Genomic DNA, 72089 nt, shown 5'->3' on the forward strand with positions numbered 1-72089 from the left:
ACACACATCACATGCTTTAAGATCAGAAGCCATTCATCATACAAGGAGGTGCTTGGTCTCCAGAAGAATCGTTGTCAATGGAAGATCACGAACATACATTAACAGAAGACAAGTAACTTTTAAGTGTATTTGTACTGTTATAGACCATAGGCTGTTCATTTTCTAGGCATTTTGCTTGTTATAGATATCTGTCAGTCTTGTGTTGTATTCCTAAGATTGTAATAGTTTTGTATGTACAGCATCTTTGTATAATAAAAGCACATTTACACACTGCAGAAGTCTCAGCTTCATTGCTTATACCACAAAGTAACCTTGCTAAATAGACGCAAGCAAAACAGACTGGTCCCCTGGAGCTCCTGGGTGAATTGTGAGTAGCTGTTGTCACACTCCAGCCTCATCATACTATACAGGGTAATGTTCCTGAGGTCTTTGGTGGAGGAGGAAAGCACTGCAGCTGGCTGGAGAAGCTATACATGAGGCCATTTCCCCCAGCACTGCAAGGGGGGGGGGGGGCTATTTTACTTTGCTGGAGTTGGGCTGCATCACATCACTTGCGGTTTATGGTCAAATCTTTGAATCTGTTAGGAATATATTGGGACTTTTCTGTGTGTGCGCAATACATCTACAGTATGTAGAGCCTAAAAAAGTCCCAGTATGTTCCTGACATGTTCAAAAACATTTCACTTTCCCTTTTGTAAACCTGCACTGCAAGAGTCAGTACAGGTTTACAGGACAGCATTGCACAGTCTGGAAGGCACAACAGATCGGGGCTCACAGAAGGAAAAACAGCAGTCTTCTCTTCAGTCTCCAGTGGAGAGCTCCGATGTCTGCTGAACAGAAAGCAGTGATCAAGGATGCAGCCTTGGGTTCTCTGCCGGCTCCGACCACTTGTACTGGAGCGCTCACTGTCCCGATCCAGCTGGCCAGCGAGCCAGGAACTTGTACCAAGGAGAGCGTTTCTCTGCGATGCTCTAATGTGGTGCCCCCTCCCACACTCTGCCCAGGGCAGTGGCCCCTCCCACCTGGCTGTCTGTGTCCATGCGACAACCCGTAGAGGAGAGATCATCAGGAGAGCAGACACAGACCTGTCATCCAACTGCTCAGCGGGGATCAGGGGAGAGATCACTCGCTAAGCAGGCCAATCTGCTGGCAGACTCCGCACAGTGTGAAAGGGGCCTTAGAGAAATGCTAGGTTTCTTTGGCAATAAAAAACACAGCTGCCTGCAGTCTACTAAAATAAAAAATGATGTATGCTGAGCTGCACAGGAATTGCTGGAAGGTGGTGATATCTTGCATAGTTTAATTCCGCTTTAAAAACAATATGCAATGAAAACAGCTACATATAGAGATTATGATCATCACAAAACATATAATTTATGTTATTTTATTGTGGATTTGATTTAAATCACAATTTAAATCACTAGTAAAAAGGCTTGATTTAAATCACCTAGACTTAAATCATAATTTTTAAAGAACAACTGTCACCTCTGTCCAGCAGCAGCTTCTTCTGACCCGCTGTTGTCTCACCAACAGTCTCATTCACTTTAATGGCACGGCTGGTGATGCGGCAATGACACAAGGTGAGGGACATGACAGAAGAAGGTGAGTGGATGCCGCTAAAAGGCACTGCCACGATTGATCTGAAATGACAGATGCTCTTTAAAATTTAAGAGCTTATTCTTGCTGGTAGTTAGAAGCTCTATTTGCAAACAAAATGAAGGTTTCATATTTAGAATAATAAGCCATCAGGTTCGTAAAACAGCGATATCAGAACCAATCAATCATACAGTTTGTAGTGTATAGATTTGAAAAACAATGGGATAAAGGAATATTTCTGAACTTTTGTTCATCTCACAGTTACTGTGAAATTGTGTGAATGCATCAATGCAGTGCATGTTATCTCAGCTTGCATTCGTTGAAAGAGTTTACCAAAAATGTAAATATTGCAGAATATGCTCAATTTCATGCTGAATACATTATAATTATTAATGGATCTTAAATAGAAAACTATCTTTAGATAGATTTTACTTCCAAAGCATTGTATTAAAATACATTTTATAAAAATCAAAAAAGTTGATAGATTATAGATATATATATATCTATATCTCTCATCATCGATTTAGATCCACCCTGTGTTATTTTGATTGTCACAAGGACTGTTTACACCATGACACCCTGCATTGCAACATATTTTGTGCTTTGAGGAATGGAGGAATGCACCTGAACACTGTGCTCAGCAACCATTCACAATTAATGAGCAGCAAAACACCACAACATTGTGCATGTAGTGCTCTGCAGCACAGGCGTGTTGCTGAAGAGGTGGCATTAAAGAATTGCCCCATAACACAAAAATGCAAGTACAGTACCATAACTACACAGCATTATTGGACCCTTAAAGGGGTAAGTAAGGCAGTGCACACAGCCACTGCCGGTCCCTCTGCTAGGAATATATCATGTATATACTCTATATGCCATTTTCTAAAATTCTTCTTACAAATACAATTTTTTTCCTCCCCGATCAGCGTTCATGTGACCAGCCCCTTCTTCCAATTAATGTATTAGAAGAGCTAAGCTTTCCATCTGACGGGCAGTCACTTGACCTCCCTCTGTAATACAAACATTGGAGGAAGACAGCGCCGCTGATCGGGGATAAGAAAAGCAGTATTTATAAAGAAGAATTTTAGAAAGTGGCATACACATGTAATTCTAGTAGAGGGGCTGGCAGTGATTGGGAGCAGTAATGTGTGAGCTGCTTGAAACGGTGATAGAAGGGGAGGGGCGGCTCACACACAGAGCTGACAGGCAGAGAGGAGGGGGGGAGGGGGGGGACACAGGATCAGAGAGGAGAGCTGCAGATAGCAGGCTGCGGATGAAGAAGGAACCTAAACTGACCACGGTGTCAGGGCTCAGCAGCCATGATATACCTTGGTCAGTTTACATAGGGGAGGGCAGAAACTGGCAGGATCAACCAGGTATTACAGGTGTTACAGGGGGTAAAATCATACAGCAAAAGTACTGTGCTGTATAACATGCTTTAAATAAACAGGATTTTTTTTGGGGTTAACAAACACTTGCTGGCCGTACACCGACCAAAATTCAGCCAATTTCACAGGGACAAGCCGAATTCTCATCACTTTGTGGCTGTCAACATATTGGGATTTTCTTCTCAGTCAGGGGCTGCAGTCGTTGCTCAGTGTATTCTGACAGTGGTGGGTGCAACTAAAAAGTACTGGCAGGGGGATTTCTCTATCCACTTCCTTTGTGTGGATGGAAGAATGTGTTCAGCCCGCTGGCTATATGAAAAAAATGAAAACTCAACCAGGCTTTTCTCCCTAAAACAGATGCATTGTGCATGTAAATGAATCACAACTCCCGGTGTCAGTTTGTATGTAAATTTTCTCCTTTAGCTGTATACAGGTTTCCGTGTCTGATGCCACTCCTCCTCCTGACTGAATTTCAAAGTACTCCGACTTCCCATTTCTTTCCTTTTCTAGTCCTGATACTATATGTCCCATGATCCTTTGCAACTTCAGGGCAAGTGATTTGTCAGATTTGGTGACCAGTCAGAATGCGTAACGGAAGGGACCTTTTGTCACCACCATCTTGCTACACCCCATACTCTTCCACAGTAAGGATAAAATGAGAAGGGGGGAAGCGGACATCTTGTTACACCCACCAGAGTTTTGCATCTTACACTTATTTTTAACTGTAAACTGAGGTTATATAGTGAAATACAGTACTTAGAACTCAGTCTGACATTTTAAAAAGCAGCAAACTTGTATTAGATTAGCAAACCTGTGAGATCAGCAGGCTTGCCGCGGCTTTTAAAATTCAACATCTAAACTGTCAGACTGAGTTCTAAGTACTGCATTTCACTACATAATCTCCATTTACAGTAAAAAATACGTGTAAAATGCAAAACATACGGTGGGTGTAACAAGATGTTCGCTTGCCCCCTTCCCATTCTATCCTTACTGTGGGCGAGTGCCAGGGGTAGCAAGATGGCGGTGACAAAACGTCACTTCCATTACACATTGACGGGGGTCGCCAAATCTGATAAAACACAGGCTATTGCAGTCACTTGTACCAGTTCTGGGAGTTGATATGGGTGGTGAAAGATGTCAATGTGTCATTCCTCCTCCTATTTCATTCCAGTCTACAGAATGCCAAAGAATAATGGCTTACTGCAAGACTACAGAGGAAGGGCTATGGGAGATTATTATGAAGGATATGTAAATGAATCAGTTCACAGACAGCATGGCTCTGGGAGGGTGGGACCCTTACTGTTCACACTGGTCAGCATATTTAACTGGACAGGACTGAATTCTAATGGTGATCCGTTCAATCCTGCGCAGCAGCAGCACAGCTAGTGTTCAGAACATGCGTATGAAGGCGTATCCTTCTTGAATAATGCCGTGATCTGTAAGGTGGTACTGAATGCTAATTAGAATGTATTCTATCCCACCCACCATCAGAGCCGTGAAGAAAGTTACATAATTTGCAGAGTCTGAAAGGGGAGTGTTACAGACTTTTGCTGCTGCAGGAAGTGTCTGTGGAAGGGACAGAGTCTATAAGCAAGCTATACAGAGTGTCGCATGGTACAAAGCCACAACTAAACCCAGGTTATCAGGGGATCTGCAGACAGCAGAGAAACATGGTACAAAAAGGGATGATCTATGCTGTGACTGATCATTCCATTCAGTTCTAGTGAGAAGAAAGTTGGAGTTCAGCTTTAAATGTGACCGTTTTGGTCAACAAAGGGAGTTTAGTTCCACTTTAAACTGAACCCCTGGCAGAATTTGCTTATAGATGTTATTCCTTACCTTTCAGCAACAAGTCCTTCATGTTTTCAAATAGAGCTGCCTCCCCGAGAAATCCCTTCTGGAGGCAGACATAAGAAGATGTCCCCTAATTTACATTTTGTATGTCCAGATGCTGTTATGTAAGCTATATCCCCGGCACAATCTTGTGAAATCCCCTGTGTAGTTCTAGTTTCAGTAAGCAGAGACGTAAATAAGTCACTGCTTGTTGTAATGGGAGGACTCGGCCATCGGCTCCATTCACAACTGCAATTCCCATGGCATGGTGGAAATTGTAGTTTCTTAAAGCAGTACAACCCAGTGAGAGGAAGTAACAAGGCCGCTAAGTCAACACCTCCTAGGGGTGTCTGGCTGTAGCTGCGTTCTCTCAATGAGCGCTATGACATCACAGTTTTCAAAGATCATGTTCTCCTAAACAATGACATTCTAATGTAAAAAAAGTAGCAGCAATATACGTGCCTATGTATTGAAACTTATGGAGCAAAATGTTATTGTATCACGGGGTTTAGCTTTTAAATCTATTTCCAGTAATCTGTCGTGAGTGCAGCACATTAAGGTTATTAGCTCTCTATATCAAAACAAATGGTGGAAAGCTTTGACACATTAATGCATTTGTCGTTCCCCTTCATATAAAAACGTCTGTACAAGCTGGGTACAGACAGAATAAGGCAGAGTTATGCAAGTATACAGGAAATCCTTCTCAACAGCCATGGCATTCCTAGATACTGTTAGCATTCGACAGATGATTTGCATCACATGCCTCCACAGTCAAAACAAGAAAAGTTACAGAAAGCAAGGTTTTATCTGGGGTTGATTTACTAAAACTAGAGCACTTGGAATCTGGGGCAGCTGGGAATGGTAGCCAGCTTCTAACTTCAGCTTGTTCAATTAAGCTTTGACAAAAAAATAAAAAATAAAAAATATGGAAGCCGATCGGTTTCTATGCAGAGCTGCACCAGATCATGTACGCTTCAGTTTTAGTAAAGCAACCCCATAGTGCTTTGATAATGACAACCATTGCATTTGTGCACAATGTGTGTATGGACCTTTTCCAAACTTGCAGCTGGGGTACATCACATCAGTAATGTGCTCTTCTCAGGTGTGAAGGCCGACAAAGTGGAATTCCAGGCTTGAATTATCCAAGCTTGAAACGGTGCGCTGCCCTCTTCCAATCACTGGAAGATGCTTAAACTTACCTATTCTCAGGGCGCACCAGACTGGTCACATGATCTCTCTAGTGGTCAGGGGAGAGGAGAGATCTCCAACAATGGCTGCAATGCCTGGGCAGTGGCATCACACATCGACTTACTATAGGGCATCCATTGCCAGCTGTCTCTCTTTTACACTGAAGCCAGTGCTAGGCGCCGATCATGTAACCAGTCTGGAGCCCCCAGAATAGGCAAGCATAGACATCTTCCTTCTAGTGTAGTTAGAATAGAATTTAGGAGGGGAGCTGTTTTAACCACTTCAATACCAGGCAGGCACTCACTCTCCCCCCTCCTGCCCAAGCCAATTTTCAGCTTTCAGCGCCGTCGCTGTTTAAATAACAACTGCGCGGTCATGCTACACTGTACCCAAACAAAATTTTTAATCATTTTCTTCCCACAAATAGAGCTTTCTTTTGTTGGTATTTGATCACCTCTGCAGTTTTTATTTTTTGCTAAACAAAAAAAAAAAAAAACAGAAAATTAAAAACATATTACGTTTTTCTTTGTTCCTTTTATAAAATGTTGTAAATACGTTTTCTCCTTCACTAATGGACACTGATGAGGCTGCACTGCCGGGCACTGATGAGCACAAACAAGGTGGCACTGATATGTGGCACAGATACGGATGGGCCACTCACAGGTATCACAGATGGACAGTGATAGATGGCACCGATTGGCATCACCGATTAGGAGGCACTGGCAGGTATTGCTGGTGGGTACCAATTTGCATCATGTATGGGCACACATTGGCACCAGGGATGCCATACCTGGTGGTCATCAGGTCAGCAGTAAACCACTATTTTTAGCAGCGTTTTACTGTATTTCCATCGGTGCTTTTCGGCCACTAGCAGGGAGCTTTTAACCTCCACTAGCAGCTGAAAAGGGGTTAAAAGTGCCCGCAAAGCACTGCTGCCAAAGTGCTTTGCAGGCACTTCGGCAGTGCTGGCCATTGCTTTCAATGGCTGGGGCCTTTTAGGACAAGGTGTATTCACCCCAAAGATGCTGCTTGCAGGACTTTTTTTTTCCCCAGTCCTGCAAGCGCACCGCTCCAGTGTGAAAGCACTCGGGCTTTCATACTGGGGTGGCAGGGGAGGCATTTTTCAGGCTCTTTATAGGTGCTATTTTTGGCCCTTTAATGCCTGAAAATGCCTCAATGTTAAAGTAGTCTAAAAGTGGAACTTTAGGCAGAAAATTAAGTCCTGATAGATCACTTCAGACTGGCCCCTTTTGTGCAGGTATAGCTACTATATGAAAAATATTTTACATAAGTGCCTATACTGTTTAAAATACAGTAATACACCGTCTCCCCCTGCTCTGCACATTCTCAGTTGCGCTACATTTTTAGGCACTGCTGAATTTGAAGAGGGCGCTCTGCTGACAGCCTAACAGAATTAAACCCTCCTATCCTTTACAGCCTTCTGTTTGAACTGTACATGTGTTCAGTTATTACACCAGCCATTTGATAATTTGACACTTTGGTAAAGGGGACAAGCAAATGTGACAGTTAGCAATTCCAGGAATGTAACAGTTTTTAAAAACCAGTAAAGTTAAAAGGATTTAGCTTTCCGAATTACTACTGTTCAAGGACTCTGGCCTTCAGCAAGAAGAAATATGAGCAATGCTGGGAGGCACATGCTAATTTTGGCAACATATTTATTAATGTGGAATGTAGGTTTCTTGCTAAAAAACAGTTTGTAACAAGTTGTTATGCATAAAGTTCCGCTTTAAGGCTGGGTTCACACTGCTGCGGGGGGAGATCCAGATGCGATTCGCACCCACACTGCAGTGCAAATCACATCCGATCTCCGTAGCGATGCGAGTTCAGCCATACAGATAGTATGGCTGAATTCGCATCGCTCCCGCAGCAAACTCGCACGGGACCCTTTTTTTGGTCCGCAACAGAATCGGATCGCATGGGGGTTCACACCATGCGATCCGATTCCTGTGCGAGTCTGCAGATCGCACTGCGATATGCGGACGGATCTGGGGGTGTCATTAACATATCATTGACACTCCCAGCCGTCCGCATAGGGCAGTGTGAACTGCCGGCGGGAGGTGTGCGATGCGGGAAAACGACGCGGATTCGCGGCGTTCCCGCATCGCTGTGGTGTGAACCCGGCCTAAGTCCTGCTAGATCACTTCAGGCTGGCCCCTTTTGCAGGTATATCTATGTAAAACATTAATAAGTGTCTATACTGTTTAAAATCCAGTAATACACTGGTCTCACCCTGCTCTGCATATGCTCAGTTGCTCTCCATTTTTCAATACGGCACTGACTCTCTTTGACAATTACACGGTCGTGCAACGCTTTACCTTAACAAAAATTGTGTCATTTTCTTTCCACAAATAGAGCTCTCTTTTGGTGGCATTTGATCACCCCTGCCTTTTTTTTTTTTTTCCCCCTTTGCGCTTTAACCACTTCCCGACCAGCGCACGATGATGTACATCGGCAGAATGGCACGGGCTGGCATACAGGTATGTCTATTTCTATTTTCCTCCCTGCCATCGCATGCACGCCGGTCGGGACCCCCGTGAGTCCAGTCGCGGGTCCCGCGGACTCAATCGCCGTGGGGATACCCACGATTGTCTCAAGGGGAGGCTGAACGGGGAGATGCCGTTGAAAACAGTATCTTCTCATTCTGCCTAGCAACAAGTGACACTGACCTCTGCTCCATGTGATTGGAGCAGAGATCAGCGTTCACTAACACACAGCCCAGCCCCCCCCAGTTAGTAACACGCCCCTAGGGACATTTAACCCCTACACTGCCAGTGTAATTTACACAGGAATCAGTGCATTTGTATAGTACGGATTGCTGTATAAATGACAATGGTCCCAAAAATGTCCGATGTGTCCGCCATAATGTCGCAGTCACAAAAAAAAAAAAAAAATAATAATAAATCGCTGATTGCCACCATTTCTAGTAAAAAAATAAATAAAAATGCCATAAAACTATTCCCTATTTTGCAAACTCTATAAATTTTGCGAAAAACAATCGCTTATTGCGATTTTTTTTACCAAAAATGTGTAGAAGAATACGTATCGACCTAAACTGAGGGAAAAAACTTTTTTAATATATATTTTTGGGGGATATTATAACAAAAAGTAAAATAATAATGCGTTTTTTTCAAAATTGACGCTCTATTTTTGTTTATAGCGCAAAAAATAAAAGCCGCAGGGGTGATCAAATACCACCAAAAGAAAGCTCTATTTGTGGGGAAAAAAAAGGACGTTAAATTTGTTTTGGGAGCCACATCGCACGACCGCGCAATTGTCAGTTAAAGCGACGCAGTGCCGTATCGCAAAAAGTGGTCTGATCTTAAGCCAGCAAAATGGCCCGGTCTGAAAGTGTATAAACCAAAAAAATTAATAAAAAATAAATAAATAAAAAGACTGATAATTCTGAAAACAAATCTTTTTGCTATAATAAATATCCAAAAAAAAAAAAATAAGTCATCAGTTTAGACCAATATGAATTCTTCTACATATTTTTGGTAACAAAAAAATCCTTAAGCATATATATTGATTGGTTTGTGCAAAGGTTATAGCATCTACAAAATAGGGGATAGATTTATGCCATTTTTATTATTTTTTTTCTTAGTAATGGCGGTGACCAGCAATTTTAAGCGGGACTGCGACACTGGTGGACAGATTGGACGCTGTTGACACTTTTTTGGGACCAGCAACATTTATACAGCAATCAGTGGTATTAAACAAACAAAACAAAAAAATGCACCAATATAGACACTAGGGGGCGATCAAAGGGTTAAAGCGGTTGTATACCCCTTTTTTAGCTACAGGTAAGCCTGCATGCAGCTGCTGACGTCCGCCACGCACACGCAGTGAAGGTCAGGCGTATTGTGCGAGAGCGGAGCGACGTCATAGCGGCTCTGGTCACTCACATCAACAGAGCCACGAACCCGGAAGAAACGTCTGAGGGGAAAATGTCAGCACTCTCACGTGCATCGGCTCTGCACGGCGCCATGCCCACTGTATCTATTACACAAAGCGCCATACCAGTACAGCGATTTACACAGCGGCTGGTTGACAAGTGCTTAAAGCGGATCTCCACCCAAAAGTGGAAGCCCTGCTTATCCATCACGTCTTCCCCCCCCCCCTCTTCCGGTGCCACATTTGGCACCATTCGGGGGGGGGGGGGGGGGGGGGGGGGACAGGTAACTGTCCCCACCCAAAATCTCAAACAGATGCAGAAAAGTTGAGGTAGGGGGTCAAAGTAAAGGGTGGGCCCACATCCCAATGACATAAATCAAATGGAGAAATTGTTCCCCCTTAATGGCCCTAGTGATTGAGGAGTCAATCACAATATGTAATACACAAGGTATAATAGAAAAAGTTGAAAAAAAAATATATATATATATATATATATATATATATATATATATATATATATATATATATATATATATATATATATATATATATATATATATATATATATATATATACACACACACATACATACACACACACACACACACACACACTTTATTAAATACGTATATGTAATTAGAAAAGTGGCTGAACAACATAGAAATCAATATAGCATGGCAATGACTATTTTCTACTCATAAGTCCCGTACTGCCATGATAGAATGACATGACGGAGTCCAGGGACCACACCCATCTCATCTGAAACATTGGCTGTGGTGCTGACATCCAGGACAGGTGAGCTAATATACACATATACATTATTTGTGGCTGCCGACTTTTACATTTTTATGTAGGGCGGTGGGGGTAAATATGGCTGAAGCTCCTCTTTAAGCCCTCCTATTCTTTACAGCCAAGGAAGCTGTTTCTGTTTGACCTGCATGGTGCTGTACATGTGATCATTCATGTCACCAGCCATTTGATGGTTTGACAGTTTGATTGAGGGACAGAATCAAATTTGACAGCAATCCCAGCAGAAACTTTTTTTTTTTTAAACTGTTAAATTAATGGGCTTAATTCTGCTTTCCGATTTACTTCTGCTCAGGTGCACCGGACCATTTGGCTGGCCAAAGACCAGAGCACTTTTTGCAATTTGCGCCTGCGTCGCTTTAACTGACAATTGCAGGGTCGTATGACGTGGCTCCCAAACAAAATTTATGTTCCTTTTCCCCACAAATAGAGCTTTCTTTTGGTGGTATTTGAGCACCTCTGCAGTTTTTATTTTTTGCTCCATAAACAAAAAATAGGGACAATTTTGAAAAACAAACGCATTATTTTTTTACTTTTTGCTATAATAAATATCCCCCAAAAATATATAAAAAAAAATGTTTTTCCTCAGTTTAGGCCGATACGTATTCTTCTACATATTTTTGATAAAAAAATTTAAAAAATAATAATATCACAATAAGCGTTTGATTGGTTTGCGCAAAAGTTCTAGCGTCTACAAAATAGGGGATAGTTTTATGGCATTTTTATTATAATTTTTTTTTACTAGTAATGGCAGCGATCTTTATCGTGACTGCGACATTATGGCGAACACATCGGACACATTTGGCATGATTTTGGGACCGTTCAAATTTATACAGCGATCAGTGCGATTAAAAATGCACTGATTACAGTGTAAATGTGACTGGCAGTGAAGGGGTTAACCACTAGGTAGCGCTGTATGGGGTTAAGTGTGACCTAGGGAGTGATTCTAACTGTGGGGGGGAGGGGGTGTGTGTGACACGTCACTGATCAGCGCTCCCGATCACAGGAAGCGGTGATCAGTGACATTGTCACTAGGAAGAATAGAGAAATGCTCGTTTACATCAGCATTTCCCTGTTTTTCCTCTCTGTGAGACGATCATGGGTATCCCTGCGGACATCGAGTCTGCGGGACCCGTGAACACACTCACGGAGCTCCCAGCAGGCACGCTCGCGCCCGCAAGCCGCCTCTTAAAGGGCAACGTACAGGTACGGGATTCTGCCTGTATGTGCCCTTCTGCCACAGTATATCTGCGAGAAGCAGTTGGAAAGCGGTTAATGTGGAATGTATGTTTCTTGCTAAAGAACATTAATTTTTACCAAGTTGCTATGGATAAAGTAATAATTTAAAGTGGTTGTAAACCCTTACAGGCCACTTTTCACTACAGGCAAGCCTATAAGGCTTAAAAATAAAAGGGGTAGGTTGCGCTAAGGAACTTATGAGCGAATCCAAATTATAAAAACATATAGAATATAAAAGAAAATAAAAGAAAAAGGAAAATAGGTAAGAGCTGCCTCTATTACTATCCACCTGGTGGGGTGGAAAATGTTAGATAAAGAAGTGCTATGAATAGATCTGGCGCTATACCTGTGTGTCAGAAACTTAATTTGCTAAATTAAATTTAAAATTGTTACGTTAATCCGGTGTGTAAGTGTTAGTGTGCCATATATTAGTGTTGGGATAAAGTATAAAATGTAAACTGTAGGTGGGAAGTAAAAACTCAAAAATATATGTGTATAAATTGTTAAAAATTTACCAGCATGCTGGCTGGAAAAGTAAAATATTGTCTCAGGTGCGATAAACCTAAATAGGTGATTACCTTATACACTCTTAATCACATGAATACCTTAAACATGTGGACTACTTAATAAATCAGGTAAAAATTATACATGTAAATATGAACCATAAACATAATACAATTGTGCACAAATGTGACAAATAATACAATTGTGCACAAATGTGACAAATAAAATCTATGCGTGCAATACTAAAATGTACAATAAATCTGTGATAAATATCAAATAAAATCTTTGCGTGCAATACTAAAATGTACAATAAATCTGTGATGAATATCAATACCCCACGTGAAACATGCCAAATATTGGGAGTGAAAAAAGAAAAAAATGAAAATGGAAATAAATTTAAAAGGAAGTGAATTCAAAATTCCAAAAATAAAATAAAATGAAAAATAAAATTTTTTTATAGATATTTGTCCCAAGAAATAAAAATATAAAAATGTATGCAAAGAGAAGAAAAAAGGAAAAAAAAGGGAAGCAAAAAAGCAGTCTCTAATGCAGTGCAATTAATGGGGGATTTCCCGTAGATGCAGGAGGGGATGTGATGGATCCAAAACAACTAATCTTCATGCATTGTGGGCACTTATAGGATGTACTCTCACCAGAAAAATAACCCCATCCGGGGTGGATCAGCCTTCACAGTATAAGCTACCGTGTCGCTCTCTGGCTTGCTTCAAATAGGCTGTTGAGGATCCCTCGTTATTTCCAGGTGGAGTGTGCCTCAGTATATGTATTGAAAGAGAGGACCATACATAGTGTGATACTGTATAAATCACTTTATTAAGAAAATACTAAAAATTACTCACACTTTTGAAAGAAGAAAATGGCTTGAATAAATGCAGTATAAAGGTGCAGTATGAAAGGTATGGAAGCTGCTGAGAGCGTTCCGTTCGTCTTCCACGCCGTAGTGTAAAGGTGCAGTGTGAAAGGTATGGAAGCTGCTGAGAGCGTTCCGTACGTCTTCCACGCCGACTGTATTGGAAGTGTGTATTCGATAGGCCACGCCCTACGCGTTTCGTCACTGGGACGTCATCCGGATGACGTCCCAGTGACGAAACGCGTAGGGCGTGGCCTATCGAATACACACTTCCAATACAGTCGGCGTGGAAGACGTACGGAACGCTCTCAGCAGCTTCCATACCTTTCACACTGCACCTTTACACTACGGCGTGGAAGACGAACGGAACGCTCTCAGCAGCTTCCATACCTTTCATACTGCACCTTTATACTGCATTTATTCAAGCCATTTTCTTCTTTCAAAAGTGTGAGTAATTTTTAGTATTTTCTTAATAAAGTGATTTATACAGTATCACACTATGTATGGTCCTCTCTTTCAATACATATACTGAGGCACACTCCACCTGGAAATAACGAGGGATCCTCAACAGCCTATTTGAAGCAAGCCAGAGAGCGACACGGTAGCTTATACTGTGAAGGCTGATCCACCCCGGATGGGGTTATTTTTCTGGTGAGAGTACATCCTATAAGTGCCCACAATGCATGAAGATTAGTTGTTTTGGATCCATCACATCCCCTCCTGCATCTACGGGAAATCCCCCATTAATTGCACTGCATTAGAGACTGCTTTTTTGCTTCCCTTTTTTTTCCTTTTTTCTTCTCTTTGCATACATTTTTATATTTTTATTTCTTGGGACAAATATCTATAAAAAAATTTTATTTTTCATTTTATTTTATTTTTGGAATTTTGAATTCACTTCCTTTTAAATTTATTTCCATTTTCATTTTTTTCTTTTTTCACTCCCAATATTTGGCATGTTTCACGTGGGGTATTGATATTCATCACAGATTTATTGTACATTTTAGTATTGCACGCAAAGATTTTATTTGATATTTATCACAGATTTATTGTACATTTTAGTATTGCACGCATAGATTTTATTTGTCACATTTGTGCACAATTGTATTATTTGTCACATTTGTGCACAATTGTATTATGTTTATGGTTCATATTTACATGTATAATTTTTACCTGATTTATTAAGTAGTCCACATGTTTAAGGTATTCATGTGATTAAGAGTGTATAAGGTAATCACCTATTTAGGTTTATCGCACCTGAGACAATATTTTACTTTTCCAGCCAGCATGCTGGTAAATTTTTAACAATTTATACACATATATTTTTGAGTTTTTACTTCCCACCTACAGTTTACATTTTATACTTTATCCCAACACTAATATATGGCACACTAACACTTACACACCGGATTAACGTAACAATTTTAAATTTAATTTAGCAAATTAAGTTTCTGACACACAGGTATAGCGCCAGATCTATTCATAGCACTTCTTTATCTAAGCCTATAAGGCTTACCTGTATCTACCCAGAATATCTCCTAAACCTGCACGATTTAGGAGATATCCCCTGTATTTGCATGTGCCGACATCATCCGCACAAGTGCCATTGCTTCAGTGAGTATGCCATTACCAGCGGCTCCGGCGTGCATGCACGGGAGTGACATCATTGTGGCTATGGCCAATCACAGCGGCGGACCCGCAATACCCGGAAGTAACCCCCAGGAGTGATGTTGCCGGCCGATGCTGTTTATGGACACTGCAGCGGGGGCTTTGATCTCAGGTGAGTATTAAATAATGAGCAAGTATGGTATGCATACTAGCTCAGTATGCTTTTGTCTTGCAGGTGTTTTTTTTTTTTTTTCCCTTTCTCAAAGTGGGTTTACAATCACTTTAAAGCAGTTGTATAGTTTTTTGTTTTTTTTTTACTTTTACCTACAGGAAAGCCTATAATAAGGCTTACCTGTAGGTAAAAAAAAATATATCTCCTAAACCTGTACGGTTTAGGAGAGATTCCCCTCGCAATGCGCCGCTGACTACAACGGTGCATGCGCACAAGGGATTCTCGGCTGAAAGCCCACAGACGCCGGACCCTGCCAGAAAGAAATCTCCTGCTTGCATGCTTGGGAGTGACGATATTGCGGCTCCGGCCACTCACAGCGCCGGAGCCGCGATACCCGGAAGACACACCAAGGGAACATGTCAGCTCCTTCTGCGTGGATCGGGCAAGATGTTGGGGCCTCGTTCTAAAGGTATTTCATAATGAGTTAGTATGAGGTGCATACTAGCCCATTATGCCTTTTCCTTTGCAGGTCTGAAAAAAAAAAAAAAAAAAAAAAAAAAAAAAAAGTTTACTCCCGCTTTAAGCCGACCATACACTATACAATCTGATTGTACAATCTCATTCAGATTTTTCAAACCTATGTCAATGGAAGATGCACCTAATCAAACCAATGTAATTTGCAGCCAGACAGGCCCTACAGTAGATGGTATAGAGCAGTGATGGCGAACCTTGGCACCCCGGATGTTTTGCAACTACATTTCCCATGATACTCAACAACACTGCAGAGTGCAAGAGCATCATGGGAAATGTAGTTCCAAAACATCTGTAGGGCCAAGGTTCAGTCACCGGTATGGTGTATGGTCACCTTTAGGGGCTCATTGTCAGATGGGTGCTGGGACGCGTCACACATGTAGGATGTGACATGACACATATAGATACAGATGATTGGGTGACATTTGCTCAGTAACCTTTTAGGTTATAAGCTCTGATTCCTAGTGTATTGTATTTGTACTGTCTGCCCTGTATAATAATAACGAGTAAGGCCATAGGATGGGGAGTGATGAGTAGTGATGAGGAGGCCCGTGTATGTGACCTCTGTGGAGATCGGATTATCAGGATGAATGGTGGGGGGCCTTGTACACACAGTCAGCCTGCAGCCATCTTAGCGCCAGGCCGCGCCCCCTCCCCCAGCTCCACTCACCTGGCCTCAGCGGCTCGGTCAGGGTTAACACCAGCAGAAAGAGGAGGAGGAAGGTGCCGCTGTCCGGTTTGGGCACCATTTATCCTCCGTTCATCCTCCTGCCAGAGCTACGAAAAGCGGACACTTTCCGAGGACGCCGGTCCGAGGGCTTATCAGTCTGCCCGCCGCAGTAATGGACGAGGCTGCTAGGCTTCCATACAATCCGCCGAGCCCCCCAGTCTTGTTTGCTTACAGGAACCCCCGCAGCAGCTTCTAGGTCCAGGGATAAAAGATGGCGGCCTCCGTCCCCTCACAACAAACAGAAGCCACCCCTAGCCAATCAGAGCGCTCCATGGGTGGGCCTAACCGCGCGTCACGTGCGGCTGCCAAGCCACAGCCCCTGTATAAAAGGCCGGGATCAGCGGGCTGTCAGTAATGTGTGACCGCTGGGAGCTGTTCAAGGAGGAAGTGATTGGCTGCCAGTGACACTTCACAGTCTCCTTCATGTTACCCAATTAACCCTTTCATGACTAAGCCTATGCCTGACATTTGTTGCTTGCAAGTTAGCCACTTAAAATGGTGTTCCACCCTAAAAAAAATAAAAATGTGGATTTTTTTTCTTATATTACTCACCTCTAAATGGCTGTTGCTAGGGGGTCCCTCGTAGTCTGCCTCCTTCAGTGCCTGGGCTCCTGACATTGCTTCCCCTTAGTGCAGGAAGGGCTCAGCTCTGCCACCTCTCTCTTGTCATGTAACAGGTCCCAGATGATTGCGCGGCCAATCACGGTGCGTGCATGCGCAGTGGGCGCCCGACCGTGGCGCCCACAGTTACAATGCCGGCTCCGCCGAACGTAGGAGGAGAGGAGCAGGGCTTTGTTCCCCCGCATCGCTGGACCCTGGGATAGGTAAGTGTCCGATTATTAACCCTTTCATGACTAAGCCTATTTTTGGAATTTGGTGTTTACAAGTTAAAATCCATATTTTTTGCTAGAAAATTACTTGGAACCCCCAAACATTATATATATTTTTTAGCAGAGGCTCTAGAGAATAAAACGGCGATTGTTGCAATATTTTATGTCACACGGTATTTGCGCAGTGGTGTTTTAAACACAACTTTTTGGGAAAAGGGACACTTTCATGAATAAAAAAAAAACAAAACAGTAAAATTAGCCCAATTTTTTTGCGTAATGTGAAAGATAATGTTACGCCGAGTAAATAGATACCAAACATGTCACACTTTATAATTGCGCGCACTTGTAGATTGACGACTGAGCGGGTAAATGGAATCGCCATTTATTTATAAACAATTTTGTCATGATTATCAAAAACATGTATTCTGATTAAGCAAGTGTATTTGTTTCAAATACACAGGATGTGTTTTCATAGCTGTCTTGAGAGTGTCGAAATGCCAATCACACCCCCAGCTGTGAGAGGTATTTTCCCAGAGAATCTGGAAGTGACACCTAGGTGCGAAATGACCATCCCTGTGTGAATATAAATACAATTACAACTTGATCAGACCTTCAAAGGGACGCACAAGACTTCCCCCCCCCCTTTTTAGAATGTATAAATATAGTCAGACTAGCCTAGCTAGGGCAGAACAATAGATTTGAATGTATACCATGCACTGTACAACATTTGTTCTCCATGCTTGTGGATAGCTACATGCCTGTATATTAAATACATCTTTTATAATGTGGTTCAGCAGTCAATATGTTATTGGAATCCCCTAAATTCTCTGGGTTCCCAATCACGACAAAGTACGGTACCTAAAAATCTCAATAGGCGACGCTTTAAAATTTTTTTACGGTTACCAGGTTAGCGTTACAGAGGAGGTCTACAGCTAGAATTATTGCTCTCGCTCTGACGATCGCGGCGATACCTCACATGTGTGATTTGAACACCGTTTACATACGCGGGCGCGACTTCCGTATGCGTTTTCTTTGCTTCGCGAGCTCGCGGGGACGGCGGGCGCTTTGAAAAATTTTTTTTTATTTTTTTATTTATTTTATTTATTTTAAAACGACTAAATTGTTAAAAAAAAAAAAAAAAAAATTTGATCACTTTTATTGCTGTCACAAGGAATGTAAACATCCCTTGTGACAGTAATAGGTGGTGACAGGTACTCTTTATGGAGGGATCGGGGGTCTAAAAGACCCCCCACCCCTCCTTTACACTTCAATGTATTCAGATCGCCGAAAACGGCGATTCTGAATACCGGATATTTTTTTAAAACCGGCGCCATTGGCAGCCGAGTAAACGGGAAGTGACGTCATGACGTCGCTTCCGTGTTTACGATGAGGAGACTGGAACGAAGCCGATTACGGCTTCGTTCCAGTTCCTCCGCAGCAGCCGGAGGCGTCGGACAGGGAATCGGTGCTCCCGATCGAGCGGGAGCACCGGTAACAGCGGCGAGAGGCGGCGGGAGGGGGGGACGTCCCCTCCCGCTCCTCCGGCATAACAGCCGAGCGGCTTTTAGCCGCATCGGTTGTTATGGCTGGAAAGCCAATCGCCCGCTGTAAAAAACGGTACCGGGATGATGCCTGCAGGTGCGGGCATCATCCCGGTATACCCCCCGGAAGCCGAGTACGCAGATCTGCGTACGCTCGGCGGGAAGGGGTTAAAAGTCAGCAGCTGCAGTATTTGTAGATGCTGACTTTTAATTATTTTTTTTTAAATGGGAACCCCGCTTTAAGGACCGAGCCTCTTTCTGAGATTTGTTGTTTTTTTTTTTGCTGAAAAATGACCCCCCAACATTATACTTTTTTTTTTTCTAACACCCTAGAGAATAAAATGGCAGTCATTCCAATACTTTCTGTCACACCGTATTTGCGCAGAGGTCTTAAAAGCGCACTTTTTTGAGAAAAATACACTTTTTTTTAAATGAAAATATAAGACATCAGTAAAGTTAGCCCAATTTTTTTTTATATTGTGAAAGATAATGTTATGCAAAGTAAATTGATACCCAACATGTCACACTTCAAAATTGTGCCCGCTTGTGGAATGGCGACAAACTTTTCCCCTTAACCACTTGGGATCCGCGCTATTGCCAAATGACGCCATTAGCGCGGATCTACTTTTCCGGGACGACGTCTATTGACGTCGTCCCGGGTACAAGCGGCCTGCGCGCGCCCTGAGGGGCGCGCGCGGCGCGCTCTGTGATCGGCGAGTCCGTGAGACTCGCCTGATCACCGATCCGTGCAAGGGGTCGATCCCGACCCCTTATCACGTGATCAGCTGTCAGCCAATGACAGCTGATCATGTGATAGAACGGAGCCGGTAATCGGCTATTATTTCTCCTCGCGCTGACAGTGCGAGGAGAGAAAAAAAAAAGCCGATCACCGGCGGCCGTGATCGGGACATCAGTCCCGATCACGGCCAGCAATACAGCTGACCACCTGCCCCCTGCCAGTGCCCACCTGCCCACCGCAGTGCCATCCTGAATAAAAGTAAGTGCCCCCCATCAGTGCCCATAGTGCCCACAGTGCCACCCACAGTGCCATCCAGCAGTGCCACCAACAGTGCCACCCACAGTGCCCACAATGTGCCTCAAAGGTGCTGCACCCCAGTGCCGCCCATCAGTGCCCAGCAGTGCCGCCCAGCAGTGCCCAGCAGTGCCGCCCATCAGTGCCCAGCAGTGCCACCTATCAGAGCCACCTATCAGTGCCACCTATCAGTGCCACCTATCAGTGCCCATCAGTCCCATCTATCAGTGGTACCTATCAGTGCCCATCCGTGCCACCCATCCGTGCCACTTATCCGTGCCACCCATCCATGCCATCTTATCTGTGCCCATCTGTGCCCATCGGTGCCGCCTTATCTGTGCCTATTAGTGCCGCCTTAACTATGCCTATCAGTGCCCACCAATGCAGCCTATCAGTGCCCACCAATGCAGCCCATCAGTGCCCACCAATGCAGCCATCAGTGCCGCCTAATCAGCGCACTTCAATGAAGGAGAAAAATGACCCGTTTGCAAAATTTTATAACAAACTATTAAAACATGATTTTTTATTTTTTTTTGCATCTTTTTTTGTTTGTTTAGCAAAAAATAAAACTCCGAGCTGTAACTAAATACCACCAAAAGAAAGCTCTATTTGTGGGGAAAAAAATGATAAAAATTTCATTTGGGTACAGTGTTGTATGCCCGCGCAATTGTCATTCAAAGTGCATCAGCGCTGAAAGCTGAAAATTGGTCTGGGACTGAGGGGGGTTTAAGTGCCCAGTAAGCAAGTGGTTAAAAAGCTTCGTAGGTGATGTTTAAAAAATTCTACAGGTTGCATGTTTTGAGTTACAGAGGAGTTATAGGGCTAGAATTATTGCTCTCACTCTACTGATCGCGGCGATACCTCACGTGTGGTTTGAACACCGTTTTCATATGCGGGTGCTACTCCCGTATGCGTTCGCTTCTGCATGTGAGCTCATCAGGGCAGGGCGTGTGTAAAAAAAAAAAAAAAAAAAAAATCTTATTTATTTTACCTTTTATTGTTTATTTTTACACTGTTTTTAATAAAAAAAAATGGTGTCACTTTTAATCCTATTACAAGGAATGTGAACGAACATCCATTGTAATAGAAAAAAGCATTTCAGGACCTTTTAAATATGAGGTCTGGGGTCAAAAAGACTTCAGATCTCATATTTACACTAAAATGCAATAAAAAAATGTTAAAAAAATGTAATTTCAATATTTTTTTTTTAAATGGCCTTCTAAGAGCTATGGGCGGAAGTGACGTTTTTGATGTCCCTTCCGCCTTGCAATGGTATGGAGACGGGTGGGGACCATCTTCCCCTCACTTGTCTCCATACCCAGCAAGGGACAGCATCCGATCGCCTCAGCCGCTGCCAACAGCTCCAGTGGGCGGTGGAGGGCACCGGAGCGCGGCGGGAGAGAATCCGCAGCAAAGACCACTCTTATTGGAAAGTGGACCACCGGCTGAAGAAGAGGATACCGGGTTATGGCAGCTAGCTGCTGCCATAACAACAATATACTTCTTCAAACTTAGCACATGTATCGGCGTGCGGTGGTCCGTAAGTGGTTAAAATCCGCATTTTTTGCTCGAAAATTACTTAGAACCCCCAAAAATTTTATATATGTATATATTTTTTTTTTAGCAGAGACCCTAGAGAATAAAATGACAGTCGTTGCAATATTTTATGTCACACTGTATTTACGCAGCGGCCTTTCAAATGCAATTTTTTAGGAAAAAAATCACTTTCATGAATTAAAAAAAACAAAAAAAACAGTAAAGTTAGCCAAATGTATTTGTATAATATGAAAGATGATGTTACGCTGAGTAAATAGATACCTAACATGTCATGCTCTGAAATTGCGCACACTCATGGAATGACAACAAGCTGCGGTAACTAAAAATCTCCATATGAGGCACAATTAAAAAAAAAAAAAAATGGTTACCAGGTTAGAGTTACAGAGGAGGTCTAGTGCTAGAATTATTGCTTTCACTCTGACGATCGCAGCGATACCTCACATTTGTGATTTGAACACCGTTTACATATGCGGGTAGAACTTAAGTGTGCATTTTCTTTGCTGCGTGAGCTCGCAGGGATGGGGGTGCTTTAATTTTTTTATACATTGTCACTTTTATTGCTGTCACAAGGAATGTAAACATCCCTTGTGACAGTAATAGGTGGTGACAGGTACTCTTTATGGAGGGATTGGGGGATCTAAAAGACCCCAAATCCTTCCTTTGCACTTTAAATTATTCAGATTGCCAAAAACTGCGATTCTGAATACTGTCGTTTTAAAAAAAAAATCAGAGCCATTGGCAGCCGAGTAAACCAGAAGTGACGTCGCTTTTGTGTTTACAGAAAGAACACTGGAATTAAGCCATTTCCAGCTTCGTTCCAGTCTTCCTCTAGCCGGCAGAATTGTCGGATTGTGTCTCGGGTCTTCCGATGGGACGGGAGGCCCGGGAAAAGTGGCGGGAGGGGGGTCGTCCCCGCTCGCTCCTCTGGGATAACAGCCAAGCGGCTTTTAGCCATATCAGTTGTTATCCCTGAAGAGCCGACTGCCCACTCTAAATAACGGTACCAGGATGATGCCCGCAGCTGCAGGCATCCTCCCGGTATAACCCCTGAAAGCCGAGGCTGCATATGTGGTATACGGTCGGCAGGAAGATGTTAACGTTCGATGATGTCCGCTCACTACAATTGTCTTCCAGCCGAGGTCCAACATCCAACATTATTTATTGTCACATTTCAGTTACGACATTAAGCAGGTTGGCAGTTGGAACTAGGATAACTTTACATTTGCTCTTGTCTTTATATGGAATGCAAACAACTATTTTGTGCCTGTCAGAGCTCCCCTTAACATAAAAATGTGCCCATCATTCTGCCCCTTAACATAGAAATGTGCCCATCAGAGCTCCTCCCTTTAACATAAAATGTGCCCATCATTGTGCCCCTAACAAAAAATGTGCCCATCAGAGTCCCCCTCCCTTAACATAAAATGTGCCCATGAGCGTGGCACTTAACATATAATATGCCCATCAGTGTGCTCCTTAAAGCGGAGGTCCACCCTAAAGTGGACCTCCGCTCATCGGAACCCTCCCCCCCTCCGGCGCCACAATTGGCACCTTTCAGGGGGGAGGGGGGTGCAGATACCTGTACAGTACAGGTATTCTGCACCCACTTCCGGGATAGCTCTCTGCGGAAAGGAGCGTATATTACGCCCCTTTCCGCAAGTGCCCGCCCCTTTCCACAAGTGCCCCGCTGCCTGCTGGGAACCACACAGATCCCAGAGGCAGCGGGGACCGTCCTTATTGCGCAGCGTGATTCGCGCATGCGCAGTAGGGAACCGGGAAATGAAGCCGAAAGGCTCCATTTCCTGATTCCCATACCCAAGATGGCGGCGGCAGCACCCGACATACGATCTACAGATCGGCTTCGGGTGCCGACATCGCGGGCGCGCTGGACAGGTAAGTGTCACTATTTTAAAAGTCAGCAGCTGCAGTATTTGTAGCTGCTGGCTTTAAAAAAAAAAAAAAAAAAAAAAAAAAAAAACGCGGAGTCCCGGTGGACTCCCGCTTTAACATAAAATATGCCCATCAGTGTGCCCCTTAACATAAAATGTGCCCAGCAGAGTGCCCCTTTACATAAAGTGTGCACCCATCAGCGTGCCCCTGTAAATTAAATCTGTGTACCTTGAGGGCAGGAGGAGCCAACAGAGGTAACATGCTGCAGTGGGTGGGAGGTGCGCTAAGAACCTTGAAGGGGGTGGGATGCACACATGACATCATACACCTTGCAGACAGCAAGTGTGAGCCGTGAGCAGCAGGGGGGAGGGGTGTACATGCAACGTTAATGGTTGCTGGGATGCCCACAAACCCAGCAACCAATGAATGCCAATTGGCGGGCTCACAATCTGGACAGGAGCATCACTTTGTCTGTGTTCGGATCCACTATTTAATGACAGGTGTTTGAGAACAAACAATGCTAGGGGGGGAAAAAAAAGCCTAAAGCCTCATACACACAATCGGACTTTGTACAAAGGGCGTCAGCTGTAAACTTGTATTGCATACACACGGCAGGACTTTTTCAGCCAACTTTCACCAAACTACGTGGTTTTTCTGCTCTTTACTGCCTCCTTTGGTCAACCTCTGTATTGTCGTCTGATCTTTTGCATTGGCTCTGAGCATGTGTGTTTGTACTTCTGTACACACGATCGGGCTTTGCTCCATCAGACTTTTGTTGCCGGAAAGTTTGTCTGTTCACACAGCCAACAAAAGTCCGATGAAAACCGAAAAATTTTGTCCGATGGAGCGTACACACGGTCAGATGTTGCCTTAAAACAGCTAATTTGCATGTTTGTTGTAAAAAAAAAAGTCTGACCATGTGTATGGGCCCTTAGACTGGTCCTGTGGAATTGCCGGGGCAGAACTACAGCCATTATGCATGCTTCTATTGGACTATATAGTAATACCTCAGATTGCGAGTAACACAGTTTATGAGCGTTTCACAATACAAGCTATTACTTTTTAAAAATCCTGACTCAGTTTGACAAGCAGGATTCAAGCCTCTAGGGTGTGCAGTACCGCATTTGGCCAGAGGTGCGGGGGCGCCGGTGACACTCAGAGCCACTCGCAAACTCGTTCCCGAGTGTCTCCGGCAACCCCCCACCTCTGGCCACATGCGGTACTGCATACAACAGCAGTCACCGTGGAACAAATTATCTAAGTTTCCATTGACTCCTGTGGGGAAACTCGCTTTGATATATGAGTGCTTTGGATTACATTCTTCTGGAACTAATTATGCTCGTAATCCAAGGTTTCACTGTATCAGAAAAGAGAAAAGTATTATATTCATGGCTTTGTGTTAGCTACCAATTAGAATTCACTAAAGACTATTTATAGCAGAATTTACCCTATGCATTATTTACTTGTAAATAATACATTTTTGTAGACTTTTACATTATTTTGGTAACTAGACCCTTTGTTCTGGTATGGATTTTGAGGGGAAACCCCACGCCAAAATAAAACACATTCCAATAAGCCCCCTTCGCAGAGACCTCCAAAACCAATGGCCAGGGTTGTGGGAAAGAGGCCCTTGCCCCCATCAAAATAGGGACAAGGTGCTTTGGGGTAGCCCAAACCACCCCCCCTCCCCCATGTTTGGGGCATGTGGCCTGGTATGTTTCGGGGGGCTGGTCACAGGGTTTGGCATGGATTTTTGGGGGACCCCATTGCGTCTTTTTTTTTCTTGGCATGGGGTTTCCCCTCAAAATCCATACCAGATCGAAGGGTCTGGTATGGTCCTGGGGGGGGGGGGGGGAAACACCACGCCAAGTTTTTGTGCTTTTGTGGCATAGGGTTGTCCCTCCAAATCCATACCAGACCCAAAGGGCCTGGTATGGATTTGGGAAGGGGGCCTCACGCTGTTTCTTTTATCAATTTGAGGTTTCATCCATTCCAAAACCAAAGAAATTGCTTTGATTTATCATAGGACAAGTCACACTCATCTCAAAGTCAGATCAAACTCGGATCACGTTCATTAAAGTCGCATAGAAGTCAGACTGAAATCACAGGGCAAAGTTGGATCGAAAGTGTGAACCGGACCCGAAGTTAGAAGCCAATTGGCTAAAATGTAGAGCTGCACCAAATTTTGCTCTTCCCGTTTTAGTAAATCAACCCCTTAGTGCTCTGGATTGAGACAAGTACACATTACAGATGGATAGGCTTTGTTCATATTTCATGTCAGAGGTTTACACTTTTGCACTTTAAGGTTCTTGATAGCAAAATAAATATTTAATGCATAAAAAGAACCATTGCAATCCTATGCATTATTTATGAATTCAAACTGAATCTCCCAAGAAAATTTCATCAAATAAAATAATTCAAACGTCTCAGTGAACTGACCACATAATTATTTGTGTGCTGCAATCAAAATTGGCGCACCGCCTTATAGGTGATACAGTTCTGAATCTTCCATAGCTTCTTAAGGAAAAATCCAAAATCAAGTTTGAAATGAAAATATACCAGTGTAACGTTACCTTTCGTAGCATTTTGCAATTAAATTGAAAATTGATACAAGTAGTGGTAATCTGAATGTTTCCTATAAACATGAAGATACAGCATGTAGAGTGGTTCATATTTGTATAATACAATCAAGTTTTACAGATGGATATTTAAAAAAAAAAAAAAAAAAAAACTTTACCAAGTTGAACAGAAAGTATGTCATTGCAGACTAATTCTAGTCAGCTATGCCAGTGCAATGATTTATTACCTTCTGACTCTCCAACCTAAAACAAGTATGCAGTTTACTTGCAACATACTTGTTCCTGGTCCGCAACTCTAGAAATGGTGAAATTATGTCATCAGTATGACCCCCAAAGAGCATTTTTCTCAGCACAAGTTGTATTTAACCTGTTCTCACCCACGTGGCGTATATATGTGGCCTCTCAGTGGGTGGGCTTTAATGCCGACAGGCCACATATAAGTGGCCCAATGTAAACACTTTTCAATGCTGAGATCTGCGCACTCCCAGCACAGACACCTGCGGGGATAAGAAAACCCCCAATCCAGACTCTAGGGTATGAATGGTCCAATAAAAGAAGAAATTATCCATTGAGGGGGAGTTGTGTGAACGAAAATGCCTTGTTGAGGTCAGAGGAGAATGGGCAGACTGGTTTGAGATGATAGAAAAGTAACAGTAACTCAAATAACCACTTGTTACAACCAAGGTATGCAGAATACCATTTCTGAATGCACAACACATCAAATCTTGAAACAGATGGGCTACAGCAGCAGAAGACCATACCAGGGGCCACTCATGTCAGCTAAGAACAGGAAACGGAGGCTACAATTCACACATGATCACCAAAATTGGGCAATAGAAGGTTGGAAAAAACATTGCCTGGTCTAATGAGTCTTGATTGCAACTGCAACATTCAGATGGTAGGGTCAGAATTTGGTGTAAACAACACGAAAGCATGGATCCATCCTGCCGTGTGTAAACAGTACAGGCTGGTAATGGTGGTGTAATGGTGTGGGGAGATATGTTCTTGGTACACATAGTACCAATTGAGCATCGTTTAAATGCCACGGCCTACCTTGGTATAGTTGCTGACCTTGTCCATCCCTTTATAACTACAGTGTACCCATCTTCTGATGGTTACTTCCAGCAGGATAATGCACCATGTCACAAAGCTCAAATCATTACAAACTGATTTCTTGAACATGACAATGAGGTCACTGTACTCCACTGGCTTCCAAGGTCACCAGATCTCAATCCAATGGAGCACCTTTGGGATGCGTGGGGACGTGAGATTCGCCCTACGGATGTGCAATCGACAAATCTGCAGCAACTGCGTGATTCTATTATGTCAATATGGACCAAAATATCTCTATTTATACACACACACAGTACCATGAAAAAAGTATTCATACCGCTTGAAATGTTCCACATTTTGTCATGTTACAACCAAAAACATAAATGTGTTGTATTGGGGTTTTATATGATAGACCAACACAAAGTGGCACATCATTGTGAAGTGGAAGGAAAATGATAAATGGTTCTCAATGTTTTTTATAAATATGTCAAAAGTGTGGCGTGCATTTGTATTCAGCCCCCCTAAATGAATACTTTGTAAACCATCTTTCGCTGCAATTACAGCTGCAAGTCTTTTTGGGGATGTCTCTACCAGCTTTACACATCTAGAGAGTGACATTTTTGCCCATTCTTCTTTGCAAAATAGCTCAAACTATGTCAGATTGGATGGAGAGCATCTGTAAACAGCAATTTTCAAGTCTTACCACAGATTCTCAATTGGATTTAGGTCTGGACTTTGATTGGACCATTCTAAAAACATGAATATGCTTTGATCTAAACCATTCCATTGTAGCTCTGGATGTTTAGGGTCATTGTCCTGCTGGAAGGTGAACCTCCACCCCAGTCTCAAGTCTTTTGCAGACGCCATCAGGTTTTCTTCCAAGATTGTGCTGTATTTGGCTCCATCCATCTTCCCATCAACTCTGACCAGCTTCCCTGTCCCTGCTGAAGAAAAGCATCCCCACAACATGATGCTGCACCATCGTGTTTCATGGTGAGGATGGTGTGTTCAGGGTGATGTACAGTGTTAATTTTCCGGCACACAAAGCATTTTGGTCTCATCTGACAAGATCACCTTCTTCCACATGTTTGCTGTGTCCCCCATGTGACTTCTCCCAAACTGGAAACGGGGCTTCTTATGGCTTTCTTTCAACAATGGCTTTCTTCTTGCCACTCCTCCATAAAGGCCAGATTTATTAAGTGCACGACTTATAGTTGTCCTGTGGACAGATTCTCCCACCTGGGCTGTGGATCTCTGCAGCTCCTCCAGAGTTACCATGGGCCTCTAGTCTGCTTTTCTAATTAATGCTCTCCTTGCCCCATCTGTCAGCCTAAGTGGAAGGCCATATCTTGGTAGGTTTGCAGTTGTACTATTCTCCTTCCATTTTCGGATGATGGATTGAACAGTGCTCCGTGAGATGTTCAAAGCTTGGGATATTTTTTATACACTAACCCTGCTTTAAACTTCTCCACAACTTTATCCCAGACCTGTCTGGTGTGTTCATTGGCCCTCACAATGCTGTTTGTTCACTAAAGTTCTCTAACAAACCTGAGGGCTTCACAGAACAGCTGCATTTATACAGAGATTAAATTACAGACAGATGGACCCTATTGACCAATTAGGTGACTTCTGAAGGCAATTGGTTCCACTAGATTTTTTTTTTATCATTTTTCTTCCACTTCACAATTATATGCCTCTTTGTGTTGGTCACATACAATTCCAATAAAATACATTTATGTTTTTGGTTGTAACATGACAAAATGTAGAACATTTCGAGGAGTATGAATACTTTTTCAAAGCGCTGTGTGTATATATATATATATATATATATATATATATATATATATATATATATATATATATATATATATATATTACACACACACACACACACACACACACACACACACACACACACACACACTATATGAAAGTAATGTCTAAGAATCTTTCACACTTATTACCCAGAACCCCTCACCCAACCATGTTCGTTTGTTACTTGAGACAATGTCAATATTAAACCCGACCAACTGCTTATCCCTGTCCAGTGATATGCCCCCGCCCCCATATGCCACGTTCGGCAGTCAGTTGGCAGGGCATAGTACTGAAGTCAATTCCCAAATAGCAAGTTCAAATTTGTTTCAAAAAGACACAAAGGAAAGGGTTCTCTAGCAATAAAAGTAATAGACTTCCGATTGTACCTGCTCTTAGGCAGGTCTATTACTTTTAAAAGTTCAAGGTTACAGAAACTAATAAATCACCAGGAGAGAAATTAAAAACATTACAGAAGAAGATTTAAGATTTGATCTTTATACTAAAAATTTTGCGTTTTTTATCAGAAATATTTTGATGCATTTCTTGATATTGTTTTTGGAGTTTCAAGCATTACTTGTTCCATGTAGAGAAACCAAAAATTGCTTTTGAGCAGTAGCTGTGCAGACTCAAGTAAAACAAATATGATTGGGTATTGCAACAACAAAACACAAACAGTTACTAAATGACAGCATTTAAAATGGACTAGAAAAAACAAAAACATTTGTTGAATTCTTAGACCCCTTTCACACTGCCAAGCCCATAGCGTTGGCGGCGTTTTACTGTCGGATTTGCAGTGCATTTCGGCCGCTAGCGGGGTACTTTTACCCCCCCCCCCCCGCTAGTGGCCAAGAAAGGGTTAAAGCCACCCGCAATAGCGGCGTTTTGCCAGCGGTATGATTTCAATGGGGAGCAGCGGTGGAGGAGCAGTAAACACACCGCTCCTTCACCGCTCCAAAAAAGCTGCTGGCAGGACGCCAGCGCACCGCTCCAGTGTGAAAGCCCTCAACAATGGAGCCGCTGTTTGAGGGCGGATTGCAGGCACTATTTCGAATGCTATAGCGCCTGCAAACTGCCCTCGGTGTGAAAGGGCTCTTAACGTGATCCTAAATTCTGGTTCAAAAAGAAAAATGTATTAACTTAAAAAAAAAAAAAAAAATTCCTTCTTTTGCTCTCAGCCTCCCCCAAATTTCTTTCTTTTTTTTTCGCTGCTGTTAGAGGGTGGCTATATTCATTCTCCATGGTCCCACTGAATGTACGATTATAGCCCATCCCTGGGATAGACTATGGGACATTTAGTGTAAATAGAGCAGTGCACTGTTCATTCCAAACAAAGAGAGGGAAAAGGAGAGGTTCTGCAGCTCAGAGAGGGTGTTACAAGGAGGCAAAAAAAACACATGATAAATAGATTACAGGGCCATTAGGTAGTGATTGTGTATGAATTATTTTTGGGGAAAAAAGGATCTTGTTTACTGTCACTTTAACATCTTTGTGAAATACCCAATGAGCAGATCCACCTTTAAATAATAATAATTAAAAAATACACATAGTAGTTGCTATTAAATTAGCATTTTCATATAAATGATCTCCAAAAAGAGATTTAAACATATTTTGCAATTCCTTAATCTTGACTGTATGAAATAACAATAAGTTGTTTTCCAAGTCGCTTAGAAATCAGGCCACTCTATAAAAGTCTAGAATTTACAGTGTAAGTATTTTAAATCAGAAGAAATCTGATGCTTTTCTTCGTTTGGGTAAATGCAGCAGGTTATCAGTAATAGTAGTGGAATCAGAAACAGTAGGAGTCTGTGAAGCAGCCCCAGGAGTGGGGGTTACAGTGGGTGTTAGACGAGATCCTCCTGGTGTCTTCAGGGCATGCAAGCCTGTATGTGCAGGAGATGGGGTGTAACTTGCTCTTAAAGCTTTATCCGTGTATTTACTTGAAGTCCTATTAACCAGACGCTGAAGAGCAGGAGACATGGAGGGGCTCAGACCTTTGGGTGTCAGGCTGTGGAAGAAAACACTTATCAATAAAATGTCAGACAATACATTGAAAAAAAAAAAAATCTACAAACATTAAAATAAAAAAAATAAAAAAGTACCACAAAATGTTGCACAGTACCTTGAAAAAGTATTCATACCCCCATTGAAATTTTCCACATTTTGTTATGTTACAACTAAAAATGTAAATGTATCTTATTGCGATTTTATGTGATAGACCAACACAAAGTGGCACAAATTGTGAAGTGGAAGGAAAATGATAAATGGTTTTCTATTTTTTTTTTTTTACAAATAAATATGTGAAAAGTGTGGCATACATTTGTATTCAGCCCCCGAGTCAATACTTTGTAGAACCACCTGTCGCTGCAATTACAGCTGCAAGTCGTTTTGGGGATGTCTCTACCAGCTTTGCACATCTAGAGAGTGACATTTTTACCCATTCTTCTTTGCAAAATAGCTCAAGCTCTGTCAGATTGGATGGAGCGCGTCTGTGAACAGCAATTTTCAAGTCTTGCCACAGATTCTCAATTGGATTTAGGTCTGGATCTTGACTGGGCCATTCAACACATAAATATGCTTTGATTTAAAAACCATTCCATTGTAGCTCTGGCTGTATGTTTAGAGTTTAGGTGAACCTCTGCCCCAATCTCGTCTTTTGCAGACTCTAATGCCGAGTACACACGACCGGACTTTCGAGCAGACTAGGTCCGGCGGTCTTCCCGACAGACTTTTGGCAGAGTTCCGACTGACCTTCTGAACGAACGGACTTGCCCACACACGAATGTACTAAGTCCGTTCGAAAGGCCGTTCATTGAGAACGAGATGACATAAGACGGGACTAAAAAAGGAAGTTCAATAGTCAGTAGCCAATAGCTTCCTTGTGTCGTATTTGGTCCGTCGAACCAGCATACAGACGAACGGTTTTCCCGATCGGAATGGAGTCCGTTGGACAGATTTGAAACATGTTCTATTTCTAGGTCCATCTGATTTTTTTATGTGAAAAACGATCAGGATTAGCCCACACATGGTCAGATTGTCCGATGGACTGATTCCGACGAAAAATCCGGTCATGTGTACGCGGTATAACAGTTTTTTTTTCTATGAAATATATAAAAAAAAAACTCTGCGCTACTAAAAATTACTAGTGCTTAAAGCGGGAGTCCACCGGTACTCCGCGTTTTTTTTTTTTTTTTTTAAAGCCAGCAGCTACAAATACTGCAGCTGCTGATTTTTAAAATAGTGACACTTACCTGTCCAGCGCGCCCGCAATGTCGGCACCCGAAGCCGATCTGTAGATCGTTTCTCGGGTGCTGCCGCCATCTTGGGTATGGGAATCAGGAAATGGAGCCTTTCGGCTTCATTTCCCGGTTCCCTACTGCGCATGCGCGAGCCGCGCTGCGCAATAAGGACGGTCCCCGCTGCCTCTGGGATCTGTGTGTTTTGCCAGCAGGCAGCGGGGCACTTGCGGAAAGGGGCGGGACTTGCGGAAAGGGGCATAATATACGCCCCTTTCCGCAGAGAGCTATCCCGGAAGTGGGTGCAGATACCTGTACTGTACAGGTTTCTGTACCCCCTCCCCCCTGAAAGGTTCCAATTGTGGCGCCGGAGGGGGGGGAGGGGGGGGAGGGTTCCGATGAGCGGAGGTCCACTTTAGGGTGGACCTCCGCTTTAAATAAATGGAATTGCTGCAAAATCCAATAGCGATCACCAATCACATATAATGAAACAAACTTGTGCAAATCTTGCAGATAATGCACAAAACCTCTTACTCCAATAATAAACTCTGGAAACAATTATTACAATCAAATATAATAAATACTCAAAATGACAGAAAGTCCTTGTGACAGTGGGGTCACTTTGGACACAGGGTGAATAAAAGAAACCCCCGATATGGTCTGTGATAGCCATATTCAAGGCTGTATAATACATTGTATATAACTTGGATGTATATTGTATGTGGGGGTTAAGTGTCATTGCTGTGAGGAATTAAGTTGTTTTGCATTTCCATTGTTCATTTAAGTCTGTCCTTGTGTGTATTGTAAAGTGCCAGACAGACTGGCTGCTAACCCTTTGTGAAAAGATGTGTATTGGGTGGGATCGTTTGAAGCCTAGCAGACGTCTTGGGATGTGTGGGTGGAGCTGGGCTCTTGTTCATGGTAAAGCATGTGCCTTGAATTGTGTATAAAAGTTACAATGTTGGCTTTTAATAAAGTCTTTCCTACTACAGAAGGGACAGAGTGCGTCTCGTCTTTTTGCCAGAGGGATCGGCTCCTATAGGAAAGGGTCGTTTAGCTGTGGATATTGGTAGCAAGTGGATGTGTGTCCAGAAGAGGGAACATCGCAAACGGCGTTAACCCCCTTTATATTAGGGGAGCCGTTACAGTCCTGACAGTCAATAAAGTGCTATGAGTATGCTAATAGTCCATAAAGTGCAAAAAATTGTAAAGTGCTAAAAAAAAGTGTGCAAGAGTCGCTAATATAAATAAGTATTCCAAGGATAACATCCAAGTAGGTGCACGTGCTCTTGTTAACGAAATTCCCACTTTTGTGCAATAGTAGAGGTTCCACTGGTGCATTCCCCGTGCTCACAGCGCTCTTACCTTAAAGGCAATTAAATGAAGCCTTAAATTAGTGCTTTGGTCATCTATGTAGGCTTATGGATCCATAGCACTGTGTTAGCTGCAGAGCTGAGCGTCCAGTGTGATGTGGGAGGAATACTCATAAGAGTAGACAGTATCCACATGAAGAGTAAAAAAACTCCAATAGTGTATTACTCCAATACATAAACGAAATTTAATAGGCTTAAAAATGGCTGCTTACATTTAGTATAAAAAAAGCCAGGCAAATAGTACTTTGGCGTGCGCCGCTACCACCTACGTTACTTCCGGTATTACGATGTTTACTTCCGGTCACAGGTAACGACTTCCGGTTCGCAGTGATTACTTCCGGTTGCGTGCTTACGTCCTACGCGTTACATCATGTACCTCGTGACTTCACCAGGGTGCAGTTTTTTCTATGATTGCAGATTCTAACAGGTTTTCTTCTAAGATTGCCCTGTATTTGGCTCCATCCATCATCCCATCAACTCTGACCAGCTTCCCTGTCCTTGCTGAAGAAAAGCATCCCCGCAACATGATGCTGCCACCACCATGTTTCACAGTGTGGGTGGTGTGTTCAGGGTGATGTGCAGTGTCAGTTTTCCACCACACATGGTGTTTTGTTTTTAGGCCAAAAAGTTCAAATTTGGTTTCACCTGACCAGAGCATCTTCTTCCACATGTTTGCTGTGTTCCCCCCCACATGGCTTCTCACAAACTGCAAATGGAACTTCTTATGGCTTTCAACAAACGCTTTCTTCCTGCCACTCTTCCATAAAGGCCATATTTGGTCTGTCAGTTTAGGTGGTTGGTCATGTCTTGGTAGGTTTGCAGTTGTACCATAATCTTTCCATTTTCAGATGATGGATTGAACAGTGCTCTGTGAGACTTTCAAAGCTTGGAATATTTAGAACCTAACCCTGCTTTGCACTTCACCACAACTTTATCCCTGACCTGTCTGGTGTGTTCCTTGGCCTTCATGATGCTGTTTGTTCACCAAGGTTCTCTAACAAACCTCTGAGGGCTTCACAAAACAGCTGTATTTATACTGAGATTAAATTACACGCAGGTGGACTCTATTTACTAATTAGGTGACCTCTGAAGGCAATTGGTTCCACTAGAGTTTAGTTAGCGGTATCAGAGTAAAGAGGGCTGAATACAAATGCATGCCACGCTTTTCAGATATTTGTAAAAAAAAAAAAAAAAAAAAAAAGAATTCAAAAAATGTATATGTAAAACCATTTATCATTTTCCTTCCGCTTTACAATTATGTGCCACTTTGTGTTGGTCTATCACATAAAATCCCAATAAAATACATTTACGTTTTTGGTTATACTGTGACAAAACATTGAAAATTTCAAGGGGTGTGAATATTTTTTTAGGCCACTGTAATTATAGTGTCTGTACTTACCTAGCTAGATTCTCTGTCACTTTTCTTAATGCTTCCTGTTTTTTCGCTCTGTTCTTTGCTGCTGCCTCATTGGCCATTTTCAGACCCAACCGCTCCCTGCGGCCTGGTTCCAGAATCTATTACAACACAGTATAAGAATATCAAAGCATTGGAAAGGCTGTTATTAGTTTTGTAAAAAATGCCCACACACATCAGAGGCCAAGTATGATACCACAGGCAAGCCTTGGCCAGCAGAGTCTGATGGCACCCCTATAGATTAGAAGACCATGGGCCATATTTTCTGACCTCAAGTCTCAGACTTCACTAAATGCCTGTGAAATAATATAAAAAAAAAAAAAAAAAAAATTCTAAAAAAGCCATTTTTCATTACGTTTGTAATAGAAAATGTGTGCCTGTTGGATATTTTAATAATTTGCATTATTGTTAATAATCTTTTTTGCCATAGAATACTGAACAAAATACCTGCAGTTAAGCAGTCTCTTGTTCCTCAGTAACTGAGATCATAAAGCTCCAGGATGTGTTTAACAATGTTATTAATTGCACTGTGATAAGGCAGCCTATGCACCACAAGGCATAGTTTAATGCATAATGGTTCTCTAACATACATGTGCTTTGTGGGAGACGACAGCCCCGTCTGCTCTACTGGAACACTCCCCCCGTTAGGGATATGTCATGGAGTGCAGGGAAAGGGCAGGTAATTATGCAATTTACCGACCACTTCAGTTTGTGAATGAATAGGAAGCTCTGTACAGAGCTATTCCTGCCCATTAATTCTGAGCAGCTAAGGCTGCAGAGACGGAGATTGAGGGCTGTGGAACATCAGATGTCTGTTTAGTAGTGATGCACCGAAATTTCGGCCACCGAAACATATCGGCCGAAAATGCCCCTTTCGGCAATTTGCCGAAAGAGAAAAACGGCCGATAATGGAGCCGAAAATGGGGCGTGGCCTGGGGGCGGGGCTCCGCCCCCCCGCACCTGGTGACGCCGATCATAGCGCAGGAGAGCCACCTCGGCCGCATTTTTGATAACAGCGCCGGGAACATCACAGCTTTCATTTCAATTGCTGTGTGTTCCCGGCCGTGCGCCGTCACACGCAGCCCCTCCCCCTTGTCCGGGCACTTAGATAGACAGATCATCCGCAGGATTGGACGGATGATCTGTCTATAAAAGTGCACGGACAAGGGGGAGGGGCTGCGTGTGACGGCGCACGGCCGGGAACACACAGCAATTGAAATGAAAGCTGTGATGTTCCCGGCGCTGTTATCAAACAGGCGACGGAGGCGGCTCTCTTCCCTGCACACAGTGCACAGGCTGGCTGCAAAATGGCACACTGGCTGCAATGGGGACACACTGGCTGCAATGGGGACACACTGGCTGCAATGGGGACACACTGGCTGCAATGGGGACACACTGGCTGCAATGGGGACACACTGGCTGCAATGGGGACACACTGGCTTTAATGGGGGATGCCTCCTGTACCACGTCCTCTGTCTCTGACCATCTCCTGTACCATGTCCCCAGTCTGACCATCTTCGATACCACCACGTCCCCAGTCTCTGACCATCTCCTGTACCACGTCCCCAGTCTCTGATCATCTCCTATACCGTGTCCCCAGTCTGACCATCTCCTGTACCGTGTCCCCAGTCTCTGACCATCTCCTGTACCGTGTCCCCAGTCTCTGACCATCTCCTGTACCGTGCCCCCAGTCTCTGACCATCTCCTGTACCGTGTCCCCAGTCTCTGACCATCTCCTGTACCGTGTCCCCAGTCTCTGACCATCTCCTGTACCGTGTCCCCAGTCTCTGACCATCTCCTGTACCGTGTCCCCAGTCTCTGACCACCTCCTGTACCATGCATGCAGTCTCTGACCACCTCCTGTACCATGCATGCAGTCTCTGACCACCTCCTGTACCATGCATGCAGTCTCTGACCACCTCCTGTACCATGTCCCCAGTCTCTGACCACCTCCTGTACCATGTCCCCAGTCTCTGACCATCTCCTGTACCGTGTCCCCAGTCTCTGACCATCTCCTGTACCGTGTCCCCAGTCTCTGACCACCTCCTGTACCGTGTCCCCAGTCTCTGACCACCTCCTGTACCGTGTCCCCAGTCTCTGACCACCTCCTGTACCGTGTCCCCAGTCTCTGACCACCTCCTGTACCGTGTCCCCAGTCTCTGACCACCTCCTGTACCATGCATGCAGTCTCTGACCACCTCCTGTACCATGCATGCAGTCTCTGACCACCTCCTGTACCATGTCCCCAGTCTCTGACCACCTCCTGTACCATGTCCCCAGTCTCTGACCACCTCCTGTACCATGTCCCCAGTCTCTGACCACCTCCTGTACCATGTCCCCAGTCTCTGACCACCTCCTGTACCATGTCCCCAGTCTCTGACCACCTCCTGTACCATGTCCCCAGTCTCTGACCACCTCCTGTACCATGTCCCCAGTCTCTGACCACCTCCTGTACCATGTCCCCAGTCTCTGACCACCTCCTGTACCATGTCCCCAGTCTCTGACCACCTCCTGTACCATGTCCCCAGTCTCTGACCACCTCCTGTACCATGTCCCCAGTCTCTGACCACCTCCTGTATAAAAATATTTTTTAAAAACAGTCATTTTCGGTATCGGTGCTGTTTCGGTATCGGTTTTCGGCCTAGTGTATTTTTCATTTTCGGTATCGGTTTCGGCACCAAAAAACCCATTCGGTGCATCCCTACTGTTTAGACCCCTGATATTTCACCAAAGTCCCCCAAATGGGCTCCTAAAAAAAAAAAAAAATTGTGAAAAATATAAAAAAATAAATTATTGCACTTGCAACTGGGCCCTGGCGTTCCGCCACCGAGCGGAGAGTCCAAGATGGCAGGAATTGGGCCCACTGCGGGACGATAATAAAGGATCCCACGACAGGAATAAGGGGCCCTTAGATCAGTGGGAAGGGTCACGTGTGCGATCAAGTGACCATTAGGAAAAATAAATGTTTTAATTAAAACAAGGTATTTACACTGCTATTTATTGCAAACAATGCGCAGCATTACCTAGGACAAAAACAGGAAACACGTAAAGCTTAGTCATGAGGAGTTGTGTATTTAAATATGAAAAGAACACATCCCACCCGTTGCTGCAAACTAAAACTGGAGAGTGCAAAATCTGGTGCAGCTCTGAATAGAAACCAAACAGCTTCTAGGTTTTATTGTCAAAGCTTAAAAGGAGAAGTTTAACTTTTGTAACATGTCACACATCCACTGGCTTCCTGCAACCCCCCCCCCCCAACGTCACAGGAGGCGGGGGGGGATCTTCTCCTCACCCTGCTCACTGTCAGAATTGGCAAAGAATGTGCCCATGCAGGGCTCTGCCCGCCTTCCCGTCTGCATCAATCGTTCTGTAAATCGAAAGCTACAAGGTTCGGCAGCCCTTGCATACGAGATGTACGGCCATACAGCTTACACAAAGAGCCTGCAAGAGCTCTGCATAGCGCCCACGATGTGCAAAAAGATGTACATTTATTTTAAAGGTGAACTTATCCTTTAATTGAACAGGTTGAACTTAGAAGCCGATTGAATACCATGCACAGCTACACCAGATTCTGAGTGCTCCAGTTTTAGTAAATCTCCCCCATTGCGTTGAAAAGAAGATATACATTACGTGTACCTTAAATGATGGACCAGGTGCCTTTTCCAAATATGGGGTCTCTGAACCATCTAAACGAAAAGGGGTGCTCTCAACCTCACCCCATGTCATTAAAGGGGACTCATCAACTCCTGTAATGATAAAACAATGACATTTTGTTGCTAGATTAGGACCATGGTTCTGTTTTGCCCATCTAAAAAGTACAAATCTTCTATGACTAGACCAACATAAATTTGCTATGTACATACCAGGAGCAGGTGATGGAGTGCCCACAAATCCAAAGCCATTGACTTTTGGGGATTCCTGTGGTATCAGTTCCTTCCCATCAGGGCCAACCTTCCCTTGTTTATACTGTACACAGAAAGAAAAAAAAACAATTGATTACTGAGTCAAATACACTCCAAGAAAGCAGACAAAAGCAATAAAAAAAATAAATAAATAAAAAAGTGCCTTACTTGTGCATTCAAGGCAGCTGCTTGTTGGAGCTGTGTCTTACTCAAGGCTTGACTAAATGGGTCCTTCTGGAAACGTGTGTTTCTATGGACCACCTCTCGAGGTTTTTTGAAGATGAGATCATTATCTGGGACACCTGTAAAAGATATTACTGTAAAGAACCTTTTTTTTTTCCAGCACAATTAAGAGTCACTCCAAACTCTGTACATATAGTCAAACTTTCTTAGTGTTTCGATAGAAGATCCAAGGTGTCCGTTTTGTAAACATCATCCTTTCATAATATGTTATGGTTTCCTTTAAAAACTACCAACAGAAATGTGCATGTGATGGAAAGATTTATTTTTCATTGATTGTATCTCACTAATTTATAAGAACAACTCCAAAACCTGGTTAAGGCATAAGGATGGATTTACCATAACTGAACTAATGCTATACGAATGTCATTATAAACTGACTATGTGGTAAAGCCCATTGGGGAGGAGCAACGTGCTGACGTCACTACGTTCATGCAGGTCCCGGAGTGACGGGCTGCTATCGAGAGCTGGCCGGCTCGTTTATACTGCAATCTCTTATTGTTTTAACTGTAAGTGCAATACCTTCTTATTTAAATAAAGTAACCTAGGATATTGTACTATAGAACCTTTTATGTCTTTTTGGGGGATCAATGTGCAACCGTGCCCCTGAAAGATTACATTCTGTGAAGACGGTGGGATCACAGTTGCATCTCTCAAAAGGCCCGGGCTGGGTATTAAGCCACAAGCGAGTGCGATTTCCTGTAATAGGAGATCATTTGGAGTCGGTAAGCGGCAGTGTGTGCAGAGGTGGAGGGCTTTATCTATTTTAACTACAACTCTTGGGTGTATCGAGTGCTAATTTCACGTTTGAAAATCACCTTAAAACAGCGGACTAATCAATCAATTTTTATTTATCTACATACTCACATGAGAGCATAGCGCAACTTAAGCATGTGCCTTTCCTGATCATCTGCCAAGCCATTGAAAAACAGGCAGAGACCACTGGAAGAGCATGATTATTCTACAAGTATTCTTGTTACATTTTCTAATATTAGTACATTTGTTATCTTTATCTGTTATTTCTTAATTAAATGTTATATGTAGTTTAAATTTTACCTACAAGTGTTTGTGTGATCTCTCTTTGCACATTTCAAAAAACAAAAAAACCTAACCAACACAGTAGTCGGAACCAACTACCAAATAGCACTGCATAGGTTAACTGCTCATTTTGTTCTAGGGGAGAGGACAGTGGAGATATGCTTAACTGACCCACTGATCCTTCCCTCACAAGACCAGTGCGGCATCCTCAAGCTCCAGCGGACTTGAAAATGGACTGTTTCTGACGTCAGCGGGCTCCATAGACAGAAGAGTCCATTGCTGGACTGTGGGGCGAACGCACTTTACCAGTCAGTGAAATTAACATGAACTTGGTGCTCTCCCCTAGGAAAATGAAAAAAGGAGCAGTTGACCCATGCAGTGAGGGGGGAAAAATTTTGCCCAGAGTTGGGCTTAAATAATTTTAGTTCTGTATGAAAATCATAAATGTTCTTAATTTCTTACTAGCCTACCTAGTCAGTCCATCAGTCAGGCAAGTCAGAATACACACCTGCAGGATAGTACATGAGGGAGTTATGTGTTTTGTATTCCCAGGTGTCTAGCCCCGCTTTTACATTTTCTATGGCTTGCAATTCAGCAGAAGGGAGAGCCAGGTTATTCTGAAACCGCTGGGGAAAAGTGAAAGAAAGAGAAAGAACATTACAATGATTTATTAACATTAGATAAAGTTTCCCCCTTTTGGAATATAGCTTCAGCCACTATGTATTTGTATTAAACATACATGTGTACAAGTGGTTGCTTCCATTAATAAAGGCTTACCATTAAAAAGGTTTAATAACTAAAGAGCAGGAAAGCCCATTACATAGGAATGTAATTAGTGTAACCTTGTTACAAACTTGGGTAACCAAGTATATAATTAAAAAATGCATAAGCAAAGGAATACTATAATACTATATACAAATAGTTGATCAACACATTTATATTTAAATCTCAACTATTCTGTAAGTAGTTGCACCTTGCCCGTCTCCCTCTCATCTCTCAAGCCTCTCTAAAGCCAAACAGGCCGCAAGCCATTAATGATCCAAGATGAAGGGTAATGCACGTAGAAGGGCTGGACCAAGCCTGACTGTTACAGGTAATGTTGGCATATAAAAATAAATGCTGACAATATTTCCAGATATCCATATCAACTGAACATTTTTAAATATAGTTTCAACTGAGGATAACATCTACTTTATGTTACATCAGTCCCTATCTCCAGGAAAGCTTACAATATAATGTCCCTGCATAAACAGTACATAATAATGGGCAATATAGGTAAAAGTCTTTTATCCTTCTAGTACTATTTTTTTTTTTTAAAGTGAATAACCTGGAGGAAAATAAAACAAAACAAAAAAAAAAAAAAAAAACAACAAACACACACACAATCAGAACAAACAATCTCAATATACATGGTCCCCTGGGAAATCAAACCCAGGATTACAAATCTGTAAAGTAACAATGCTAACCACTGCAGCACCATGCTGAATATAATGCAGTCTATCGGTCAACTAGGGATAAAATCTGAATGTCATTAACGTGAAATCAACTGTTATAACGTAATCCTCTTGTATTTTATTGTATTATAACTGCAGTGTCTCCCTTTTATAATGTAAAGCGCTGCGTAAACTGTTGCCACTATAAAAATCCTGTAAAATAATATTAATAAAAAAATAAATAAATAAAATAGGAGTACTAGGTACATAAGTATTCAAGCATACATTGTACAGCCATTAAAAGGCAAATATAAACATTATCTTGCCTGTCTGTACTCTTCTTCAGCTTCATATAGCCAGGAATTCCGTGCTCTCTCTTTCTCCTTTGCCACTTCCATTATTTGTTCAAAGGAAGCGTTGTCCTCACTAGTGTGTTTTGCTAAAAAATTATCAAGGTTGGGAAGCTCCCGACTTTCCTCTTCTGTTTTTTCGCTTTCTGCTGTAAAAGTGCAATTCGTTTTTAGGGTTTATATTTAGGATAGGTATGCAACTGAAAATGTACCTATACACAAACATTAAAAGCTAAACCTGAAATTTAAAATTTAACTATTGGTTGGAAGCCAAAGTGTTACTGCACAGTGAATGTGTAGATCATGCATGAAGATGTGGCACAGATACATCTGCACCTAATTTGTCTTTTAGTCAAATAAGATAATCATGATCTCCCCTACAACCAGCTATTTTTTTTAACCTTCATAGATGGGAAATACCAAATAACTTCTTTCAGTATAAAGCCAGTAATGTTAGAAGACATACAGTAACTCCAAATCTCATTGCCCAAGTTCCAAAGAGCTATGAGCAGCCAGTATAGGCTCCAACACAATGGTATCCACATATTACTGAAACATTGGTTTTGGGTAACTTTCCCTTAAATCGGTAAAAAATTAATTGTGATTTGGTAAAAATCTTACATTTTTCCAGCTAACAAAACATTATACTCAAAGTGGAACTTCAGCCAAGATGTTTTTTCCCCACAGAGATATCGAGAAGCTTAGCACTTTCTTTAGGATTCTGTTGCTTTGGCTTTTTTTTTTTTTTTTTTTAATAAGACTTTATTAATTTCATTTAAAAAGTACAGACACAGGAAAAGCTTAATTAAGTCAATTCCAGATAACATTCCTGAAATAAAAACAAGAGGCACATTTTATCCATGTTGGAGTGAAGCAATAGGAGAAGGGAACAACCTGACATTAAGTAACAAAGTGTATCTGACATAGGTCTTTTGCCAGGGACCCGTGGAGGGGGAAGTATGTTAGAGCTTTAGGTCTAAAGTCACATCTTGCCTGTTTTGCAAGGATCTCTACCTGGGTCTTGTGCCCTGTACACATGGTCGGAAATTCAGACAGAGAAGGTCAGATCGGATTATGTTGTCGGAAATTCCGATCGTGTGTGGGCTATCGGAATTTTTCTGTCAGAAATTCAGATGGAAAAAGTTTGACAGCTGGATCTAAAATTTTCCGACAACAAAAGCCGGTCTGACTTTTTCCGATCGTGTGGCATGTGTGCCACGGACAAAGTGGCACGCATGCTCAAAATAAATGACGAGACGAAAGCTATTGGATACTGGCCTCTACGTAGTCCCGTCGTATGCAACAAATGTCACCTTGTTCCAAACAATCGGATTTTCCGTCAACTTTGACCGACCATGTGTATGCAACACAAGTTTTGGCCAAAATCCGTCTGAAAAAAATCAGACGGATTTTGTGGTCGGAATGTCCGACCGTGTGTACAGGGCATTAGAGTGCGGTGTATGACAAACTTAAAATCATAGTGATGTGGTACTGTTGCTATCATGGGCAAACACCCACATTTGACTTAGTAATTGAAAAGTGATGTTCAAAGTACTAAAAAATGCGCTTATTAATGTAGAGAAGAGAAAGCAGATGGAAAGAAAAAAAACAGAGTAAAGGGGACGATGAGTATGGATGGGAGAGGCCTAAAGCAGAGTTCCACCCAATTTTGAGAGGTGGCCTTAAACGAAAGACCACCTCTCAACCCCTCATTTTTGGATATTTAAATTTTTTTTTTATTTTCTAGCTTACCTTTTTAGGAAGTACTAAAAGTACTTCCGATTCAGCCGAGCCACGGCAGAGAAAGTCACATCCTCTTCTGTGGTGAGCCCTCCATTGTCTTCTGGGACATGTATGTGTCCCAGAAGACAAGCTGGCCATTCACAGAGCGCCTCAGGACTCGTGCATGCGCAGTCGGAAACGGGCAGTAAAGCCGCACGGCTCCAATGCCAGTTTCCCTTAGTTGGAATGGTGGTGACTTCAACCGATCCACTGGACGGAATGGCCTCTTGGGGGGGGCCTTTTTAAAGGGGGACTTTAAAAAAAAAAAAAATTTTTAGCTGAGAAGATGGAGTCTGGTACAAGAGAAGAGGTTGATGAACAGGGTGCGAGTCAGTGACAGTGTCAAAGATGAGGAAGATGCATGACCAGAAACAGTGTATTGTGGTACATGCCCATCAAATGTGGAGCATGGAATCCTGCAAATGTCCACACCTCCAACAGTTCGGTGAGACAGGCATGTAGATTCTATGGAGCGGATCGGGAGATAAGGACCTTGGTGATTAGACAGTACATGAGAATAGTGCTTAAGGCTGCCTTACCTTCATCTCCTGTTCTGTGCTTTGCCGCCAAAGAAGGGGTACCAGGAATACCAGCAGGTGTTTCAAATGTGGCAGGTGTAACATCTAAAGATTGAACATAATACATAAGTGAGTTGCACCACACGCATTTTTTTAGACTGTACAAATTAATGAAAAAGTTATACTTTCTATTTAAAAAAATTACAATACAACTAAATTAGAATTTATAAGTTAGCCAAAGAGAGGCCTCTGCCTTTCGGCATGCTTTCTATGGCTGAAACCCTAAACTGAGCTGTCTGAGAGTCTATGAGTTGGACTCATTTGCTTGTGTTAGAAAGGAGCCCAAAGCAACACTTTTTGGCTGGACTGAACACTATGAAATATTCATATACAAGATTTGATTTTTAACCAAACCTAAAAATATCTAATCGTTACATTTTTATTTTTAGTACAGACCATAAAAAAAAAAAAAAAAAAAAAAAAAAAAGGAAGGGGGAGGAGATGTACAATGCAATCATTATACATTTCATTATTATGAAAGATAATACCCAAAAATGAAATGATTTCACAGAACTATAAGTCGTGAAAAATAAAGTAAAGAGAAACAGTATCAAACAATATTATACCAAACTCTAATTAAAAGAATGTGTATATTCAAAAAATAATCAAAAAATAGTCCATATCACCATCTACACACCAAAAAATTCATTTCATATAGAAAAATAGATTCTTTTTGATTGTAGTTTCCACCGTGAAACACACCACACCGGTAAAGGAAAAAGGGGTCCTCAAAGATGCAGAAAACAGAATTCCACCACCAATATTACTGCCGCTTACCAGCTAGACTGGTCCCATCACAGAGACCAGATATGGCCACAATAAGAAAGCATTCCTTCTGCGCATGGACCACCAGGAGGATAAAGCTCTGTTCAGACGTTTGGACAGGTCCTACGGCCACACCACTCATTGCCCGGCACATACAGAAACAAGAAGGGTCGCCATAGTGTAGTAAATTCTTACGTTTAATAAATAAATAAAAGGTTGCACTTACATCCAACTGAGAAAACAGTTCGCTGTGTTACAAACAACAATATTGCCGGCCGGCTTCGTAAACGCTGCCCGTTGCTTCCGGGTTCAATGTGGAACGCGGTGACGTCAATACGCCACTCCTCCCTACGCCGTTTCGTCACAACTGACGTCTTCCAGGGGCACGGGCGGCGCATTGACTCACCGCATTAAATAACACTACAAATGATTAGTTCCGCCCCACTCTGAGCTTCTGAAGGCCATGTCAAGTAAGGGCAGATCACAGTAACATAATGGGCAGGTATGCAAATGTTATCTCCACATACTTTCCACTATATTATGAACGATCAGATCCTAAGGCTTACATTACCTACCTAAACGAAAAGTTCAATTTGCATTTAAAAACGAACGATATTTAAAACCGAATGGAAATAATCCTAAATCAAAAATCTTTTTTCTCCTCTTTTTTATATATCTGAATCTGAAAAAAAGGACATTAAATCAGGGCAAGAATTACCGTACCTCTGACTCAATATCAGAAGCGTACACCATACTTAATATCGGTTGGTGTATTCAGATCAGTATTAAGATTTAATGTATTGCAGAAAAAATATGTATATATAAAAAATAGAACAAAACAATATAATTATTTAAAATAAAAATTGAAGATTAAAAATTAAAAATTATTATCATATTATGAAGAATAACATCATTAACTAAATAAAAAAACCCTCTAGGACTACCAGCCAATAATATACACATCACGGGAAGTATCCCATAGAGTATATATATATATATCATATTTGATTCAAAGAACTTTCATAAATGAATTTATTGTACAGAATGTTTTGTGTATTTCTTATTGGTCACCTTGAGTTACCCATATAAAATATAGGTTCCCCATATTCGTGGTACCAAAAAGAAAACGTTGTTCTAATACGAAAAAACCTCAAAAAACTCAAGGTGCTTTTTATTATTTTGCGCTATTCCCTCCTTTACCTAAAAAGCAGCAACAAAACAGCACCAAACACAAAAACAAAGGGATTCTTTTTGCCCACTTACATTTGCATATCCAAGAGGATATACAAAAAAGACTTTGACTTGGGCCTATCAAAAACTCACAGTGGGTTCACAGTATTTCATTTACTCAATTACCAGCTAACTGTTATCAATAAAAGCGTTAACATCCACTTCTACATTAAGACCATACGGGGTATAGCACCGTACCCTATGTATCCAATTCATCTCCAACCTAGATAATTCTCTCACCAGAGAGCTTCCCCTCCAGTGAGCACTATACTTATCTATTCCCAGGAACAATGTGTTCGCCGGGTTACGATTATGGTGAATAGCATAATGTTTTGACACTGAATGAAACCTGAAACCATTTCGTATATTGGTTAGATGTTCACCTAAAACGCACCTGCATGGTGCGTTTAGTCCTGCCTATATATTGAAAACCACAGGGACATTGTAAAAGATACACCACCCCTGTGGAACTACACGTAATGAACGGTTCAATTTTATGTTCTCTAGATGTACTCGTGGAAAAAAATGATTCCGTTTTCCTCTGTTTGTTTTTGTTCAGTGCGCAGATTTGACATCTGCGACACTGATGATACCCAGACATATTCTGAAAGAAAGAGATCTTCTTAGTGGGCGGATCAACGACATTTGGGGCAATTATATCCCGAAGCGAAGGAACTCCCCTGAAAACCAACTGTGGTCTGGCTGGTAGGAAAGTTTTAATAATCCTGTCATTGCCCAGCAAGTGCCAATGTTTGCGAAGCAGTTTTTTGATAAGGTAATGTTGGGTTGAAAAGGTAGTGATGAAGGGTATAACTGGTCTCTCCCTCCCCTTCTTGTTGTTCTGACCTGCGGTTAGTAAGGTAGAGCGATCGATTTCTCCTATTTGCTGCATTATCTGATTTAATGTCTCAACTTCATATCCCTTCTCAATTAGCCTATTTTTAATAATATCTGCCTGAAACTTCTAGTCAGTAAGATCAGTGCAATTTCGCCTCATTCTTAAAAATTGGCTCTTTGGAACCAAATCCAACCAAACATCATGATGGCAGCTCCCTTTAGGAATAAACGCATTCCTATCCTTCTTCTTAAAAAAAGAGACGGTTTTAAGAGTATCAGCACTTTTACAGATGGTTAGATCCAAAAAATTTATTTTTTCTTGGCTCGCCTCATATGTAAACTTTATACCCCTCTCGTTATTGTTTAAATATCCGAAAAATTCCTCCAGCTCCAGAACAGTCCCATCCCATAGGAGGAGAACGTCGTCTATATACCTAGCCCAAAAGGCCAGGTGAGGACTCCTATCCTTATAGACGACGTCCTCCTCCCACTTAGCTAGAAACAAATTGGCAAGACTGGGGGCATAAAAAAAAAAAAAAAAAAAAGAGGAGAAAAAAGATTTTTTATTAAAGATTTTTTATTTAGGATTATTTCCATTCGGTTTTAAATATCGTTCGTTTTTAAATGCAAATTGAACTTTTCGTTTAGGTAGGTAGCCTTAGGATCTGATCGTTCATAATATAGTGGAAAGTATGTGGAGATAACATTTGCATACCTGCCCATTACGTTACTGTGATCTGCCATTACTTGACATGGCCTTCAGAAGCTCAGAGTGGGGCGGAACTAATCATTTGTAGTGTTATTTAATGCGGTGAGTCAATGCGCCGCCCGTGCCCCTGGAAGACGTCAGTTGTGACGAAACGGCGTAGGGAGGAGTGGCGTATTGACGTCACCGCGTTCCACGTTGAACCCGGAAGCAACGGGCAGAGTTTACGAAGCCGGCCGGCAATATTGTTGTTTGTAACACAGCGAACTGTTTTCTCAGTTGGATGTAAGTGCAACCTTTTATTTATTTATTAAACGTAAGAATTTACTACACTATGGCGACCCTTCTTGTTTCTGTATGTGCCGGGCAATGAGTGGTGTGGCCGTAGGACCTGTCCAAACGTCTGAACAGAGCTTTATCCTCCTGGTGGTCCATGCGCAGAAGGAATGCTTTCTTATTGTGGCCATATCTGGTCTCTGTGATGGGACCAGTCTAGCTGGTAAGTGGCAGTAATATTGGTGGTGGAATTCTGTTTTCTGCATCTTTGAGGACACCTTTTTCCTTTACCGGTGTGGTGTGTTTCACGGTGGAAACTACAATCAAAAAGAATCTATTTTTCTATATGAAATGCATTTTTTTGTGTGTAGATGGTGATATGGACTATTTTTTGATTATTTTTTGAATATACACATTCTTTTAATTAGAGTTTGGTATAATATTGTTTAATACCGTTTCTCTTTACTTTATTTTTCACAAATAATTTTTGGATCAATTTTAGCGCAGCTTTTTGAAAATTAACTAGGATTTGGTTTGTGGGTATCTCACTTATAAAGTTGCTGCTGCACTCACGGTAGAATTTTTTCACACAATTTTATTTATCAATATTTCATTGAAGAATAGCGCTGTATTTTTTTGGGTTACAACTATAAGTCGTGCACTCCACAAATTTGGCCTTTATGGAAGAGTGGCAAGAAGAAAGCCATTATTGAAAGAAAGCCATAAGAATTCCAGTTTGCAGTTTGCGAGAAGCCATGTGGGGGACAAAGCACTTTTTGGCCTAAAAGTAAAACGCTATGTGCAGACCTAAATCCAATTGAGAATCTATGACTTGAAAATTGCTGTCCACAGATGCTCTCCATCCAATCTGACAGAGCTTGAGCTATTTTGCAAAGAATGGGCAAAAATGTTACTCTCTAGATGTGCAAAGCTGATAGAGACATATCCAAAAAGACTTGCAGCTGTAATTGCAGTGAAAGGTGGTTCTACAAAAGAATTGACTCGGGAGGGCGGAATACAAATGCACGCCACACTTTTCACATATTTATTTGTATAAAAAAATGAAAATCATTTATCAGTTTCCTTCCACTTTAAAATTTTATGCCACTTTGTGTTGGTCCATTACCCAAAATTCCAATAAAATACAGTTTTATGTTTTTGGTTGTAACATGACAAAATGTGGAAAATGTCAAGGGTATGAATACTTTTTCAAAACCCTATATGTAGGAGGATTGGTTTCATCTCTGTGTATCACCTGAGGCCAGTCACTTCACTGGGTATATGTGAGGGTTTACAACCACTTTAATTGCTTCTTAGAAAGATCAGATCATTACAGGTGTGTGGACTGCTAAAGAGTTCATAGATGTTCTGGTAAGAACTACAATAGCTTGTCAGATTTACTTACAAGGTAATGGAGAATCTCTAGACCACCTCGCTGATGTCCCAATCTTGATAGCTATCTGCCTCATCTTCTCAAGATCTCCAGACTCTTCTGCCTCCAAGTATTCCTTCTGAGCCCGCAGCTTTTCTACATCAGGAAAGAAATCTCTCTGGATGATTTTCTGCAGGTTCTATAGGGGATATAAACAAACAATAATGACTACATAAACCTTGCCTCAAGAGATCATTCTAGAGGCTAAGTAACTTTCTGGCTTGACAAAAATCTTCAACTATCTGCTCACAATTTTTATAGAAAGAAGATCCCAGTAAAAGGATAAAAGCACAATAAGAGGTGTCACAGTGACAGAAGGGACAGGGTAGGGATTTGATTGAGTTCCCAGGGAAACTCTGCTTGACTCGATTATAAACACCTCCATCACCCTGGAAGGTCCAAACCATTAAAGGAGAGCGCTCATTTCAAATTTGTTTCAGTGCTCTGTCCCCAGGGGGGGGGGAAATACATCTAGTACTTTATGCCATATTTCGTCATGCTTTGTAAGCCTAGCTACTAGAACATACACAAGGTGCAGCCTCTCTTTCCACAGCCATCCTACAATGTAGCTAACAAGGAGATGGCTGTTTAATAATCAGAGCTTGTCTGAGTTTCAAGCACTGGCTGGAGACAAGCAGAGGCAAGAGAAATGCAGAGAGACAGGAAGCTGAAAAACATCCCCCCCCCCTTGCATTCCTCCTGCCACTGCTCTTCTATGGAAAGTGACAGGAGCCAGAGATAAGCACCAGTTATCAAAATGAAAATGACATTGTTTTTACAGCCGCTAAGGGGAAGGGAGGCATTCTGTCTGACCTTGTAGCTAGACTTACAAAACATGCAGGAACAAGGATGGTACTATATGCATTTTGTCTCCTGGGGGACAGAACAAAGAAAAAAAATGAAGTAAGAGTTCTTCATTAAAGGCCACCCAATCCTAAATAGACTATAATGTGTAATCACGCAGTCCATTCCAAAAGATTGTGTTTGGACAGAACAGGCCAAAAGCTTTGGACAGTAAACATTACCTTCTGCACAGAACATGCGACTGCTTCCTCAACAATTGTCACATTGCTCAACACTGCCCTTGCTGCAGGGCTGGAAAAATCCTGGACATTGTCACTGGTGAATCTGGCACCTGGAAATTAGCACTGTCCCCTTAAAGTAGAACTAAAGGCAAAAAGTTTTCATTTTGGATAGGGAGGATATAACCACTGGCAGTTTTATTTTTGCCATCTGTGTTTAATTGGGGAGATTTTCTTTCATTTCCTGTCCTAGCCAAAATCAGGAAGTGACAGGAAATCCTTTCAAATAGTACATAGGAAAAATAGAGAGGGTGAATATCCCAAACAGGGGACCAGACAACAATAAAAACAGATGTTCTAATTCCTTTTCACTCTATTAAAAAGTAACACAAAAAAAAATTATATATATCGTTTAGTTATACTTTAAAAAACTAAAATTCAGTAAGGCTTAAAAAAATGTTTTTTTTGGCTCACATTACACATTACATTCTAACTATGCAATCAATCTTAGAATTGTTAAAATTATTTAAAAGAGAAGTATGTTTTTTTTTTTTCCCCTTTTATACTTACCTAGGTGGATGCAGCATGGGACCGATGCTGCATCTGTCCCCTGGTGTCTCTACACTGAGAACGGAGCCACTGAACACCGCCGATGGCTCAGTTCTCACAGATCCCGAGAGGAGAGCTGCTGACTATAAATCAGCAGCTCTCCTCGCTGCTTTTCCACGCTCACTGGAGCACTGAGCTGTGGAGAGGTAGGGATTGGCCACCTCAGTCTCTCAGCAGCTGATCCCTGCCCCTCCACCCTAAGATTAAAATCCCTGCATCTACAGACATCCATGATCTAACAGTCTATCTATCTATCTATCTATCTAGTCCTGTAAAGATGAAATCAGCATGCATACCTTTTTTTAGAGCAGATCCGGCCCGATCCCATGCTGAGCTTTCAGCTGCGGCTTCGCTGTGGACAGAGGACACATCCGACAATGGAAGCCCCATAGCAAGTCTATGGGTGACGTCACTCCCCATTCATTTCACAGCCGTTGACGGTTGTGTCCTCTGCAGAGCTTCTGCTGCTGGAGACTGGATAAGGTGTGTATACCGATTTCTTCATTACAGGGCTAAATAGGTTAGTGTTAGATCGTGGATGCCTGTAGATGCAGGGATTTTAGTGTTAGGGTGGACTTACACTTTAAAAGGTAAAACCGTCTGCATGCATGCAGTCCCCCTTTCTTAACCACTTGACCACTGGGCACTTAAACACCCTTAATAACCAGACCAATTTTCAGCTTTTGGTGCTCTCACATTTTGAATGACAATTACTCAGTCATGCAACACTGTACCCATATGAAATTTTTGTCCTTTTTTTTCACACAAATAGAGCTTTCTTTTGGTGGTATTTAATCACCTCTCAGTTTTTTATTTTTTGTGCTATAAAAGAAAAAAGACCGAAAATTCGGTGAAAAAATGAATTTTCCTTTGTTTCTGTTATAAAATGTAGCAGATTAGTAATTTTTTCTTCATAAATTTTGGCCAAAATTTATACTACTACATATCTTTGGTAAAAATAAGTACAAATTGGTGGATATTATTTGGTCTTTGTGAAAGTTATAGAGTCCACAAGCTATGGTGCCAATATCTGAAAATTGATCACACCTGAAGTACTGACGGCCTATTTCAATTCTTGAGACCCTAACATGCCAGAAAAGTACAAATACCCCCCAAATGACCCCTTTTTGGAAAGAAAACATTCCAAGGTATTTAGTAAGAGGCATGATGAGTTTTTTGAAGTTGTCATTATTTCCCACAATTCTTTGCAAAATCAAGATTTTTTTTCCTTTTTTTTTCCCACAAAATTGTCATATTATCAGTTTATTTCTCACACAGCATATGCATACCACAAATTACACCCCAAAACACATTCTGCTATTACTCCCGAGTACGGCGATACCACATGTGTGAGACTTTTACACAGCATGGCCATATACAGAGACCCAAAATGCAGGGAGCGCCATCAGGCGTTCTGGAGCACCCAGGACAATTCTGACATTTCTCTCCCTACATGTAAAAATCATCATTTATTTGCTAGAAAATTACACAGAACCCCAAAACATTATATATTTTTTTTTAACAAAGACCCTGGAGAATACAATGGTGGTCGTTGCAAATTTTTATCTCACACGGTATTTGCGCAGCAATTTTTCAAACGCGTTTTTTTGGGGGGAAAAACAGTTTTGTGCTGAAAAAAAAAAAAAAAAAACAGTAAAGTTAGCCCAATTTTTGCATAAAATGAAAGATGAAGTTACGCTGAGTAAATAGATACCTAACATGTCCCTCTTCAAAATTGCACATGCTCGTGGAATGGCACCAAACGTCGCTACTTAAAAATCCCCATAGGCGACGCTTTAAATTTTTTTTACTGGTTACATGTTTTGAGTTACAGAGGAGGTCTAGGGCTAGAATTATTGCTCTCGCTCTAACGTTCACGGTGATACCTCACATGTGTGGTTTGAACACCGTTTTCATATGTGGGTGGGACTTACGTATGCGTTCGCTTCTGCATGCGAGCACATGGAGACAGGGGCGCTTTAAAAAAAAAATTTTATTGTTCATTTTACTTTATTTATTTTAGTTTGACATTTTTTTCCCCAAAAATAAATTTTTAAAACTTTTATTCCTATTACAAGGAATGTAAACATCCCTTGTAATAGGAATATGGGGTGACAGGTCCTCTTTACAGTGAAATCTGGGGGTCAATATGACCCCACATCTCACCTCTAGGCTGGGAAGCCTAAAATAAAAAAAAATAAAAAAAATAAAAAAAGATTCTGGCCTTGATCGTATTGGCGAGTTGGTAGAAGCACCGGAGGGCGGCGAGGGGTGGGGGGGCGTCTATGGCTGGGTATTGCAGGGTATCTCCGAGTATGGCTGGGTATTGCAGGGTATCTAAAAGGTGGGTGGGTATGGCAATTTATGGCAGGGTATTGCAGAGTATTGGCAGGTATTGGGGGGTATCGCAGAGTATTGGCGGGTATCGCAGAGTATTGGGGGGTATCGCAGAGTAATGGCAGGGTACTGCAGAGTATGGGAAGGGTACTGCAGAGTATGGGAAGGGTACTGCAGAGTATGGGCAGGGTACTGCAGAGTATTGCAGAATAATGGCAGGGAATTGAGGGGTTAAATTCGGTGAGCAGCGATGTGGGCACTGCAGATGCAGCCCACAGCGCTGCTAACATCGATCTCTTTCCCCTCCGCTGCTGTACCGATCGGTACAGAGAGGGGGGAGGGAGGAACCGGCGTCATAACATGACGCCGGTTTGTTTACAAGTGATCACTCAGTCATTTGATGGAGCGATCACGTGGTAAACTGCCGCGATGAGCGGCTGTTTACCGTGATGCGCCGGGTCCACCGGGTCCACCCGGCGGTCACGGATGATCTTGTGTGCGCGCCCCAGAGAGCAGAATTCTGGGAGGCCGTTAATTAACGGCCTCTCAGAGTTAAACAACCTCCCTGAAGCCGTTAATCGGCAATGGGCGGTTGTTAAGTGGTTAAAGAGGAGCTCCAGTCTTTTTTGTGTTTATTAAAATTGTGGCTGCTGTCTTTTAATAAACACAAACTTACCTGTCCCACAACAGTGATGTGCTCACCCGAGCCATCCCATCTCCGTCTTCTCTCCCCAGCATCTCAACTGTGGGCACCTGACTGTGACAGCTTGTGGCTTCACAGCTGGGCACCCACTGCGCATTGCAGGAGTCCCGCTGCGCCTCCTGAATGGTGCAACAGTCTTCTGGGACCTGTGAAGTATCCCAGAAGATCGCAGAGAGAGAAAGGAGGGAGAGGAGAACTTCCGCTCGGACCGCCTAGGCAATCCAAGCAGACGCGAGAGCTGGGTACCTTTCAAAACTAGGTACCCGCTCCCCCCCCCCCCAAAAAAAAATTAAATGTCAAATGTGGCAGGGGAGGAGTACTTAAAGTGGAACTTCCCCTTTTGGGTGGAGCTCCACTTTAAAACTTACCTGAACTCAATCTCGATTCAGTGATGTGCACGACAGCAACAGTTCTCTATTTTCTCACTGGATAGAAAGCTGGCAGCTGGAGCCAGTGAGGAGACAGCAGGGGACATGGCCAAGCCACACTCTGTGTGTTAACAGACACAGAGCAGAGCTCGGGAGTGAGCACACATAAGTGGCCCCATAGCAATTGGCTTGCTATGGGGGGACCCGGCAGGGAGGAGCCAGGAGAGCCGGCGGGGGAACCGAGAAGGAGGAGGATCAGGGCTGCTCTGTGCAAAAGCATTACATGGAGCAGGAAAGTATAATATGGTTGTTATTTTAAATAAAAATAGGTTTAGAATGACTTTAGGGATCCAGCAGGCCATTGTGGGATGCAGCATTGCAGGAAAAAATCGCCTTCACTTTCCAGCGATGGAATGTTTACATCCCTTGCCAGCGCTTGTCATGTTCTCCCCAGGCTACTTCCAAGTGCCGTGTTTTCAGCCTCTTAACCTCCAGAAGATTTACCCTCCTTCCTGACCAGGCCATTTTTTCGATACCTGCACTGCGTTACGTTAACTGTCAATTGCGTGGTCATGCAACGCTGTTAACCGCTGTCAACCCAAATAAAAGTGTGTCCTTTTATGTTCACACAAATAGAGCTTTCTTTTGGTAGTATTTGATCACCTATGTTTTTTATTTTTTGCGCTATAAACAAAAAAAAGACCAACAGTTTAAAAAAAATAATAATAATTTTACTTTCTGCTACAACACATATCCAGCACAAACATTTAAAAAACTAAATTTCTTTATAAATTTAGGCCAATATGTATTCTGCTACATACTTTTTGTAAAAAAACAATCCCAATAAGCGTATATTGATTTGATTGGTTTGTGCAAAAGTTATAACACATACAAACTATGGCAGGGCTCGACAAACCCCGGGCGCCTGGTCGCATTTGCGCCTAGAATTCGTGTCCTGGCGACTGGGGCAACGCTGCTGGGGTATCCCGTCTCCATTTGGACCCCGAACTCCGCCGCGCAATTGCATCGGGCCGCGCCGGCCAGTAATTGAGGCCGCGGCTTTGCGGCCTTCTAAAATCTTTCGGTAGTCTGGCGCCATCTTGTGGTGGATGTAGAAATTACACCCTATTCCAATAATGCTAATTCCTAATGGAGTGAAGCTCCCCTGCCTGTTTTTCACTGCCCGCCCATTTCCTTCCCAAAGTGAAGAGAAGGAAGTGATTGCGGGCGTCATCTGGCGCCTTTTGCCCAACGGTGAGTGTGGTGGCTGGTAAATGGCTTCTCATTATATTATATATATTATTAATTTATTTATTTATTAATTTATATATATATAAAAAAAAATTTTTTTTGTAAAAAGTAAAAAAAAAAAAATATTTTAATTAAGGGAAAAAAAAAGGGGGGGGGGGGCTGCGGCGCTATCTTCCCCTCACTCGTCTCCATGTCAGGCCAGGGACAGGTCCGGATCGCCGTTACCGACCTGGCTCCTAACTTTTTAAGCTGGCTCCAAGATTCCAAGCAAATTTGTCAAGCCCTGAACTATGGGATATATTTATGGATTTTTTTTTTTTTTTATTATTTACTAGTAATGGCAGCAATCAGCAACTTATAGCAGGACTACAATATTGTGGTGGACAAAATTTGGACGCCGACACTTTTTTGGGAACCAGTGACACTAATACAGCGATCAGTGCTAAAAATATGCACTATCACGGTACTAGTGACACTGGCTGAGAAGGGGTTCACATCAGGGGTGATCAAAGGGTCACATACCTGCAGCAGTGCCACCGTATATGTGAGTTATAAGGTCGGCAAGTGGTAATTGGCTGGTGGGGGATGTTGTCACCCCATACATGCGTACAGGAATCAGTCATTCCGACACTGCTGTAGTGTGTCAGGCATGCACGGCCCAGTGCACATTTATTTATTGGAAGCAGGCAGGTGTTTCTGATTGCATAAGTGACATATCATGGATCTTCTGCAATGAAAAGCCTGCCTGCTCACAATTGTTTACATTTAGTTTCAGATTCTGTTCCACTTAAAGTGATTGTAAAGTCTTTTTTTTTTAATAAGAAACATGGTATATGTACCTTCTCTGTGCAGTTGGTTTTGAACAGAGCAGCCCAGATCCTCCTCTTCTTGGTGCTCCTGTCCCCTCCTGCTTGTTGAGTGCTACCGCAGCAAGCAGCTTGCTATGGGGGCACCCGAGCCGAGTCACGGCTCCCCGTGTCCACTCAGACTTGGAGCTGTGGCCCGGTCCCTCCCCCTTTCTTTCCTGATTGTCATGCTGACTTTGACAGACAGCAGCAGGAGCCAATGGCACCGCGTTGCTGTCTCTGACAATTTGGAGGGGAGTCCCGGTGTTCTGGCATATTCAGTCTGGCCATCAGATAATGTCTACCCCCTGCTGCGCAGGCGCAGCGCTTGCACAGTACGAAGCAGAAGGATCTTCGGAAAACCTCCGAAGATGAACGGCGCCTGCGCCGTGAGTGGAGGTGGTAGCCCCACTATCCAAGTGGACATAGGGCTGCCGTTATTAGAGGGCCGCTCGCGGGCTCGCCACGCTTCGGGCACGGCCTCGCTGCACTCGGCTCTTTTATATTCTAACTCTATGTCCACTTGGATGGTAAGGCTAGAACCTGGACTCATCTTCGGCTATTTTCGTAAACTGCATGCTCAGTACACAGTGGACACTATCCGATGGGGGACACAATATGATAGGACCTCGGCAAGCCTAGTATCTCGTGCACAGAAGGCATTTTATCTTAATGCATAGAATTCATTAAGATAAAAAACCTTCTGACTTTACAACCCCTTTAAAATATTAGCGGGGAGTGAATGGGATCAGTCTATCCAGGATCACTATCTCCCCCTGAATTCAGCAGGCTTCTCCCTGTGGATCACTCAATGCCTGAATGTGCATTGTCCCATCTCCAGGCTGCCCCCTCACCTCTATGTACGTCTCCTCACTCAACACCTTCTTCTTTGGCTTCTTCTCCTCTGTGTTCTCCGATGTCGGCACAGCTACAACGCTGGAAGTCAGGCCTTGGGTTACCAGAGCCCCAGAATGGGAGCACTCTGGGCCCACTGCAGCCATACTCGATGATGGTAGCCCAACGACACCACTAGGAACCAACAAACCCGACAAACTGATCACCGGAAGCACAACACGTCGTTTGCCCCGGAAATGAGAGTAGATTGGAGGACACTGTCCATGCGCAAAGCATCTGACACTGACAGTACATAATGCGCATGTGCGCTGCTCTTTTCAGTGTGGTGGGGGCGAGGCTGGCACCGCTGTTATCACACATCCTTTGGCTAGGAATTGGAAAGGCAGATGTCATTAATAATTCATATTAAAATATTACATATATTGCGTTTCTTCATCGCTTTTTGCAGCAGTACAATAAACGTGATTGTTCCTATAAGTTTATAATGTATGCTTTCAAGAGTAAATATGAGGAAACAAGCAAATAAATACAGCTTGTGTGAACGTGTGCACAATACATGGATAGCTTTCATTTCATTAGCATCTTTCACACTGGTGTGCTTTTGCTGCACATCAAAACTATTTTCCATTAAATCCAATGGAACTGTTCATAGTGCAGGCATGCTGCTCTTTGAAAAGTCCTGCTAGTCCTAAGAACTCCCCTCTTTCCTGCGGGAGTCTAAACAAAGCCAACATCCTCCTTTCTGTTTTTGGCGATCCATAACACCCAAGTATTCTTTATTGTAGAAAGGATGTTATATTGTATTGTTTCCCCTTCCCATGTTCTATGACCTACCCTCAGCATTTTGGGGGTATAAAGAACCCAGAGGTTTCTTTCCCACCTTATGGAAAACCTCAGAAGTAAGGATGAGCTCAGGCGTGTTTGCATGGTCCACGTGCAGAGCCCGCTGGGAAGTCGGCGCAGCGCTGCGCTAATCACAGGCTGTGAGACATTATCCCGATACGTGGCTGCAGAGATCAGGCAATGTCTCACTGCCTGTGATTAGTGCAGTGCTGCACCGACTTCCTGGTGGGCTCTGCACGTAGGCCAATGCGAACACGCCTGAGCTCAACCCTACTCAGAACCACCCTCATCCACCCTGGGGACCTGCAACACCCAAATGCCAGATTTTACATTCTAGCCTTTCCAAGTTTCAGGACCTATCACCCACCATTGCCCCACTTCCACTCTCCAGTAAGTTAAATTGCCCAAAATGTCTCCCCAACTATTATTATTATACAGGATTTTTATAGCGCCAACAGTTTGCTCAGCGCTTTACAATATGCGGACAGACAGTACAATTACAATACAAATCAATACAGGAGGGATTAGAGGGCCCTGCTCATTAGAGCTTACAATCTAGAAGGGAGGATCAAGTTGAAACAAAAGGTAATAACTGTGGGGGATGAGCTCATGGAGAAAATAAAAATACAGTTGTTAGGTGTGGGTAGGGTAGGCTTCTCTGAAGAGAAGGGTTTTCTGGGATCGTCTAAAAGCTAATAAAGTAGGAGATTGGGGTAGGGCATTCCATAGGATTGGAGAGGCTTTGGAAAAGTCCTGGAGGCGAGGATGGGAGGAGGTGATGAGGGAGCTAGGGAGCAGGAGGTCTTGAGAGGAACGAAGAGAACGAGTAGGTTGGTATTTAGAGACTAAGCTAGTGATGTAGCTGGGGGCAGAGTTGTGGATGGCTTTCTACGCAGTTGTTAGTATTTTGAATTTAATTCTTTGGCTGAGCGGAAGCCAGTGGAGGGATTGACAGAGAGGAGTAGCAGACGCAGAGCGATTGGTAATGTGGATGAGTCTGGCTGCAGCATCCATGATGGATTGAAGAGGTGATAGACTATGTAGAGGTAAGCCAATGAGAAGGGAGTTGCAGTAGTCGAGGCGGGAGATGACCAGCGAGTCAATTAAGAGCTTTGTTGTGTCATTGGTTAGAAATGGGCGTATTTTGGAGATGTTGCAGAGGTTGAGGCGGCAGGATTTGGACAGTGATTGGATGTGTTGCTTGAAGGAGAGTTCAGAGTCCAGGACTATACCTTGAACCTTGCTGTGTGGGGATGGGCTTATGGTTGTGCCATCGATTTTGACGTTGAGATCAGGGGAAGGGGCATATGGGGGAGAAAAAATGATAAGTTTGGTTTTGGATAGATTGAGTTTGAGGAAGTGGTGTGACATACAAACTGATATATCTGATATTAAATTAGTGCTACATGAGGAGACAGATGGAGTGAGCTGAGGGGTAGAGAAATAGATTTGGGTGTCATCAGCATAGAGGTGGTATTGGAAGCCATGGGAGGCTATCAGTTGAACCAGGGAGGAGGTGTACAATGGAAGCCGCAGAATCACTCCCACCTTTTGGACAGCCAACACCAAGGATGTCATATATTATGGAGGGGATGCCAGAGTGCTGCCTGACCTACCACAATTCCTTATTGCAGAGCCTCCAGTCCCCCATAGAGCCCCTAACCTCCAACAGTGTCCCACAGTGTACATCAGTACCCACAATGCCCTCCAGTCCCCCACAGTGCCCCTTCAAAGTTTCCATTCTACTAGAGATACACCCAGTCCCTTTCAGAGACACAACCCCTACTGCTGCCCCCAGAAACCCTACCCCTTGCAGGGCCACCAAGTCTGCTGCAGAGTCCCCTAACCCCTTCCACAACCCTCATCTCTTGCAGGGACACCCAGACCCATCCAGAGCCTTCCAGAATTTCAATAAATATTTTATATTCCCATACTTTTATTGTGTGGGTATACATTTTTTTTCACTGTTGGGGCTTAGCAGGTTTTGAAAGAATTTATGGGGCCCTCGTATCAATAGGATTGAGGACCCCTTTTCTAAATAATTCCAGTGACCTTCATTTACTTTTAAGAGGAAGTAAACCCTGATGGGTTTTCTTCCTCTTTGATTCCCTGCAAAGGTAAAGCATAATGGACTACTATGCATCGCATAGTAGTCCATTATGTGTCACTTACCTGACACAGGAGCCAGCGAAGTCACCGCTGTCCCCTGTAGTCCGATGCCTGTCTTTCGACAAATATCTCCTAAACCGTGTAGGTTTAGGAGATATTTCTTGGACCTACAGGTAAGCCTTAATTTAGGCTTACCTGTAGGTCAAAGTTGGTTGTAAGGGTTTACAACCACTTTAAGGAGAGGCTGGGAACCTTCCCTCACCCACCTAGGGACCCAGTAAACCAAGGATGCCATATATTGTTCCAACACTTTTCTAAACTATGCCAGTTTTCCCCCCACTTCAAAAAAAAAAAAAGGTACAGTATCTCTGGTAAATTGCGGGCAAACAAGTAACAACATGATTCCGTTCCTCCTTTCTCTTTCTCATCACACTTCCCCTTCCATCAGTAACTACATTATTCTTCCTGAGCCTTCTGCCCCCCCCCCCCCCCCTTCTACCATAGCCCTGTTTCCTCACCTTTTCTTCAAACCTACTTTTCTCTGCTTTTTCTTTTTCCTCTCCTCTTTTATCTTCAGTCATATGGATTATCTTTCCATGTATGCTAAATATAAGAAAAGGCACAGAACTAACCTCACCCACCTCAGCGACTGGCAACACGAAGGATGCCATATTTGTATCATGTATGGAATGCCATATTTCACAGTCTCCCCTTCAAGGTCCTTTGTGCAGCCCTCTAGGGGTATATATTACTCCCTTCTTATTACTTCAAGGAAAGCCACAGAATCACCCTCACAAACCCAGGGGATTTGCATCGTGTAAGGCGTGCCATATATCATGGAAGAGAGACAGATTTCACAGCCCTTACACACTCTAGGGACTCCCTGCAGCATTACAGGGGTCTATATTACTTCTACAACTTCTCCTAATTTCAGGGGAAGCAGCAGAACCTTCCTTATAAACTCTGGGACCTGCAAAATGCAGACCCTCAATGCACACGGGGAGAGGCAAATTCCATAGCCTTCCATTCCTTTGACCATAGCTTCCAACTGTCCCTGATTTAGAGGGACTGTCCCTCATTTGGAACACTGTCCCTCTGTCCCTCTTTCCTCCTCATTTGTCCCTCAGTGTGGCCTGATCTATATAGTTGTATATAAAATGAACTACTTATTTATCAAAATAAGTGTTTCCCAGTGCTAAGCCCTACATCCAATTTCTAAACCCGAACACTTTAGCGGCGCACACCAATTTATTTATTTATTTTTACAGCATATACTATGCAGTACGTATATTTTTCAATTAAATAACATTTATAATCAGATGAAGATAATCATAAGAGTCCCCTCTTACATCAGAGTCCCCAGAGTTCCCCTTTTAATCCTGAATCCGCAGAGTTCCCCTTTTACATCTGAACCTATAGAGTTTCCTTAAACTGTAAGGGGGGACTCTGCAGACTGATGTAAGGGAGAACTCCAAGGACTCTGACCTAAGGGATGCTCTGGGAACCCTGATTTAAGGGGGAACACTGAGAATACATTACACTCTTGGCTTAGACAACTACAGACAGCTACCCTGCTGGGAAGCCAGAGTCTGGTCTGAATAATGTGTCCGAGTTTCAGGTGGTCTGAAAACCGGACACGATTCAAATCCCGGACAGGTTGTAACCCTACTTGTGGGTTTAACCAATCACTTTTTTGTACAATTCTCATTTAGGGGGCGTGGGAGGGTGTGTGTCCCATGCCTACATAATTATGTTAATGTTAATAAGCTGCTGAACCGCTATTACCAACTACAGGAACACAAAACACCCTGATATACTGTACAGTATATCATAGAGAGGATGTCAGATTTCATTGCTTTGCCTTACCATGTTCCACCAAATTCTATATAACCTCTGAGGACCCAGATTACTCCAAACACCTCATTACCCTCAGAAAAAGCGGGTGAGGCTATCAATATCATTTAGACCCACAGGGGACTGCGGTGGTCCCAAAGCATGTTAAAGGAAAGCAGTGTAACCTGGCATTCTCACTATGATATATGGCTTCCATGGGCGATATTGGTCCCCAAGGTGGGTAAGGGTGGTTATACAGCTTCCCCTGGAGTAGATGGGAGGCCATCAGAGTAATTTACACCCTGATAGGGTTGGCTAAGGCCCTGAGAGTGGCAAAGGAAAGCTGTGAAATCTGGCTAATTACATATTGCATCCCTGTGTGTTGTGGATCCCTGGGATCATGGGTGAGGGAGATTGTGCAGCTTCCCTTTGGTAGATGTCTCAAAACATTAGAATGATGGTGGAGAGGATATAATAATTGGAATCTGCAAAAGTGAGGAATTGTATATCTTAATTTCAAGGAGGGTTCCTCTAAAGGTTGCTAGGGGTTTTTTGAGGAGTGCAAGATTGACCTCCCATCTGATGGTGCCTGTATACTATAGTTCTCGGGCCAAAGTCACTTAGCAGAGCCAGCATCATGACACCTACAGTATGTTTTCATTAGCATTCTTATTACTATCACTATTAAAGTCTTTCCACTGACTACAGATGTAAGGGGCATTCTTCCCCTAACTGACCATGATGTAATGTAACTCAATCTGCATAACTGGCAGAAGAAGAATAAATTCATGGACCCGACTTAGTTTACTGTTTACAGTGCTGCTCTTTTTCTTGAGGAGAGGATTTTTGTGTCTGATCCATTTACAGGCACATCTGCTATTACAGAACATAGTTCAGCCAGTGCTAAAGTGATATTAAACCCTAAAAACCAAAAATATAATATGTTGTAGCTTACCACTCCTTAACCACTTTCAGACCGGACCAATTTGCTGGTCAAAGACCAGACCACTTTTTGCGATTCGGCACTGCGTCGCTTTAACTGACAATTGCGCGGTCGTGCGACGTGGCTCCCAAACAAAATTGACGTCCTTTTTTTCCCACAAATAGAGCTTTCTTTTGGTGGTATTTGATCACCCCTGCGGTTTTTATTTTTTGCGCTATAAACAAAAATAGAGCGACAATTTTGAAAAAAACGCATTATTTTTTACTTTTTGTTATAATAAATATCCCCCAAAAATATATAAAAAAACTTTTTTTTCCCTCAGTTTAGGCCGATACGTATTCTTCTACATATTTTTGGTAAAAAAAATCTCAATAAGCGATTATTGATTGGTTTGCGCAAAAGTTATAGCGTTTACAAAATAGGGATAGTTTTATAGCATTTTTATTAATAATTTTTTATTATTTTTTTTTACTAGTAATGGCGGCGATCAGCGATTTTTATTGTGACTGCGACATTATGGGGGACCCATCGGACATTTTTGACACATTTTTGGGACCATTGTCATTTATACAGTAATCACTGCTATATAAATGCAGTGATTCCTGTGTAAATGACACTGGCAGTGAAGGGGTTAACCAGGGGGTGGCAGTGTAGGGGTTAAGTGTTCCTAGGGGTGTGTTACTAACTGTGGGGGGGTTGGGCTTTCATTTAGTGAACACTGATATCTGCTCCAATCACATGGAGCAGAGATCAGCATCACTAGTTGCTAGGCAGAATGGGGAAATGCTGTTTACACGGCATTTCCTCCATTCGGCGGCTCCGTGAGACGATCGCGGGGATGGCATTGAATATTGGACGTACCTGTACGCCAATATGCTTGCCCGTGCCATTCTGTCGACGTACATCGGCGCGTGCTGGTCGGGAAGTGGTTAAATGTGGTGGTGGCATCAGTTTTTTTTTTCTTTTTCCTTTGTTTTCACCCGGTGATCTGTCCGGTAACACACCTCCTATATTAGAGTGTCACACTCTGGATGAAGAAGCACAGGAGCACGTTTGATACACAGCAGATACGCTAACAAACTAAAGCCAAACTCCAGCTAATACTTTATAAGCAGTTACAGCAAAAAGTTTTTTTCCCTTTGTGATAAAGGTTTTAACCAGTTAAGAACCACCCGCCACAGTTGTCCTGCAGCAGATTGGCTCTGCTGGGCGAATGGCCATCATTGTAAGAATGGCCTCTTTAAGATCACTAGGGGCGCACTATGTTTGGAACTGATGCACGTGGCTGCGATGTCCACCGGCCACCCGCGACCGCTCCTGAGAGACACAGAACGGGGATCTGTCAATGTAAACAGACAGATCCCCGTTCTGTCAGGGGAGGAGAGACAGATCTGCTGTTCCTAGTGATTAGGAACAGCGATCTGTCTCCTCCTCCAGTCACTACACTGCCCCCACAATTAGCAAAACCTCCCTAGGGAATACTTAACCCATTAATCGCCCCCTAGTGTTAACCTCTTCCCTGTCAGTGACATTTATACAGTAATCAGTGGCTATTTTTAGCTCTGTATTTTAATGCTGTATAAATGTCACTGGTCCCAAAAAAGTGTCAAAAGTGTCCGATCTGTCCGCTGCAATGTTGCAGTCCTGCTAAAAATCACTGATCACTGCCATTACTAGTAAAAAATGATAAAAATGCCATAAATCTATCCCCTATTTTGTAGACGCTATAACTTTTGCACAAACCAATCAATATACGCTTATTGCAATTTTTTCCCCAAAAATATGTAGAAGAATACATATCAGCCCAACCTGATGAAGAAATAATTTTTTTACTTTTTTTGGGGGGGGGGGGGGATATTTATTATAGCAAAAAAAAATTATTTTATTTCAAAATTGTCGGTCTTTTCCTTTTTAGCGCAAAAAAACATCAAAAAATGCAGAGGTGATCAATTACCACCAAAAGAAAGATATATTTGCGGGGAAAAAAGCACATTTTGTTTGGGTATAGCGTCGCACGATCGTGCAATTGTCAAATAAAGTGACACAGTGCCATATCATGAAAACAAAGAAAACCTAAAAAGAAGACGAATGCAGCCAAAACATCTAAGAATTGGCAAGCTACAATATAATATATGTTTGCTTTTGGGTTTAATATTGCCAGTAGGATTCGCACTGAGGATGTGGACTGCTAGAGAAAAGTGTAGGATTGTGGGAGGTTTAGTTTCTGCAGAATTAATAGGCTTTAGATTCTAATAGAAAAAAATGTCAGCTCCCAGCAGCACTGTAGTGGAGAGGAGGAGGGGTGTTATAACTTTTACAGGCTGGAGAGAGAAAGAAGGATTTTCAGAGGAATGGAGGCTGCGAGCAGACTGCCGCACCTGAGTGAAAGCATACCTCCCAACCTTTTTGAGATGGGAATGAGAGGGACACCTATTAGCAAAAGTATGTAGGCATTGGATAAGTAGATTTTTAAATTTAAATAAAGGGACAGATTTTTTTTTCTACTAGTAATGGTGACAATCAGCGACTTATAGCAGGACTGCGATATTGCAGCCGACAAATCGGACACTAAGTGACACTTTTGACACTTTGTGGGAACCAGTGACACTAATGCAGTGATCAGTGCAAAAAATATGCACTGTCATTGTACTAATGACACTGGCTGGTAAGGGGTTAACATCAGGGGCGATCAAAGGGTTAAATGTGTTCTTACCTAGTGTTTTCTCACTGTAGGGGAGGTGCTTTTACTAAGTGAAGGCATAGATCCCTGTGCCTACTTTGCAGGAACACAGGATCAATGTCTTCCATACTGACAGAGCGGCGATCTGCCTTGTTTACATAGGCAGACTGTCGTGCTGCTTGTGTACAGAATGATCAGTGGGTACCGGCAGACATTGAGTCTGCCGGACCCACTGATCGGCACCGATACCCAGAAACTCAGGATCACGTATATATAAACAAGATCCTGCGCTAATCTGCTATGGAGCGGTTGGCAACTGGTTAAGATCATCAGCATTATGATAACACACAGGCAGCAGGCATGTTATGAGCTATGATACCATCCATTATGCCAGAGAGACAGACAGTGCAATGTGGTCTATTCACAATCATAGACACACCCCCAAAGCATACCTGTATTGAAGCCTTGAAGGCACTGGCAGCCCCATGATTGGATCTTCTTCCCCTCTCTGTCCCTGCTGCTGGACAGACACTGTAAGCTGTGCTCAGCTGCCTCTCTATGCCTGTCGCTGCTTGCCTGAGCCGCCTCACAGCCTCTCAAGTCTCAATCTCCAGGCCCCAACTACTACTGAGTGAGGAGCGGAGCTGAGCGGAGGAAGATCACTCCGCTGGCAAAGGCAAGGAGATAGGCAGGCAGGCTGCTGGCCAGGACTTGAGCCAAGGCAGAAGAACATGCAAGCAGGAGCGGAATGGGCATGCGTCCGAAACTAAAGAAAAAGTCCAACCAGCACATGATTATCAGAAAAGGGCACAGATAATGGAAAAAAATACACCCCCCCTAAGCTGGAAGGAGCGGGGGGGTGTGTAAGTCAGACTTTTTTTTTTTTTATTCTGCACTTTGAAATTGCCCGGGCCCCTGTTCAAATCCAATCCGGGGACAAAACTGGGGGCAGACTTGGTCTGGGAACAGTGTCCATAGTCTGGGGACTGTCCCCTGAAACTGGGGATGTCTGGTCACCCTAGCATAGGACACCCTGCCATGCCACCATAAAGAGCTTGTAAACTCTTAAAAAAGAAAAAAAAACTGTAAGACAAAGACATAATGAGCTAGTACGCACTGCATACTAGCTCATTATGAAATACTTTCCTTAGAACAAAGCCTTCCAGCGGCGCCCACACACTGCTGAGACAACTGATGTATTTCTCAGAGTTTCTTCCAGGTTTGCGGGCTCAGGTACGGTTAGTGGCCAGAGCTGCAAAGATGTTACTCCTGTGCATGCGCGTAGGAGCCTCTGATCACAGCACCGGGCTCGGAAGGAACGGCATCCCTACCCGTTCCTTCAGAGCACATGCGCCAGTGATGTCACTGGCTGCATGTAATGTAAATACCTCCTAAATGTGCACATACACTACCTATAGGTAAATTATAGCAGAGGAAATTTACTTCCTCTTTAAATGAGAATTATACCAAAAAAAGGCTTAGTTAAACCCACAAGTGTTTTTTTTACCACTACTATTCCTTTATATTGGCTTTTTAAATTTACAGATGCAGCAATTTAGAAATTGAACGAAAGGTTTAGCCCTGGGAAACACTTTTTGAAAGATAAAAAGTACATTTTATATACAACTACTATATATAGATCAGACCAAAATGAGGAACAAATGAGGAGGAAAGAGGGACAGAGGGACTTTGTTCCAAATCAGGGACAGTCCCTTGAAATCAGGGACAGTTGGAAGCTATGGTGAAAGAGAGACACAGTAACATTGGAGGATGTCCTGGATGCTGGTTGAGCCTGCTGTCTAATTGGGGATCAGGACACTTAGGACACTAACCATGGTACAATTTGTTAGTGAGCAGAAGGTATCACTCACTGACACAAAGTGGTGAAAGGTCGCTGGCCAACCCTGTACTACACTTTGATTAAAGAGAGACGGAGCTTTCTGCAAGAAAAATAGTGTCAGTGCCTGTATTAGTTCTTAAAGGGACAGCATAAATTGGGTCGAGCCCCAACTAGCTAGCCAGCAGAAGAAATAAAATAATACCTATTGACTGCTAAACTGTTATAGTGGTATAACTCCCCCTAGTTAGGATTGTCTCAGTATAGGGTTTAGGTTGGTGCTTTATAACAAGTATCGTTTCTGCAGTTCATGTCTTCTGTTTATCCAGTTGCAGTTTATTCCTCCTACGTTTTATCCATTTTGGAGTATATACTTTTCTTTCTGTTTCTCCTGTTGCAATATATATTTTTTGCTATAACTTAACCGGTTGCTGTGTCATTCCTGGTGTCTATGCACCTTGAGCCTTTGGAGTATATACACAGCTACCCGCAATAGACATTTTTTCCCAGCCAGGTATGTCACAGTGTATGACGCTGTTCACGGAGTCATAGGCACAGGAACAGTGGTCCCAACGCTTCAAGCACCTCCTTCGGAGGTACGTACTACAGTAAGAATGTCCTTCTCTCACTCACCACTAATGAAAAAGCTTCTTTTTTCCAATACCATATGTAAGGGTGCCCTTCTCTCACTGACCACCAATTTAAGGGGACCATTCCTTGACCACCAATATAAAGAAGCTAGTCAACATAATTTTTACTTTTTAATTTTCATTTTGTGATTGTTACTGAAATTGATTTTGTCATATAGAGCAGGAGGCATTTAACTTGATCTTGCTAATGTACCATGAGCTACAGATATCATTTTTAGTAGGGTTTCCCTGAGAATAATTATTTTAAGGACTCCCCTAGGTTAAAATGTTTGAGAAAGGCCAAACTAGACTCATGCAGTTCTCATCCATCTTAAACTGATGCAAGTTGGAGGTAATTGAGTCAGTGACTACCTTGTCCAGAACAAATAAAAGACTGGCAGATATGTAATAGAAACAAGGTTCACAGTCACTTTACTTAGACTCATGTCAAATGCAAGCAGAATGCAGCTAAGAACAAGCTGCATTTGCCTATGGACACAGGACCTACAAAAGACCTATGCTGAAGAAAATATAAGCTCTTGCCTTTAAAGTCTTGCAATATTTCAGTCTTAACTTTTGGGCAGACAGTTCCGATTGACTGCAGACTGTTCCCTACTACAGTTGATGTCTTGGAACAAAGGGAACAATGCAAGGATCACAAAATGGTTTCTGGTTCTGCAAGATTTTACATTTTAGAACTCTGGCCAGGGACCCAACAAGTGAATGATAATTATATATATGTTGGTAAAATGTGGTCCTTGGGGGTTATGAAATGGTAAAGTGTGCGCTACAACAAAATAGTAATAATAAAGTGCTCTAGTGCTTAATGCCACAAGTATCTTATTATTCAATACATACTGCAATATACATTGGATATATATAAGTATTCAGCTCAAAGTGTCTAAAGTATATAACCATTTTGTCTCATTTTGTGAGACCGCCTTAGTAAGATTTGTACCTCTCCAATGTTATCTATGCCAAAGAATATAGCTAAAGTGGGGTCTTGATTATGAAATATCTTGAAATGGTTTGAGAAGCTATGTTTCTCGAACCCATTTTTTATGTTTGTTAGGTGTTCGTTAATCCTAGTACGTAATTTACGTGTGGTTCTTCCTACGTACTGTTTGGGACATGGACATTGTACTACATACGTAACATTTTCTGAATCGCATGTGATTAATGGTTTGATTTTAAACTCTTTCTTAGTCACCACAGATTGAAAACTTTATATTTTTCTTTTGGGTCTCTTTGTAATTTTACATGCTTTACACCTAGTACAGTAATGGAAGCCCCCCATATCCAAGAATGTAGACACATTTTTGGGAGGGTCTGGTATATTTGGTGCGATTTTATTTCGCAAACCTGGGGCTCTCTTATAGATAAATTGGGGTTTCGTGGGCAGTATTAATTTCAAATCTTTGTCTTTTAAGAGAATAGGCCAAAACTGTTTAAAAATCTTTTCTACCTCCCTATATTGGCGATTAAAGCCAGTTAAAAATGCTAAATCCCCTCTGAAGGTTTTTTTTTCTTTTTTTTAGATGTATGTGTACATTTGCAACATTAGTGGTCAAACTGGGTGTATTGTGCAAAGGCTGATATATATTATCTTATATTGGGTGCATTATCTTACCTGTCCACAAGATGGCGATAATGCAGTTAATTTAATTTGAGCTATTCACATACTTTCCGACCAAATAAAAACATTGTTTGTCAAGTGAAGGGGATGCTTCCTGATGACGTCATTACGACGAAACATATGTCAAGGCGCATTACGGTCACATCACTTCTGGTCCGAACGCTTGGTTCCCGAGATCCAGGGGGTGGAACTCACGCCAATTCAAGCAGCGGAAGTGGCACAGCTAGGTTCCAATTCACCCAGTCTGATCCGTTCGTTCCCTCTAGTGCCGAGGTTATGGCATTTTTAAAGTAAGTGGCGATCTGGCTGTTTTTGTTTTTATGTTATTTTAAATAAAACTTTATTATGCCATGGTCCGGTTCTCTCTATATTTTTTCTTGAGCAAATGTGGATTGAAACAATATCACTGGTACATCTAAGCAGAAGTTTCTCCATCAAGGTTGGCAGTTCCCTAAACCTGCTAAAGTTTCACCTGACCTTACTTTTTAAATAAAGGGGTCAAGGTGAGTCGGTGAGTAGGCTACTTACCATAATTTCACTGGGTGCTGTGGTTGTCCATTTTTCCGAAGCAGTGACGGGATACAGGATTTACACCTATTCCAGTTTCACTATTTTCAATGGACAATTTGTTTATTTGTTTGTTACGTCCACTTTTTTTAGCTGAATACTTATATGTATTTAATGTATAACGCAGTATGTATTGAATAATAAGATACTTGCGGTATTAAGCACTAGAGCACTTTATTATTACTATTTTATTGTAGTGCCCCCTTTACGATTTCACAACCCCCAACTCACAAAGTCAAGTTCCTTTGCACTTTTGAGGGGAGCAGCTTATACACTTATTCACATATTTGTAGTCCAAGCATGGGGTATTCCAAATTATTTCGTTTTTTTCTAAAATGTGGTCCTTACCACTAGTCTGATTAGAGTGGGAGGATATGTGAGGCACTGTCTGATAGGATTGTGGATATGGTATGTGTTACCTAGGTTCCTTGCATGGTGTGGGGCTCCCAGGTTTATGACTGATTTTTCGAAAAAAAAGACTAAATTTTTCTCAAAGTCTTAAGAGGTTCTGTTCTGAGTCATGAAGAATGGAGGCTTTTTAGAGCTTTAAGTCCTAGTTTCCTAGGTCCACACCTTGTACTCAGACTTCAGTGCTGGCAAAATGAATGTAGAGGGAGGGGATTGTGTCAGCCTCTCATCCCTTTGCATTCTTCTAGCCAGTGCTTATCTTGGAAAAGTGCTTGGAATCAGAGATAAGCATTAGCTATCAATGCAGCAGTCTCCTTGCTATGTATTGCAGGTGCTTTGTCTCCTGGTGGACAGAAACTAAGTTTTCCTGTGGCTTTATATACCACCACGATGAAGTTATTAAATTAAGTGCATTGTGGGCTGATTAAATCTTTTTACTCTTTATTGTTTCTCCAGATATTGGCACACCCCCTTTGAACAGTTTATGCTTTTTTTTTTTTTTTTATACTATAGCCTGGTACACACTACAGTTTGGTTGCATGAAAAAAAACTGACAGCTCTCAGGAGCTGCTGTATTAACCATGCAAAGTTAGTCCAGCAATCTCCCTCACTGAGCTGTTGTGTTCTGACAGGGGGATGCCCCCCACCAGAATACTCTGATCAGTGCTCTTTCTGTGCCTTTGGCTGACAGCGCTGATCGGGAGTTAGTCGGCTGCTGGTTTTCCAGCATGCACGTCTGACAGAAGCTGGCCGAATGGCCGGCTTCTGTTGCATAGACTGACATACACACGGGCAAATTTCTCCCAACATTCTGCCCGTGTGTACGGGGCATTACAGGCAGGATCCTCTTTATCTTCAGATCTTCTCCCAGTGGTGGGAGGTCCTTAATAATACCCACCACAATGCTGACCGTATGAGGCCAGCTCTGTTCTCTTCATTAATGCACTGTAAGTGCACTGCACTATGGTAACGCTCCATAAGGTAATAATAGGGTGGATCAGTGATGCTCTCCACTCAAAGTATGTCCTCAGTCTTTTGCACATGATTGAATCTCAAAAGATTGATTATCTCTTGAGGCGGAGAAGAGAAACTGAGGATTGCAGTGTCAGGCAGCAGGTGAGTTACAATCACTTAAAGTGATTGTAACTTTTGTTTTTTGTTTTTCATTAAAAATAACAAACATGTTATACTTACCTGTGCTGTTGCAGTTGGTTTTGCACAGGGCAGCCCTGATCCTCATCTTCTTGGGTCCCTTTTCGGCTCTCCTGGCCGCTCCCTCCTGCTGAGTGCCCCCACAGCAAACAGCTTGCTATGGGGGCACCCGAACTGAGCTGCAGCTCCATATGTACATTCA

General features: G+C 42.6%; 2 protein-coding genes across 6 annotated transcripts in view; both read right to left on the reverse strand.

The window, feature by feature from the left end:
* Positions 1 to 16616, reverse strand: part of DGCR2 (DiGeorge syndrome critical region gene 2) — a 97305-nt gene extending 80689 nt beyond the window's left edge. For all 4 annotated transcript variants that reach the window (XM_077461608.1, XM_077461607.1, XM_077461606.1 and 1 more), the window contains exon 1: positions 16317 to 16616. In XM_077461608.1, coding sequence (XP_077317734.1) covers positions 16317 to 16395 — 79 coding nt within the window. In that variant the 5' untranslated portion in view covers positions 16396 to 16616. The remainder of the gene's footprint in view (positions 1 to 16316) is intronic.
* Positions 16617 to 29146: 12530 nt separating this feature from the next.
* Positions 29147 to 57481, reverse strand: ESS2 (ess-2 spliceosome associated protein). 2 transcript variants are annotated; one of them, XM_077461611.1, is made up of 10 exons: positions 57250 to 57481; positions 49234 to 49399; positions 43976 to 44059; positions 41631 to 41800; positions 40380 to 40497; positions 38762 to 38895; positions 38555 to 38657; positions 38328 to 38437; positions 34677 to 34792; positions 29147 to 30676 (listed from the first exon to the last, which is right to left on the reverse strand). In XM_077461611.1, exons 1-10 carry the CDS (start codon positions 57394 to 57396, stop codon positions 30391 to 30393), a joined length of 1434 nt encoding a protein of 477 aa, XP_077317737.1. In that variant the 5' UTR covers positions 57397 to 57481; the 3' UTR covers positions 29147 to 30390. The 2 variants fall into 2 exon arrangements, with proteins under 2 accessions (XP_077317737.1, XP_077317735.1); XM_077461609.1 differs by having other exon boundaries at positions 41631 to 41803; positions 57250 to 57480.
* Positions 57482 to 72089: the final 14608 nt, after the last annotated feature.

This window comes from Lithobates pipiens, unplaced genomic scaffold (genome assembly GCF_037356315.1).
Source record: "Lithobates pipiens isolate NorthernLeopardFrog02 unplaced genomic scaffold, aLitPip1_a1.2 Scaffold_3, whole genome shotgun sequence".
In the NCBI taxonomy this organism is placed as follows: Eukaryota; Metazoa; Chordata; class Amphibia; order Anura; family Ranidae; genus Lithobates; species Lithobates pipiens.

Excerpts from the sequence above, each read along its gene's own strand:
- ESS2 (XM_077461609.1), bottom strand. The coding sequence starts at position 57,396 with ATGGCTGCAGTGGGCCCAGAGTGCTCCCATTCTGGGGCTCTGGTAACC. Across the intron at positions 49,400-57,249 it reads GTGAGGAGACGTACATAGAG|AACCTGCAGAAAATCATCCA; the intron begins GTGAGGGGGCAG and ends TATCCCCTATAG. Across the intron at positions 38,438-38,554 it reads CACTCCATCACCTGCTCCTG|GAGTTGATGAGTCCCCTTTA; the intron begins GTATGTACATAG and ends TTATCATTACAG.